The 72089-nt window shown below is 41.1% G+C and overlaps 1 protein-coding gene across 2 annotated transcripts; it reads left to right on the top strand.

The window, feature by feature from the left end:
• The first annotated feature begins 15063 nt into the window (after positions 1-15063).
• RBM47 (RNA binding motif protein 47) lies at positions 15064-58068 on the top strand. Of its 2 annotated transcripts, none has more exons than XM_041752063.1 (5): positions 15064-17306; positions 45736-46898; positions 47849-48052; positions 49527-49726; positions 55256-58068. In XM_041752063.1, exons 1-5 carry the CDS (start codon positions 17188-17190, stop codon positions 55490-55492), a joined length of 1923 nt encoding a protein of 640 aa, XP_041607997.1. In that variant the 5' UTR covers positions 15064-17187; the 3' UTR covers positions 55493-58068. The 2 variants fall into 2 exon arrangements, with proteins under 2 accessions (XP_041607997.1, XP_041607996.1); XM_041752062.1 differs by having other exon boundaries at positions 15065-17306; positions 47846-48052.
• The last annotated feature ends 14021 nt before the right edge of the window (positions 58069-72089 follow it).

A 72089-nucleotide genomic window follows, 5' to 3' on the forward strand; every position in this document is an offset into this window, starting at 1 on the left:
ATCCTTTCCAGTTTCTTACCTCTCTTGACAAAACTTAATTTTTTTCTTCTAAATTCCTAGGGCCCTTTGTGGGGAAAGAACTTCACACTCTCTGAGCACTTGCTATGTGCCAAGGGTTCTGTGGACACATTGTCTTATTAAAGTCTCAGAGCCACATCATAAAGCCTTCTTCCTCCTTTTCCGCCATTAAGAGAATTAATCACTCCCTCCTTCATGATACTATCATTGCATTTATCATGCTGCATTGTAATAATGATTTATATATATTTCTGTGTCTCCTACTAGTTTGTGAACTTTCCAGCTACAGAGTCTGTATCTTACTCAGGTGTGTATTCTCAGTACCCAGCTCATAATGGAACTCTAAAAAAAAATAATTTTTTTAAGTAGGCTCTCCACAGGCATGGAGCCCATCATGGGGCTTGAACTCATCACCCTGAGATCAAGACCTGAGCTGATATCCTGAGTTGGATGCTTGACAGAGAAAGTGCCCCCTACAATTTTTTTTTTTAACAATTTAAATCACCATGTGATTTTCATTTTATAAATTTGACAACTGAGGCTTGCCTGAGGTGAAAAGTGATAAGGTTAGTTTTTTTTTATACCCTCTTGTCTGTCAGACTCTTAAGCATGTTTTCTTCTAAACCATTCTGGGATATTGGAAAGCATAGTTGGCTGGAATGATGAGGATGATCCAGGAGGAAGACATAAGTGGAAGAAAAATCACTGTTTGCTGGGGCTGGGAAAGGAGGTTAATTATACATTGCTTGGTTTAGCAATGCTCTGACCCCCAGACTCCCATCTCCAACAAAGCACACACCCACGTGCACACAGACACCATCAGGGACTTTTGTCACAGAGGGAGTGCTGAGTGAGTGGGGACCAGAAAAAGCATGTTCTTGGAAAGCTATTCACTGTAAGAATAACAAAGTGCTGGAACAGTAAGCCATCCACCAGGACATAAAAATATCATTGTCCCAACCTCCTCTGTAATGTTCTTCTGTGTGGTGAGATTTTACCTGTAAAGTTCTAGTTTGAAATGAAATTAGGGAATAACATGTAACGTGAACATCACAGTTACCACAGCTGCATGCCCAGATTTTGCTTCTTGGGCATGAGGGTTGCAATGGGAGAAATCTGGGGTAAGCTTTTGAAATACATCCCTCTGAAGTGGGCATGGTGAGTGGCAGCACTTGCCATACTTCCACTCTGATATGCTTGGCTTGCCTGCCTTGCCTGCCTTCCTTCTTCCTCCTTACCCCTTTCCACCTCTCTTTCCTTCCTTTCCTTTTTTTTTCTTCTTTCTTTCTCTCTCTCTCTCTCTCTCTCTCTCTCTCTCTCTCTTTCTTAACAGTTTTATTTGGGATCTAATTCACATACCATATACTTCACCTATTTAAAGTATACAATTCCCCTGGTATTCATAGAGTTGTGTAACCATCATTATAATCAATTTTAGGACATTTCATTACCTCCCTAACAAATCCCCTATATGCATTACCACTCACTTCCCCTTTTTCCCCCACCCCTCTATCTCCTGCCCCCCACATCAGCCTTCTACAACCACTAATGTACTTTCTATCTTTATAGATTTGCCTTTATGAACATTTCATATAAAAACAATATGTGGCTTTTGTGACTGACTTCCTTCACTTAATGTTTTCAGGGTTCATCTGTATTATAGAAAGTATCAAATTTCATTCCTTTTTAGTGCTGAATACTATTCTGTTGTATGAATGTATCACATTTTACTTGTTCATCAGTTGATGGATATTTGCGTTGTCTCTACTTTTGGGCTATTATAATGCTATAATTATTCATGTACAAATTTTTGTGTGGTCACAAGTATTCATTTCTCTTGGGTATCTATGTAGAGTTAGAATTGCTGGGTCATATGGTAACTCTGTGTTCAATCTGAGGAACTGCCAAACAGTTTTCTAAAGTGGCTGCACCATTTTCCATTCCAACTGGCAGTATATGAGGGTTCCAGTTTTTTCCCCATCCATCCCAACCCTTGTTATCCTTTATTTATTTGTGTTTGTTTGTTTATTGATGCCATCCTAGTGACTGTGAAGTGGTATCTCACTGGGGTTTTATTTTTATTTTATTTCCCCACTGGGGTTTTAATTTCATTTCCCTGGTGGCTAATTATGGTGAACATTTTCCTGTGATTTTTGGCCATTTGTATACCTTCTTTGTTTTTTTTTTTAATATTTTATTTATTTATTCATGAGAGACAGAGAGAGAGAGAGAGAGAGAGAGGCAGAGACACAGGCAGAGGGAGAAGCAGGCTTCACACAGGGAGCCTGATGGCAGGACTCCATCCTGGGTCTCCAGGATCCCACCCTGGGCTGAAGGTGGCGCTAAAACCGCTGAGCCACCCGGGCTGCCCTGTATACCTTCTTTGAAGCATGTTTACTTCAGATCCTTTGCTTGGCTTTTAATTGAGTTGTCTTTTTATTAAGCAGTAGGAGTCTGTCAAAACCATTTTTCCAACAGCATTTGCTCACTTTGTGTCTCTTTGAGTCACATTTTGGTAATTCTTGCAATATTTCAAACTTTCTCATTATATTGGTTATGGTGATCTGTGACCAGTGATCTTTGATGTTACTGTTGTAATTGGGGTCCCCATGAACCACACCCATATAAGATGGCAAACTTAGTTGAGAAATATTGTGTGTGTTCTAACTGCCTCACTGACTGGCTGTCCCCCATCTCTCTCCCTCTCTGTGGGCCTCCCTATTTCCTGAGACACAATATTGAAGTTAGGCCAATAAAAAACACTGCAGTGGCTTCTGTGTGTTCATGTGAAAGGAAGAGTCCATCGATGTGGCTAACTTCATTGTCTTATTTTAAGAAATTGCCACAGCATCCCCAACCTTCAACCACCACCACCCTGATCAGTCAGCAGCCAGTGACTTCAAGGCAAAACCTCCACCAGCAAAAAGATTATGACTCAATGAAAACTCAGATAATGGTTAGCATGTTTTAGCAAAGAAGTTTTAAAATTAAGATATGAAAAAAAAATAAAAATTAAAAAAATTAAAAAAATTAAAAAATAAAATTAAGATATGTACATTGTTTTCTTAGATATAATGCTATTGCACACTTAATAGACTACAATAGAGATAATTTTTATATGCACCGGGAAACCAGAAAACTCATTTGACTTGCTTTATTGCAATACTCTCTTTATTGTGGTAATCATGAACTGAATGTGCAGTATCTCCAAGATATGCCTGGAGCGATATCTCTTCTCTTATGTCTGAGTTTGCTAAACTGAGTCTTTATTTTCTTGGTCATTCTAGCTAAAGGTTTGCCAATGTCCATCTTTTTAAAGAACCAATTTTTTGTTTCATTGATTTTTCTTTGTTGTTTTTCTGTTCTTCATTTTCTTTACTTCTGTTTGAATTTTTATTCTTATTGATTTCTGTTCTTTCCTTACATGGTTTTAAGGTTTCCGTAGCTGTTCTCTTTTAAAGTGGGAAGTTAGGGGACACCTGGGTGGCTCCCTGGTTGAGTGTCTGCCTTGGCTCAGGTCATGATCCTCCATGAGTCCTATATCAGGCTCCCCGGAGGGAGGGAGCCTGCTTTTCCCTCTGCCTGTGTCTCTGCCTCTGTGTGTGTGTGTCTCTTATGAATAACTAAATAAGATCTTTAAAAAAAAAATCATAATAAAGTGGGAGGTTAGGTTGTTTACTGCATTGTAACTGTTGTCTCCATTCTTCATCTCACAAGACAGTTTGTAAGTGTAAATGTTCAATGCTGAGGCTGAGTCAGTTCACATCAGACCTTCCCCTTTGGGGATAGAGTGACAAGGTAACTGAATTCATGAGGCAGGTGCACAGAGCAATGGATGAAGTACTGACTTCTCACTGGTGGAGTGTATGTGGTGCTGTGGCTTAGGGGTCTGGAGTCTGGCTGCCTGATTGTGAGTTCTGTCTCTGCCCTTTAATGGCTGTGAGATTTGGGACAATTATTTAAGCTCTGTAAACCTCAGTTTTCACTTGTGTAAAATATGCATAAAGATGGTTACTACTTCTTACTGTTGTTGTGCTGATTAGACGAGCTCCGTATGGATGAAGTACTTAGCTCAGAGGTGGTACCTGGCTGATGCGTGGTAAGGGTTGGCTATTCTTACTTTATTGTTGTTGCTGTTAGGTCCCATGGCCTATGCTGGGCCAGCACCGTGTAAAGTAGCCTCGGAGCCTGGAGCTGTTTCCATTAGTTTTGTGCTTCTTTGCCAATCATCCATGACCTCACCTGCATAGGCTACCAGGATGCACCTCACCTGCGTTTGTTACCAGGTGCTCAGAGACATTTCCCACTGAGGTGTGGCAGCTCTGGATGTTACTTCCAAACAGGAGATTTTTCGTTCTCTGAAAGATTGCAGACTTGACTTATTTGAGTATCCACCCATATTGAAATGATGATATAAGAACAAAGGCAGGAAATGTATTTTCCTGAACAAATTTGAAACAAGCTCAGGATGGGAGTACCATAAATTATGAAAATTAGTATCATTAAAAAATTCTAATTTAAGTTTGATAGTACCTTAAGTTCTCCTCTTGAGGTGGGGATAGAAATGCCCTTCTGTAGATTCCCTAGAGGAGCTTAATATTAAGTCTTGTTAGTCTAATTCTTTAGCTAAAGGATGGCCATTTAATTTTACAAGAAGAAAAAAGGGTATGAATCAGTCCTCATTATGAAACTTTCAGTTAGCATCCTTGAAAATGAAAATATAGGGACGCCTGGGTGGCTCAGCAGTTGAGTGTCTGCCTACAGCCCGGGGCATGATCCTGGAGACCCAGGATCGAGTCCCACATTGGGCTCCCTGCATGGAGCCTGCTTCTCTCTCTGCCTGTATCTCTGCCTCTCTCTCTCTCTCTCTCTCTCTCTCTCATGAATAAATAAAATCTAAAAAAAAAAAAAAGAAAAGAAAATGAAAATATAACCAACCTCTAGTTATTTATGAATGATATTAGCTAAGATTATCCTAAAGCCTTCACAAAAAGTAACATTTTAATACAAATATTTTATTAACTATAGCTAGATAATAGCTTTAGGTTGTTACCATTTGAATATAAGCACTGATATTTAATATTGAAACAATAGGCAAGCATTATTTTAATAATATATATTCTTTTTCTAAAAATGCAGGACATTTTCATTCATACTGTATATTTTTCCCCTCACAGCATCTCTGAGATTGTTACAGAGAAATAATTATTTACACTTTACCTATAGGAAGAAGAAATAAAATGTCCTAAAGGGATTTTTCCTAAGATCTAATTAGTAGAATCAGTACAACCAGTATTCGATTACTCAGTATTCTCCTTCCCTCCCTTTTCCCCTCCATGTTTCTTTCTCTTTCCATCTTTTCCCATTAAACCTTTTTATCAAGAGCATCACTAAGTAGTAGAAAGGATGTGGACTACCCTTTTATCTGCCCCTGTAGGTGCAGAAAAATTAGAAAACACTAGACTATACGTAGAAAAAAAGTGAAAAAAATAAGTCATGAGCCTATGAATTGATAATCAGCTTTCTAAACTGTATATACATCAAGATGAATTTTATCCAAGGATAGATTAGATTATATTTTAGAAGACTGAATTTAGTATAAATAGTCAAAGATATAGTTAAAACGATTAAGTTTCATTCATCGCTTCATACACGGAGCTTGTGTCACTTGTTCTTTGTATAACCATGCTTACAAATAATATATAAGGATGTGAAAGATGGCACATACAGGGTGCTCAGGAGACTGGCTGGCTGTGGGTTCTAGATTAGACAGAGTGGCCTGGAATCAGCACAAATACCTCTTCAGGTTTTGGCTTTTTTTTTTTTTTTTAAACTACAACACTTTATTTAGAGGGAGAGCAAGTGAGCATGAGTGGGTGGGAGGGGGGTAGCAGAAGAAGAGAGAGAATCCCAAGTAGGCTCCATGCTCAGCACAGAGCCCCATGTAGGGCTCAATCTCATGACCCTGAGATCATGACCTGAGCTGAAATCAAGAGCCAAACACTTAACCCACTGAGCCACCCAGGCACCCCTCTAGGTTTTGGCTTCTTAAACACTTAAATATACCACAGAAGTTTCTATGATCTACTGAGAATATAGTGTTGAGAGTTATCAGGTTAAATGCATTTTGTGGCTCTAATTTATCAATCAGTAAATTTTATTGGCTGTCTACTATTTCCCAAAACTTTTAGGCCAACAAAGATCACAGCACATTAAATAATTTTCAGAGTGCCAGGATATCAAGGTAAGCCACACATGCTGAGTCAGGTATAAAGGAGTGTGTGTGTGTGTGTGTGTGTGTGTGTGTGAGAGAGAGAGAGAGAGAGAGAGAGTATTTATTATGTATCAAATTCAGACACTGGATTTTGGATAGGAAGGAAATAGATGATTTAGAGGTTGAAATCACTAACATCATCAGATGATCAGATGGTAGAGACCACAAGGAGTATTTCAATTCTTTTTTTTTTTTTTAAGTCTTATTTATTTATGAGACACACACACACACACACACACACACACACACACACAGGCAGAGGGAGAAGCAGGCTCTATGCAGGGAGCCCGATGTGGGACTCGATCCAGGTCTCCAGGATCACACTCTGGGCTGAAGGTGGTGCTAAACCGCTGAGCCACCTGGGCTTCCCTGGAATATCTCAGTTCTTAAGACACAGATTTATTGTTTTCTTTTTTTTGTATCATTCACTTCCGTCTGCCAATCCTTAATAAAAGTTCCACTCTGGTGTAAAAGAGCTAACAAATGAGTCTTGACCATCCTAAGGTTCCTCATGGTATATTTCCCTCTTGGTGAGGAGAGAAGGGAATATCTTTTGGTGGCTCTTAAATTCTTAGGAACCTTCCATTCCAGTGAGTGCTTAAAGAAGCACTGGCGTTAATTGTTGGGATGCAAAAGGGACCTGAATCCCTGTTCAATGTTTAGATTTCCATTTACTTAATCGAACAAAGTTCAGTTTGAATTAAGTTGAGCATAATTTTATGTTTATTGGCATGGAGTTTTTTTTCCCTAAGCTGCCTGTTCATATCTTTGCTCATATTTATTGGATTATATTTTCTTATTGACTTGTAAGGGCTCCTACATATTAAGGAAATTGATTCTTTGTTATATATGTTTAATCCACCCCTTTTGTAGTCTGTTTTTGATTTTGTCTTAGTAAATATTTCCAAATTCCATTTAATGTTCAGCTTTTGGGAGAAAATAATGACATTTAGATAAACTATTAGTTTTGTTATCTTTAGTTATCTTTAGTTATTTAATTCTCCAACTTAAGGTCAATTATTAACTGATTTGTCTTCTGGCACATGTGTGTGCACGTAAGGAGTCTAGTATGGAGGTTTCTTATATCATCATTTTTCCTTATTCATTTCTGAAAGAAAACTGAGTACCATTAATGGTATTCTGTTTTTTTTTTTCAATTAATTGTTATTTTACAGTTTTACCTCCAATAAATGCATTAGTTGACAATCAATCATAAGAAATTTAATAAGCTGTGACTGCAAATCATGTGTTTGTATGTTTGAGGGATGTGTCTACTTCCTCTTCACAATTGTAGGTTTTCACAGTAATGTGTTTCTCAATTAAAATATTCATCCATTTGAGTCACTATCAGGAGTCATGAGTGACACTATCATTTTTATTAACACTAGATCAAAGTGATTCTTATTTAGTTCTTACCATGGTTTCACTTGAAACTCAGGAACTGGTCATTTTAGTGTTGGCATGTCTAAAAACATGCTGTGTTAAGCTGCTTCCTGGCCATTTCTTTGGTTTCCTTGTTTATAAAACAGAGCTGGAAAAATGAGGTGTCTGTCAAAGCACTGAGGTGTCAGGGACTTAGCTGGATTTCATCGGAAGCCTGAAACAAATATGGTAGGAGGACTGAAGAGGCAGCCACGTGCATATTTTGACAATTCAGAGACAAAAGCTGTTCATGTGACTTCTTCCTGTTTCCATACTTTTTCACCAAACAGCTGAAGAGACTGAGCTGTGAGGGCTTTGTTACACAGTGATCCTTTAATAAACAAAGTTTTCCATGTCGTATGTCAAAAATATTTTACCAATAGTTTGGAATTCTTGTGAAGAATGATTATTGAGTATCCAAGTTAGTGAATTTCTGTGTTTCTGCACTGGGCAGGGGATAGAGATCAAAAGGAAATGCCTTCGATATACTTCATAAGGAACTATTGTCTTGTCATGCAAGCAGCTGGCAACTGTGTAAGCAAGCAACCTGACTACCGGTGTATCTCATTTTTCATAAGAGATGATCTTAAATTTGTCTATAAGTTTTAATTTTCAAAAGTACAATTATAGTTTACACACACTAGAAGCATTTGGTATTTAGGCAATGTGATAAAACAGGACTTTCTATTTTGCAAGTTTGATTGCAAATGACAAACATACAATTGCCAAATGCATATATATATATATATATGTGTGTGTGTGTATATATATATATATATATATAAAGGGGGGCTGATGCAATGTGGCAGTAAAGTTGTTTGGAAAAAAAGTAGACACCTGGATAAAGAAGGCTTTCTAGATGATTCTAGAGAAGAGTTAGGGTATCAAACAAGGATATATTAGAGAAGGTAGAAAAGTAGTCTTGGGGATTTTGCATGTGGGTGTGTGTCTATTGAGGTTGAGAGGAACAAAGGGAAATTATGCAGTGGGTTGTAGTCAGAAGTTAATCAAAGATTTGCAGTTCATGATCAAAAACTCAGAGTGTTATGGATGACCAAGGATCACATCAAATCCCCTTCATAGGGGTAACATGATCCCAGCCATACGTAGGGTAGATCATTCTTGCTCCTGCTCTCAGGATGGTTAGCAGGGAAAGTGATTATAAGGGAGGGAAGCAAAGGCATGGAGGGTGGGAGGTTGTGCTTGGTTAGTGCTGAGCAAAATCAGTGAGAAAGGAAAGGGAAAAAATTGTCAGAACTTAATGATGGGCTGTAAAGGGGAGAATGGGCCTGAACAAAGAGATTTGTTTGATCAAATCATTTAAATTTTTCTAATGATCAAAGTTGTATATGTCAAAGATATATAACATAAATGTATGTGTGTATAATGTATTGTATAATTGTATAATTGTACAATTGTATAATTGTATAATAACGCAGAAGTACATAAAAAGAAAATTTTAAATCACCCATGTTCAATACTCTAACCAGAAACAAACCACTGTCAATATTTTGTTATATGTATCTAGCTTTTATTTAGTTTCAGCTGAAAGCATGCTGTACATAGTTATCCATACTATTTTCTTAATCTCGTATCTTATAAACCTTTACTCATGACAGTAAAATTCTTCATATTTTTTAGTGACTGCACAATGAACATTTAGTTACAATAGAATTTTTTATTTAATCACTTCCTCAAGGTCAAGTATTGGTTAGTTTTAAATTTATTATGAAGAATTCTGAGATAAACATCTATGTGCATAAACTTTATTTTTTATTATTTCTTTAGGATAAATTCTTAATGCCATTGCTAAGTGAAGAGAATGAACATTTTCAAGGCTTTTCTTTTTCTTTTTTTTTCCCAAGGCTTTTCATGTAGATTTTAAACTATTTTTAAAGAAAAGTTTTGATCAATTGATATTGTCTTACCTAAAGAGTGATATGTCAGCGCTATTCACTAAGTATATCTGCTGGTTTTATTGGTTAAAGGTGATATTTTTATATTTTCCCTTAATTTACATTTATTTGCTTATCAATGAGGTTGAACAACATTTTGTTGGGCTTGAGGCATTTTAATTTATAGAAGTGAGAGATAAAAATACACATCTTGCATGCATGATATATAAGTTAATTGGCATACCTCATATTATTAGCTAAACAGGACATCTGAATAGATTGCAGCTTTTTTTTTTTTTTTTTTTTTTTGATGGAAAGCAAGTGCCAAGTGTTATAATTATGAGGAGGAGATCTAGAAGGTCGAGGGAAGAAGGTTTTAACTTTTAGTCAATGTTGGCGGACAGAGAGAAGGGAAGTCAATCACAGAAATCCTGCAAAAGATGATAGTCACAAGTGGAACTACCTAAGAACAGGATCATGAAGCCTAAGATGGAAAAAGTACGGACTATCAAAGAGCAGAAAACTAAGGGAGGAGCCAGGTGGAGATGAAGGCCAGATAGTGGGCACAGGGGAGAGAGATCTTGGAAGTGGAGAATGAGAGGGGCGCCCACTCATTAGCACCCCCAACTCCACCTTCCATGAAGCCTTGGGAGCTTCCTGGGAGTTTTCTAGGCAGGCACTTGTTTATGCAAATCCTTGATTCCCTGAAGTTTGGCAGGGTTTCCAGAGTATGGACCTTTTGTATACCCCCTCTCCCACCCACCTACCCAGTGTGTTTCTTAAAATTTGTGGTTTATTGCTTTTACTAATGGAGGTCACTGAGACCATTTTGTGTATTTTGTTTGTTTGTTTCTTGGCCCTGAGGTCAGTTTTCCATAGTGCATACATTGTTTTGGATTAAAGAACCATAAAAGTGTCAGAGGAAACTAGACACAGGACTGCAGAGTTCATGCCCAATATATTTAGCAGGTGAAGTTAAGGACTGAGGGCATTGGTTGACTAAAACCTAGGTTTTTAAAAACAATATTCCAACATGCTGCCTGATGAGTAACAGTACTAACACACTATATATTTGTGTTTTTACTGCTTATGACTGAATGCCATGCCATAAATAAGATTTTGCCCCATGTTACTGACATGGTAGTATGGCACCGCTCTTTGCTTGATTGCTCAGTGTCATCCTGGACACTGCCATTCGTCTGAACCACCCATTGGCCAGTTCCATCAACTCTGCCTTTAGGATACAACTCAAGGTCAGCTTCTCTTCTTAACCCCTCCAGGATTACCACTCTAGCAGAAACCACCATCATCCCATCCCCAGAGGACCAGAACAGTCTCCAGCCTGTCCCTCTGCTTCCTCCTTTGCTTACCTGTGATCTCTTCTCCACACCAGAGAGATCTTAAGGGAAGCAAAATCAGATCACGTTGCTTCTCTGCCTAGAATCCTCCATTAGGTCCAATAGAACCCAGAGTCCTGGCCAATCCGGCCCTCACCTCACCCTTGCCAGCTTTGCTCACATTATTCAAGCCGTGTTGCTCCTTTCCTGCTCTTCTTCAGATACCCCTGAAGAAGACCCTTCTGTAGCCCTTCCTTCCTTCTGGAATGCTTTCTCTCTGGGTCTTCAGACCATTTGTTCCTTACTCCATCAGGTCTCTGCCCAAGAGAGAAAGGACTTCCTGGACCACCATAAGCAACAGCCCCCCGCCATTCCTCCTAACCCTGCTTTATTCTCCCTCATTGCAGGTGTCTATGCTCCCTCCACCAAACATACCTATATGTGTTATATACAAAAGATGATTAGCTCTTTCTTAGTTACGAGAGACCACATCTGAGTCCAGGTCTTTGACTGCAGTTCCCCCCCCCCCCCACACCAGTACTTGAGTACATCTTGGAGTTTTACTGATTGTGCTCAGGAAACCCCTCTCGAGATGGAAAAACAGAGTACTCAGTAAATCCAGAATGATAGGGGATTTCTGTGGTAATTTGGAGGAAATTATTAAAACTCCAGTAATTATTAAAGAGTAAAACTCACATAATACCTGGCAAAACCACATGCTTCCTGAGTTCTGGTTAACCTGACTGCACATTCAGATTTCTAAAGGGGAGGAAATCTACTTTTTACATTATGACTTAATATAGCTGGCTTTTCTCTAGCAAACCATAAACACAGAGCTTGGATTTTACACATTATTTATGACTTTGTAATAGGCATCTCCTTTCCACCTGCATTCAATATTCTGAACTTCCTCTTTTAAAAAGAAAAAGTCTGTTAGCATGACCACGGGATATATAGGGTAAAGACAGGTAATTTCTTGGCTTATGAGACCCCACCATTTGCAACGTTGGCCAGAAAGGGATCTATGAAATCTAACAGGTTTCAATGTATTAATGAGGAATGCTGCCTATGACAGAGGAAAAGTTTAGGGAGAAAATGCAAAGAGAATTGTCTTTAGAGTTAAATTGGATTCTGGGGCTTTTATAAGCTACGGCTTCGCTCACCAAGTATTAAAGTTTTCTCCCCCGGACTTCAAAGACGTCATTTCCAAAGTTCCACAGCGTTTCTGGTAAATAAAGAAATGTCTGTCACTGGCAGGGTCAGAGCAGCAAGGTGAAGGATGTGTGGGTAATGAGAGAGGCAGGTGATTAAGATGAAGGAAAGAAGAGAGGGAGGGAGGAATACTATCTATCTATCCGGAGGTGGGAAAGTATGATCTCTACAAGCCAGAGTCCCTGGGTTCAAATCCTCCCTCCACTATTGCTAACTTGTTTGTTTTGGGCAAATCACTTTATTCCTTGTGCCTTAGTTTTCTCATCTGCAAAATGGGGATAGTACTAGTCCCTAACCTCAAAATGTACTTAGGAGGACAGTATGTATTAATTTATGTGAAGCGCTTAGAACAGTGCCTGGTATATGACAAGGGGTATAGAGAGGAGTTAGCCTACAGTTATTTTATTACAGATGGAGGTGATGAAATTTCAGTGCAAGTTAGACAGGAAAAGAGTGTTGTACCTCTTCATTGGCTGCCTCACCAGGTGTTCTCTTACCTATAAGAACCACAGGTGCTTGAAGCTTCTGGGCTCTTCACTGACTGCCCACCCATTCAGGAAAGTGGAGAACACAGGAGAGGCTGTGCTTCTGTGACAAATTTAAATCTAAAAGTAATAAAAGAAATGTCCCTTGCTTGAGTAAAAGAGTTGGTTGGAGATGGGGTGGGGTTATTTAATTTATTGGCAAATTCTCTCATTCGAGTTGCCCGAGAAGTCACAGAGGGGCTCCACAGTAGGCATAGTAATGTATGATGTTACAAGGCTCTCGGATGAACTCACTCAGTATTGGAGGTTTAGAACCCTAGACTCTGAAGAAAAGTGAGTAGTCCCGATCTTCTGTCTTCTTGCTCTCTGTCTTCTTTCTCTCTCTGAGTCCCTGTCGCAGTGAACATTTCTAAGGGACAGGGACTCAGTCAAGCACATCCATAATCGGGGGCGGGGATGGAATGAGCCAGAGTGAGGGTGTGTGGAGATGTCTGGATTGCCCAGCCTGGTCTATTTAAACCCTTGGAAGTTCCTGCTAAGCTGAGAAAGTAGTGCAAAATTAGTTTTATTTCAAAACAATCCTGCAAAAACATTACGTTCCCTCTTGGATTTCTTTCCACAGCACTGTGTACCTGGCACCTAATTATTGCATTTAAGATGTCTGCTGCCCTGCCTGTGTCCACGTTAAATAGCTACTACTGTGTAAACAGGAAGTACTTGACATATGGTTTAAATGAGCTTAGATATATGCTAGATGAAAAGCGTATCCCACTAGAAAAATAATGGATTCACATGCTTAAATTTTTAAAGTAACAAATAGTAAATGTACTTGTAAGTCAGAGACCATGCAGGACACCACCCTCTTCCTCCTTCCACACAATCCTATTCTCCTTCCCTTCTGTTTTCTTCTCCTTAGCTCTTTCACAACCTAGCATACTATCTATTGTACTGATTTACTTATTAAATGTCTTTTCCCCCATAGGACTAGAGGGCTCATGAGGGCAAGGATTTTTGTCTGTTGTGTTCACTGCTAAAGCCTTAGCAACCTAGAACAGTGCCTGACACTTAAAAGGTTCTTGATAAATAGTGATCTAGTGGATGGGATATACACATTAGTTACTATTATAGTTTTATTTTTTAAAGCAATCATACTGAGAGGATACCATAAATTTAAAGCACTTTCCTAATATCTAGGTAAGATAAACTATCCCAAATGTGGCAGTGTCCATTTTTTAATTCTTCCTGTTGATCCCACAATGGGCTATTTGCCAAATTAACCAAAAGGGAATACTGGGGTGCTTTAGATCATACAGGTTTGTGGACACTGGTCTCCAAAAGCAGAGGAAGACTTTTTGGTCTACAGTGGTGGTAGAAGAGGGAAGGCAAAAGGATTTTAGCAGTGCCTAACTGAGACCTTGTATATGTTGTGTGTATGTGGAACCAAAAGGTGTCTGAAGGAATTAACCCTTGGTATAATATTGCCATTCTTATAGTGAGTTCTTTGTGTCACATACATTCTTTAGAAGGACTCTTATATTTACATACATGCCCTCATCTCTCTGAGATTACTTTTCCAATGCTGGTTAATTAGCTTCACTGCTAATTATTGCTAATACCACCAATGCAGTTATAGGGCTTCCATGCCAATGGATGATACTTTTTCACATGGAAGCTAGTACTTTAATATGTGCATGTATATGTGAGCAATTTCTTCTTTTTATCTTTTAGTTATATATTAATACAGCAAAGACTTTGAAATTCTAAATAGCATAATTCTAAGTAGCATAAAATCTACTTCTGAAAAAAAAATCTACTTCTGAAAAAAAAATCTACTTCTGGAAACCTATGGACTACTATGTTATACAAAGCAAATACACATTCACTTGCTCTCTATGTTGGCTATATCTTAGCCTTTATTTAAAATTTTTTTAAATTAAAAATTTTATTTATTTATTTGAGAGAGAGAACGAGTGGGGGAAAAGGGCAGAAGGAGAAGCAGACTCCCCGCAGAACAGAGCCGGACTTGGGGGCTTGATCCCAGGACCCTGAGATGATAAGCTGAGCCGAAGGCAGACTCTTAACTGACTGAGCCAGCCAGGTGCTCCTATCTTAGCCTTTAGATAAATTAAAATAAAGCATAATGCTCTCTAGTAGCATATAAAAATGACCTTAATAGGTATTACCTGTATTTAAAATAGCCCCACATAAGTTTCCTGGCTTCATGTCATGTCGTCCTTACTCCACTTCTTGCTCTTCCAGACCTATCTGAGTCTTGTTTCTCGTTCCTTTTTCCAAATTACCTTAGAGTTTGTCTTTGTCTCAAGCTTCTATTTTATTGTGTTTTTTTTAAAGGTTTTATTTATTTATTCATGAGAGACAGAGAGAGAGAGAGAGAGAGAGAGGGGCAGAGACACGGGCAGAGGGAGAAGCAGGCTCCCTGCAGGAGCCCGATGTGGGACTCGATCCCGGGTCTCCAGGATCATGCCCTGGGCTGAAGGCGACACTAAACCGCTGAGCCACCCGGACTGCCCTCAAGCTTCTATTTTGTATGTGTACTTTTTTCCTATTCTCTCCAGTCTCAGATCTTGGATCTGCCTGCTGTCACTCCACTCTGAAAAGAAAGGTAATTTGTTGAGATAAAGAGCCCTCTTCTAAGGATGGCTTAAGCTGGTTGCAAGCCAGATGTATCAGAAGTTAACACAGGGACTGTAGCATGACATCTCTATCATGTGGCATTGACTTACCAGTTTTATACATTTGCTTATATCGAGGGCTACATAGTAGCAGTCAATGTCAGTGGCAGTAAGAAAGGGCGGCTTTTACTTTTTCTGTGTACTTTCCTATATTGTTTGGGTTATAACTAATGAATATCTGTGTGCAATTTACCTGTATTTTTATTTTTTATTTTTTAAATTTACCTGTATTTTAAAAATTAACTTTGTTCAAAGCAAAAGCAGGAAAATATTGTTTATTTTGTTGGTTTTAGGGCAGGCTGTAATTGTAATTATTGCTTTCAGGTGTTCAGTAAAAAGCCACCCTAAACTTACCTTTAAGGTGTATGTTGAGATGGTTTGTTTCCCGATCTTTGCATTCTTGATAATGTTTGGTATAAGAATGCATACCAACATACGTGCACATACACAGGCACGTACACTCGCACTCATGCCAAACATCCAAACCGAGAATACTCTCTAATGCTTAAGGCATGCCACACACCCAGAATTTGTAAAAATTCTTGTATAAAATCCTCATAAAAGGCAGATTTCCTGGGTCCCATTTGTAGTCGAGGAATTTGGTCTCAAATCAGTTTTTTGGAAACATTGCCATGGTGTTTTGGGGAGATTGCTTCAATTTTCCTCCATCCAGAACCTATGAACTTAGTTTTTTTTTTTTTTTTTTTTGAACTTAGTTTTATGTATACTTAACGTGATGGTAATCTTAGACTTCTTCTGGATTTTGGCCCTTTCCTAACCTGCTGGTGTTTTCTAGTCTCTATTGATAGTTTTAGATTATTTTATTTAGGAGAAATAATGCTGCTTCTGTTTTTTTTTTAAGGTAGATACACAGATTTAGAACTTCGTTGTCCCTCTGGACTTTTTACTTCTCACTCTGGCAACTTCAAGTTGCTGAGGTTTTATGGAATTTAGTAAGATTAACAATTACAGAATAACCCCTAAGGGAAAACTGGAAATCACAACTTTGAAATTACAGATGTGTTTCTCTTTCTATGCTGTGGAGCTTATTTTAATCCTTGTTCAGAAGACCTTGGGTTCCAGATGTCACCTCACTTTCAGGAGGGCCCTCTAACAGTCCTCCTCCTGTTCTTTGCTCCCCTAACCTCCCCACTGCCAGAACTGACAAACCCAACCTCCAGAGAGACTTTCGATGAGCTTCCATCTCTTAACTGCCTGAAAAAGGAGTGTATTTACTCTGCTTGGGTGCTTCAGGTCCTCCAGATCCGTTGTTATGTACGAACTGTCTCCATTACCGTGAATCATGTTTTACCACTCCCTTCTGTCAGTCGCCTTTCTATTTTTCTCTACTTCTTACCAGAAAATCCATTTCCAGCTCCAAATGTGAAGTAGAGTAAGATCAAATGAGGGTTTAATTCCTGTGTAATTTTTGCCTCTATCTAAGCACTTACATGTATTCGTTCATTTAATTTCCACAACAACCCAGATGAAGTAGTGATGACTGTTTTTTCTTGTCTGCATCAAGCAGCACAAGATAATGGGCACCTGTCTTATTCTAGGAAGGCGGATTTAAAAGATCATTTGTTTTCTTGTAGTCAGTTTTGGCATTTGAATAAAAGATATCCACTAAATTTCTTTCTCTATAAAATGCCGGAGCTTTTGTCTTCTTGGGCCTTCCCCGAATCCATCCATTACAGTAGGTTTTCATTAAGTTTTCAGACTGCTGTTGAGCATTCTATATCGGGCAATTTTAACACCTCCCTTCTTTCTGTACCACCCATTCAAAGCTCATTCCAGGTGCCCTTAGCAAATGACTCCCAAGGCATTTAAATGGCCAAAGCTCATTGACCAATGAGGGGACGTGTGCCATGTAAAACGGAGTCACGCAGTTCCCTGAATCAGGAGAGAAGGTTGCAAAGCTTCTGTTACTTACTATTAGCCTGTCGCATCCAGATTGCAAGACTGGAAAGGTAGGGGACACCCTTATTTGTTTTAATTGGAAGAGAGGACGAGATGGTTGTGTTTGTTTACAGTAATTTAGATCAAGTTGAATAAACAAATGATCCCTTTTTTAATTGAAGACAAAAAAAATATTAGAGCTTTGTAACAGTCTCAATACTATAGTTTGCTTTACCAGCAGCAAAACCAAATTTCTTAAGTTATGAAAGTTTTTTTTTTTTTTTTTAATCAGTTCTTCCGGAAGCTCTTCACTTTGCATACTTGAAAAAGCTTAGGCCTTCACAAAGTAAAGTCATTTTTTCATAGATCGCTGCTATTTTAACTCTGGGATAAGAAGCAGGAATTTATCAAGAATGTCCACCCTTGTTTTTCAAAGTCAATTCAGTCAGTCTGGAGAGAAGAGATTTGTGATTTTAAGAAATGTGATCATGAAAAATAAACGGAATTGGCATTGTGATATTTGCTACATAAATTTAGCAATAATGGCAATTTCCTCTCTGAACAAAGGTCTGGTATAAGAAGACTCTTATAGCACCATTTTTTCAAGCCAGTGGTAAAGTTTATGAAATGAAATTAGTTAAGTGCAGGTTGTATGCTTTAAAGACTAAAGTAAGTTTCACTTTCATTATAAAGAATAGTTTAGTTATATTTTATGTGCTATTTGAGATTTGTTCTAATATTAACTCAAAAAAACAAGAGAAATACAATATTTGCTGCTTTCTACCTGGAAATGGAGCAATTTAAATAGCATTTGAGGCTAATTCTCAAAAGAAAAGCCTTCCTCATTATGAATAAATTTGTGATGAATCAGTATTATGACAAAATGTATACATATAAGAAATCTATATCATTATACTTATTCATTCCTCTATCATTATACTCATTCATTCCTCTGCATTTAATGCTTAGTATCAGAAGCTAAGTTTGACTTCAAGGAAGGGTCTAACTGATTTTCCTTGGTTGCTCTTTCCCAGGGATGGCATAGGATGGTTTGTATTTTAATATAGAAATTCAATAATATGCTTGTTTAGAATTTTAGTATATGAGAGATGGCACCATTTGGTAAGTTTTTTGAGTAATTAAAACTATGTCCAATTTATAAGGAGAATTTCTTTCTTTCTTTTTTTTGTTTTTAGTGTATATACCACTAAGTATAAGTGCCCAATAATTCAAGTTCTCTCACAGTCCCCCCCTTTCTTTTTGTTTTTACGTATTTATAAGATTTGCATCCTGGAACTTTCCACTTTTATCAGATTTATTCAAAATGCCATTAGATTCATTAAAAATGCGATTTTATGAGACGTCTGCTCTCAAGATCTCCCTCATAGTCCCTTCCTCCAGGAGACTTTTTAGGGGAGGCAGTTGTGGGTCGACCAGCCGTCCCAGAGTTAACTATTCATGGCAGGGAATACTTGCTAGCCATCTTCTCCAGTACAAGTAAATGCTATTTCTCAATTCCAAGCCGAGGTTCAAAGGTTTAGACTAGCCTCACAGATCAGAGGTCAGGCACGAATTGCTGCAATTTGTAGTTCAATTCTGCCTATATGACAGAATTTCACAGCTACGATTATTGCTTTTTTCCACTTCTGCACACAGGCCAGGCCGGGCAGTTAACAGTATAATTTGTACAAGTCAGCCCTTGGCACCCGAGTTTAATGAGTAACTAGCTGGTGCCTTAGGTTTCACTGGTACAAGGTGCATATTATAAAAAGGGTCAAATGTCAATGCGCAAAGATGGAGGGGCGTGGTGAGTGATATCTCAATAACTACCACCTGTGAATCACATGCAAAGAATTAATAACTTGTATAATTTTTAAAAATCATATTTCTGTGGTGTGAATGTTAGTGTGTTCATTTTCTTTGCTACTAAAAGAGGTAGATAATTTTTTTAGATGTTAGCAAGAAAGAACAGTCAGATCAGAGATTGTTGACCGTTCAGTAGAAAGTGAAATTGCAGGCTGTTGACTCCTTTTGAGGAGTCTGATTTCTCAAAAGCCTGCCAAAATGTTATGCTTTCAAAAAGCATAACTGCCTTTCAAGAATCTAGGGAGCACATTGGATAACTGGGTTTTCTGAGCCCATTATATTTATGCTTTGGAAGCAATCAGATTCTGCCACAGAGCAGAAAAATTAAAATAATTCTGGTCTCAGGTCTTTTGGCTTTGAATTCCAGCTTCATCACTTACAGCTGAGGGACCTCAGCCAATGGGCAGTCTCAGGATGAGTACAGCCAGAGTTTGCTTTATGCTCTATGATTAAATAAGACAGTGTACATAAAATGCGTAGCACGGTACCTGATGCATACTAAGCACTCAATGAATGTTAGCTGTTATTAACATTATTAATTTTATTAAGTTACATCACTAGTGAATAAGCCTGGCCTACCCCGTATATCATCCACCCTTAGTTTAGACTTAGTCTTTTTGCTCTGTTCATTTCATGAGGGACATAAGCTATGCTCTAGTTGGATAAGGTGATCTGGGGACATTTTAAGATGCATTCCTTTTGAATATCACAGGGAAATGTATTTTATTTTTAAGATGTTATTTATTTATTCATGAGCGACAGAGAGGCAAAGGCAGAGGGAGAAGCAGGCTTCCTTCGGGGGAGCCTGATGCAGGACTCAATCCCAGGACCCCAAGATCACACCCTGAGCCGAAGGCAGATGCTCAACCACTGAGCCACCCAGGTGCCCTGGGAAGTATATTTTTAAATTCCTCAGTTTCAAGTCTAGCACTCTTAGATGCTGTCCTTTCCCCCTAGCTGATCTGCGATTGTGTGGCAAAAGCTGTAAAAAGAAATAAATGCAAATCATCTGGTTTCCTTTGAGAATTGTTTTCATTCTGCCCTTTGGTGAGAAACATTGAATGAAAAATCGCAAATCTGTAAATGATACCACACCAGTGGGTTAAATTCTGTCCCTGATGAGGTATATTATTAGAAACTGTGCTTTCCTGAAATGCCAGACGTGACAATCTTAAAAAAAAAAAATTTTTTTTCATTGCATTTCATTTTATTCCTGAAGAACATAGAAGTAGCTTTTGAATAATAAAAACATATTTTACTACCAGTGACAATATATAAACGATGTGCTTAGCGTTAAAAAGGTAACATACTAATTAAATAGTTAAGCACCTGCTGCGTGCTAGGATTAGTTGTGGGGCACTGGGATTATAGTAGTAGATTTTGCCCTGGTAAAGTTTACAGCTGACTGGGAAAGTTTATTATTATACCCGTTGTTGTAAGATTAAACCATATAAATTTGCCAATATTCTACTGTTTCTGTCCTTCAAAATAGCAATCTCATATAGTTGAGTTTAGTGTTATGAGGAGTACAAGGAGAGATTACATGGTGTTATGGGAACATAATCCTGGGGAATCGAGAGATGGCTTCTGAGGAGTGACACTTAAGGATGAGAACAAGCTGGCTGGGCAGGGGGACTGGTGATAGTTTGAAGCATCGGGGACAGCATGTGTAAGGAAGAAAGTGATACAACATGAAGTTCGAAGAGGAGTCTAAGTCTTCCTTTTACAGGCCGTCCTTAGGCTATTGACTTTATTCTAAGGGCGTGTTATAAGAAAGGGTAAAGGTTAAGCAGGAGGGTGTCAAGACATGCTCAGACTGTGGTTGTGCTTTTGTTTGTTTTGTTTTTAAAAATCACTTTGCCTGCCATGAGAACTAGATTGATTGCAGTGGATAAAATAGAGTCAGTTGGGAGGGTAATGCAATAGTCAGGTAGAAGCTGATGGATGGTGGTTTATAAGATGCTTTCAAATGTAGTATTTTTTATCCTTTTAACAGCTCTCACATGAGGTATTAATATCAGCTTCAGGACACCGATGAGGATGCTAAGGCCCAGAAAGTTAAGTGGCACACCCATGCTCAAATACTGCTGGTGGCAGAGTAAGGATTCTCTTATCTGAACTCTGACTCTTGCCTTGGTGGTCTTCTGGTAGCTTTAGGCCCGTGTACTAGCATCCCTGAGTATGGGTGATTGGCTTATCTTCAGAAAGGATGAGAAAGTTATTTTTAGCCCAGGCTTATGACAGAGTCGAGAAGCAGAACATGACTTGGAACTTGATATTAGACTGGGGTGTCTTTTTGGAAAAAATGCATTTATTAATTTCATGTATTTATAATTCCAAAAATGGATTTGGAGCAGCTTTCAAAGCTACATATGGAAAGACAAGATTAAGGAGAAAGGATGAAAATCAGGGTGGGCAAACAGATGGTGCCGTAGGCGTATAAATCCAGCGAACATTCGCCCTCAGACTTGCCATTTGTTGAAGAGGGGAAGCAACTCTAAGATTCACATGCCCCCCAGAATTAAAACAAACTAAGTGTACTGCTCGGAATAACTTTTCCTTCTTCCAGAATCTAGGAAAATTTCCTGATTAGGTCCTCATAGAGACCCCATGATATAGTGAGCAGTATCCCTAGCTGTTCCACAGACTGAGGAGTGGGTGAGGAGTTTGAAGTGAATTAATTAACCCAATTAATGTCTGGAAACCATTTCTTTCTCTAGGAACTGCCCGGCAAGTCTTAATATAGTTATGTGACCTTCAGTAAGACAGTTACCTCCACTCTAAAACCCAGGAATTGTAGTAGAGATGGACTTTTCAAGCTAGATGCCTTGGGGCACCCAGTATTGTATCAGGAGGAATGTGAAACCATAGGACAAAGAAGCACATGGGTTTTGCTTGAAGATTTTTCAAAACAGTATTAACATTTTTATGAAATGGGATTTGTTTGGAGTCAGTCTAGAAAATCAGATTTTTCTGGAAATAAACAGCTGAGCTGAAGTATTTTATTTGGGGGAAATTTTCTGTTGCTTGTATACCCGTGAAAGGGACATCAATAATCCTTCTTTCAGTCATCATAATATAGCACAAAACTATATAAAGCCTATAATTTTATTTATAGGCTAGTAATTTGCTTTCAATTCATCCATTGCCATGATACTATTTTTTAAAAGGGGAAATTTTGCCATTATAGAAAGAAAACTCACAATTCTGCACAACTAATGTGTGCCAGAAATGGTACTTTATATTCTTTATTCTCTATGCAGTCCTTCTTCTGTTCTCATACAATCTCTGTTCTCCATAAAATCTCCACTTTATGGATAAGGAAATCAAGGCTCAAAAAGTTGAACAAATTTGTCTGGATTCACTTAGCTAGTAAGTGAACAGTGCATGAATCTAAGTTTTATTCTGTTGCCCCTACAGGGCAGAATTAATTTCAGGACACGCCTTGTAATCTGCATATTTATTTTTATTTACCAAATACTGTGATGTTGACCATTATCCAGGATAACAGCATTTAGGAAATTGTCCTCACAGATTTGGGTAAGGATTATATGCTTTGAGAACTAGTTTACCAGCTATTACTCTATGATTTATTTGAGGGTATGGCTGATTTTCTTCCCTTCCTTCCTCCTCCCCCCCCCACCCCCTTCTGTCTTTCATAGATCATTGATAAGGATGAAAAACCAGCTCATGGCTTAGTTTTATTGCTTGTATTCCCATAAGGTTATGGATTTCATCGAAAGCTTTTTCACACTCTTGGCACTATGTAATATAGTCAAGGCAAAATAATTTGGAACTGTAACTAACTTTAGAGGCCATTTAATTGGCAGGTTGTGCCCTCTATAGTCCTACAGGTTCTCTAGGCTCCCCATCTGGCCCTAGTGGACAATGGAGCAGAATGGATGGGGATGCCTCCCTTGCCCCGACTTCAGTCAGCTTCCTGTTTATCAGTTCTGTTTTTGCACCCAGCTAAATTTTTGGTGGAAGACAGGGTGCTACATCTTTTTAAAAAAACAAAAAAAGAAGCAATACAAACCAAAAAATGGTAATCCAACACCTTTAATTTTCTTCAAGGGAGCAAACTATATTTCCAGATGTGAAGGAAAGGTAAAAGTTTTGTGCTTAGCATGTATTTTAATGTCTCATCTGAAATACCTTTATCTTGAACTTAACTCTCTTTAATTTGAACATTTTCTGTATCATGACTTTAAAGGTTATTCTAGGACCCCATATCCTGTTTTTTTGTAGAATTCAGGGTAAAGAGCATTCTCAGGAGAGTTTTAACTACACATTTTAGGGCATAATAGGACATTGTCTTTATAGCCACTCTAATCAGTTAGTAGTGGATGCCTAGAGTTCTTGTTTTGAGACCCTGTCTGGAGTCAGCAGGAGAGAGTGTACTGATCCATTAGTGGTGTGTAGCATAAGCCCCCAAATGGGGAGAGGCAGCCCATCAGCTAGATATTAGCATCTCTTTAAAGGGCACCAAAATATAAGCTATATCCGTATTTCTTCCTAAGCATTGTGTTGTTCATCTTGAAGTCATAGATGCTGTAAAGAAGGCAGAGGGAAAAATACAAAGGATGGAAGAAGTTGGACAGTTTCTTATTACTATTCCCTGCTTCAAGAATAGGACATAGGATAAATGGTTGCATTTCTTGGTTTGTAGAGAGCATGATAGAGTAACAGTAGTCCATTTTTAAAGAAAATGATCCCCAATTTTTAACACATTTATGAAAATAATACTGAAATCAAAAGCATTTCTAGCATTTTTTTTAATCCCTCAGGATTTGGCTCAAAGGGCATGCCAAAAATTGAACTGAAAAATCCCAAGCGAGCTGCCTGAATTTCCCTGTATATTCATTCTTGTTCTATGTCCTATAAAGGACCAAGCAAACCAAATTAGTGGTTTTTTGCTGAGTATATTCCCAGTGTCCTTTTCTTCACTTAGGAATGAAAATGTAAGTTTTTTTTTTTTATCAACCAAGATATCTGTTGCTTAGACAATATGTATCCGGTGTGTGTTTATGTGACAATCCTTGGTGGTTTATACGACATAATAAGTCACCTTAAACCCACAACAGAAATCCTTTTTTTCTTTATTAAGTTTACATCATTGTGACCTGAGAGGAAAAATAACTACAGCTGTCTGTATGTGTGAGAGTCTTTGGAGTTAAGAGACAAGGAATAATTATGTATTGCTTATAAATTGCCTCTTACACCACCCAAAACAGAGGTCACGGGTATTTCCATCGGACTGGTCTTTCAAAAGTGTTGGACACAAGAAAGGGTCCTTTGCACAAGCTAGAAGAGACACTTGTGTGTTCTTGAACAATCCTCATGGAATTCCTTAATTTCTGTTCTTCACCTTTGTATAATGTAAAAATAACTGTCATGTCAGACTCTCCAAATCTTGGCAATCCAGTGAATTATAACCCATGTAAACGCGCTCTGACAAGAGCATAATTTTCTACAGATAGAAGGTATTAGTATTATATGGGTGACAGTCCCATGTGTGCTATAGCAGGGATGCAGAGTATGAAAGAAGGAAGCTGAACCTTGAATGGGCAGCTTTTCCCAACCATAGCCACAGCCCTCATAAAGCTCTGAAAGGCAGAGACAATAATTCTTGTATATATAGGGAGGAGGTGCTAGCATTGACACTGATGTGCCCAACACCTCCACCCCCCCCAAGTCTCTTATTTTCTTACCCTCTAAGTTGGGTTCTAGATTTAGTCTACTAAATTCAAGGACTCAGCTAACTTTTTTTTGTAAAAGCATATTCATTAAAGAAAACCTGGAAATTTAAAGTATGAAATTGCTTATAGTCTCACAATCTGAAGATAACCACGATTAGCATTATGGTATATTTATTTCTTTGTTTTTTAAAAAATATTTCATATATATTCTAAAATGTTATTTAATAGGTTTAACATAGTTGGGGACATAAGATAAATATTTTAGCCTAAAACTATGCCATAATTTATTTAGCCATTTCTATAGCATTGTACACTGTATTTGTTGCATTCACATATAAATATGTGATATTATGTCCATTACGTTATAAATATCACTGTAGTGAACATACTTGACCATAAATTTGTGTCTCTGATTATTTTCTTGAGATATATTTCTATCAGTGGAATCACTGGGCTAATGGAAATGAGCTATTTTAATGAACTTTGTAAAACTCTTGTTATTACCAACCTGTCTTCCAGAAATATCCCAAATTATACTTGCCCTCCCTTTTCTTCACCCATTATATATGACAACGTTAATTTCATGCATATATGTAAAGACTGAGTTCTATCACTTTAAGATTTAAAATCATAAATATTTCTACAGAAGGTCAGGAAATAAAGCCTCTTCCCTCCCCTCAGCCCTATCCCAATCCTAACCAATATCAGGTTTCTAAATATGAGGATAATGTCATCCAATTGACACTGTACCAACCTCCATCTCTTGGATCTATTTATGGGGAAAAGCATATATGAGCCTTGTATTCATTAACTTGTTATTTGTTGTCACCACTTCTGTTCATTTCTGTACAATGTGCCTCAGAAGAATAAAAGAAGACCTTTTCATTGTCTACAAGAAGCCCAATTCTGTTGATGAGTCCAGACAAACAACAAACTCAAAAATACTTAACCTTGGACAGGTCACTTAACCTCTCAAGGCCTGTTTCTTCTTCTTTAACGTGAGAGGCTCAATTTGTCTATAATTAACGGGTGTCTGAGGTGGTTTTCAGTAAAAATATATGAGTGCTCAAGGTAGGGGAAACATCAAGGGGTATCATTATGTAGATAATCTAAACTTAACCGAACAACATGATGTGTTGTATAACCTCCATTATCTAGCAATGAAAACACATCTGTTCTTTGAGAAAACTTTCCCTGCATTTTAAATACTCGGAAAAGTTTTCAAGTTAATCATTTCTTTCTTATGTAAACAAAGCAAAGGAAACTCCTTCGAGATGGCCTGTACAATGTCTTATAGCTCTAACATCTATAATTCATGAGTAATGAATAAAATACCAAAAGCTGAGGACTCCTAAGGCAAAGGAATGGTCATTGGACCTCACGGAGAACTTTGTAGAATCCTGACAAGAATTTTAAAATGATAGAATCTACAGATCCGTTCTTTCTAATCTTCATCCTCATCTTGGCACCTAAACAGTTGTCCCTAAACAAACAGCCACAGGAAAAGTCTACACTTGCCCTGTTCATGGGTTTTCATTGGATTTTCAAACTCTGGAACACACCAAAAGGTTTTAGGAGTAACTGAGTTCTTGAATATTTGGCTATCCTTCACCATTACCAGAAATGTTAATGTGTGACTCAGCTACTGAGCTGTGCTGAGCGATTTCAGGAGACCAGGCCAAAGTTTGGCAAGAAAGTCTGCCACTGGCCAGTTGATCTTGCTCTCTGACGTAGATTATCCTTTGCATATCAACATAGAGTAGATAACTTCATAAATATTTGTTGGATTCCTCTCAGGTTTTGTGCTATTTTGTAATACTGGTTTGTTTTGTACTGAAAAAATTATTTTTACATATATGTTAGAATAAACCTCCAAAATCTAAAAAGCATGAAGAGATTATAATAGTTCCTTAGACTGGCTCTAATCTTATCCTTGGTATAAGGACACTTTTTGACTAGATTTCACAGAGTTAAAAAAGTCTCATTAGTTAAAAAGCTAATATGTGGGTCATTTGTCTCTCCTTGCAATTTGAATTCTAAACATTAAAAAAAAAAAAAAAAAGCTGTGTAACCTCCAACATCATTTTTCTAATCATCTCCCCATCTCTTAAAAAGCTCTTCCTTTTTATTCCATATATTAACTCTGCTGGTTTTCCATGACTCTATTTTTTTATTATTATTGTGGTAAGATAGACATAGTAACCATTGTTAGGTGTGCAGTTGAGGGGCACTAAATACATTCACATTTTTGTACAAATTCTACACCATCTATCTCCAGAACTTTCTCATCTTCCCAAACTGAAACTTTATACCCCTTAAACAATAACTCCCATTCTTCCCTCTCCACCAGCTCTTATCAACTACCATTCTACTTTCTGTCTCTATGAATTTTTACTATTCCAGATAACTCATTTAGTTATTACATAATACAATATTTGTCCTTTGGGATCTGGCTTATTTTACTTAGCATAATGGTTCATCCATGTGATAGCATGTGTCTGAATTTCCTTCCTTTTAAAGGCTCATGATATTCCATTATCAGTATATGCCACATTTTGCTTATCCATTCATGCATCAATGAAAATTTGGGTTATTTCCACCTTTAGTACGTGAATAATACTGCCATGGTCACAGTGTACCTTTATCTGTGAATTCCCACTTTCACTTCTTTTGGGTATATACCTAATAGTGAATTGGTGGATCATATGCTAATTCTATGTTTAAGCTTTTGAGGAACTTCCATACTGTTTTCCACAGCAGCTGTACAATTTTACATTCCCACCAGCAACATTCCCATTCCACATCCATGCCAACATTTATTTTCTCTGTGCGTCCGTGTTGTTTTTTTTTTAATAGCCATCCTAATGGGTATGAGTAGTATATCACTGTGGTTTTGATTTGCATTTCCTCAATGATTACTGATGTTGAGCATCTTTTCATATGCTTGTTCACTATTTTTGTATCATCTTTGGAGAAATGCCTATTTGGCCCTTTGCCCATTTTAAAATTCATTGGTTTTGTTGTTGTTGCATTGTAGGAGTTCTTTATAGCCTCTGGGTATTAATTCCCCAGTGTATTAAATATTTTAAAGGATTGCTTTCTCCCATTCCATGGGTTGCCTTTTCATGCTGTAATCATATCCTTTAATTCATAGAAATTTTCCATCTTGATGGAGTCCAATTTATCTATTTTTCTTTTGTGGCCTGTGGTTTTGGTGTCATATCCAAGAAATTAATGCCAAGTTAAGGTCACGATTTTCTATATTTTATAGAAATATCAAACTATATTATATATATTTTGCTTCTAAGAGTTTAATAATAGTTTTTGCTCTTACATTTAGGTGTTTGATCCATTTGGAGTCAATTTTTGTATATGGTATATGGAAAGGACTAGAGTTCTTTTTAAAGAGATAACTTTTCAATCCCATCAAGTCTCAGTAGTTATGTGTCAGCCTGTTAAGCAAATGGCACACACATTCACACCAAATGCTCATCCTCACTTATTTTTCTTCCTAGTGTAGGCTTAGGTGGTTTCCCAACAGACAGGTGAGAGAAAGCTGAAGCAATTAGGGAACTAACAGCTCAGCTGGCTCAGCTCTGGTAACTAGGATACAGCTGTGAGGTGGTGGCTGGGATCAGCAAGCATTTTGATGTAAACATGCTTGATGAAATTCCTAGCATAAGAACAGCAGAGCTAGAAGCATTTTAGGCTAAGAACAAAAAAGAATGTGTGTGTTTTGCTTATGTAGATATTTGGCAGCACAGGGAAACAGAGGGGACACCACACTGAATCTGGTTGTGAGTTGTGAACTACAGTTAAATATTTATTTTTGTACAAAAATAGATTTCTCTCCATGTTGCTTTAGAGAAACAAAATTAGATTAGCCACAGTTACGTGGGCAAACCGTGTTTCCAGTTATCCTAGTTCTGTTTTATTGTGGACAGAACCTAGGTGGGCTAACAATAGAAAATGTGAAGGTCTGTTTAGCCTTCACTTGCAGAATCTTGAGAAGTAAGAAGAAAGTACCAGGCTATGGAAGCTGCCTCACCTAGTATCACCAGGACCAAAGGTCTGTGCTGGACTGGCTGCTCTCTCACAGGCTTGTAGACAACAGTGCCACACTAATGTAACTCACAGGTTGCAGGATTCTCCACATGAATTAGATTCTTAGCATTAGAACACACTATGGCAGTTGGGTGTCCAAATCGCAAAAAAATTCTTATTAAATCTAAGGCTCTGGCCTCAGGACCTATGAGAAACAAACTGTGACCCAATCTGCCCTCTCTTGGTTTTCATGGGGACTGATCTATGAGGGATAAGCTGTTTGCTATTGTAGGTCCTCATTTTCTCTTTGCCATAAAAGGGGATTTGGAGAAAAAGGAAATAAGCAAATTAAGTTTTCTGATGCAGGGTAGGATAAGATAAGCCATGCTTTCTAAAAACCGTTGGTAAGACTGGTATACTATATTTCCCTTGAAGCATTAAAGTCATTTCACACTTTATTAACTCAAAGGATATCCACTATTTCTCTGTGAGACTGGGAATAAATGACTAGCTCAAATTGGGAGCATTTTTACCAGCATGTTCGTTTTTCAATTGAAATATTAACTCCAAGTGCACACGGTGAAATTACAGAGTATGTGAGACACGAGCAGGAATTATGTCTACAAAAATGATCCCAGGGAGTTTAATATACCTGGAAAATCATAAGCTTCCTCACACTTGAAAATTCTATTCTAAATGCTCTAGTTTCAGTAAAACTCTAGATATATATTTTCTGTTCATTTCTTTTCTTAAAGTGCAAGTCTATATTTTTATGAATTTCTTTAACTAATATGGTAGTACTTCCATGGAAATTTTATAGCCTACGGAACTTTTATGTAAATTTGCAACTAACTTTAACTGCCTAGTTAAATTATAGAGACTGGGAAAACTGGTTCTCCTTCCCCTCACTTTCTTTTCTTCCTTCTTTTAATAAATATCTTTCCTCAGAATAGAGCAACATTGTGTCTTTCCAAATATCTACAAATTCTTCCCCAAAAAACTATAAATTTAGCATTTAAGTAATTTATAATTGACAATCTCTCTTCCCTTCCCTAGTTTCAGACTGTATATTCCTATATTTTGTTCAAATGGTGAATACTCATTAAAAAGTAGGGTGTGTGTGTGTGTGTTTGTGTGTGTGTGTGACTTAAGGATTAAAGCAACTAGCTAATCACACAGTAGCATTGCTCTATCCCTGTATGTTACTCTGGGTATTTATTAACCGAGGTGATTACATTTGAAAACCAGGGATATTAAATGAGAATTTAAGATGAGGAAAAGAGGAAAATGATTTAAAAATGGAGAGAGAAACATAAAAGAGGAAGAACAATGGCAGGCAGTAGTGATTTTTTTTTCCCTCCCTCCACTGAAACTAGAGGTCTCTGTGCTGCTTCCCCACCTTTTTCTTTTCTTTTTATCTTTTCTTTCTTTCTTTCTTTCTTTCTTTCTTTCTTTCTTTCTTTCTTTCTTTCTTTCTTCTTTCTTTCTTTCTTTTTTAAGATTTTACTTATGAAAGATGGAGAGAGAGAGAGAGAGAGAGAGAGAGGCAGAAACATAGGTAGAGGGAGAAGCAGGCTCCCCAGAGGGAGCCTGAAGTGGGACTCGATCCTATGACCCCAGGATTACGACCTGAGCCAAAGGCAGATGCCCAACCACTGAGCCACCCAGGTGCTTCATCCCCACCTTTTTCACTCTGCAGTAAGAGGTGTCCCTATGTGGCACACTTCCATGGAAAGTAAACAGGTGTGTGACATTATTGGATCGAGAAGGTTGGATTTCACATATAAACATTTGTGAGCTTCTGTGTTATATTCAGTATCAGATTAATTCTGATCTGTTTTCCAATTCATTAAAACTCACTGCTGTATGGCAGAAACTGGCCCGGACCACAGGAGTACCAGGGAGAAAAGGACTGTATCCCAGCCATTGTTCATGAGTTCAAGCACAGTAATACTCAGCCCCTTGAAATACCTGCGCATGAAGGAGCGTTTGGAAACTGCCTTCATGTTCAGGCAGGGTCTGTGCCTATTTCCTTGTGGCATAAAGTCTCTACCAAGTCCCTGAAACAGGATAATAGAAGTTAAGCATATCAGCTAATGCAGAAAAAAAGGCGGGGGGGGGGGGGAGTCACTTAAGTCCTATAGCTACTTAACCAATGCCTACTTTACCAAGAAGTTTCTAAGGAGGTTAACATTTGCATCTAGTGTTAGTCCATCAATGGGACCCTGTAGCTCTTCCCCTTGACGCTACCATTGTCCGAGCTGTGTATCAGAAATGCCAGCTCCCCTTCCAGGGCTGGCTTATCCATTCTTTAGTGGGCTACTTTTGGTCACATAGACCACTGTACAATAGTTGGTATGGCTATTTGTACGTAGTTCTGGATGTAGGTAAACCACCAAAGTTAAATATAAATAGATAAATGGAAAAAATGCCCAAAGCAATTTACTGGTAATTATATATGATGGTAAAATTCTCTTTGTAGCTTTATCTTACCATGTTTCTTATAAGACCGTGCTCATGTGCTTATTCATTGGTTCTTTCATTCATTGATGCCTTTTATTAGAACATTCCTTCATTCAGTGTTAGATGCCAAGGATATCAAATAAGTATCCTTGCCTTTGGAAAGCTTCAATTATAACCGATGAAATACAAACCATAAGAGACTCTATAGTTAATAGAACAAAAGGGGGTGGCTGGAGGGGATGTGGGGGGTGGGCTAATTGAGTGATGGGTATTAAAGAGGGCACTTGCTGGGGATGAGCACTCGGTGTTACATGTAAATGATGAATCACTAAATTCTACTGAAACCAATCCTACACTATGTGTTAACTAATTTGAATTTTCAAATAATAATAATTCTCATTTAGAACTCATTATTGAATTAAATCCCAAAAGAAAATTAAAAAAAAAAACTGATGACATAAACCATATTGTTTTGATTTTTCTAGTACATTCCAAATGGTATAGATAAAAGTGGAAATAACCTAAAATCCCTCCATGATAGAAAATGAAGTTTATTTTTTCTGTTATTAAAGGACCTCTCTCAGATGGTCCCTTGTCTCATAGTCTTTTGAAAACTGAAAACCAAATGAGGTTGATAAAACATACCACAATATTCACAAATACCCACCCTGAATAAATCCAGTTCCTTCATATCAATGAACTCATGGCTCTTCCTTTTCTAAGTTCTTTATAATAAAGAAATGATCTATTGGGCATTAGGGTTTGATGTTAGCCATACTTTTGCTAGAAGGACCTATTCAATAAACTATCATTTTTGTATCCCTCTGAATGCAAAATTATAATAATAATGATGATAATGATAACCATCACCAGAGGGAAAATGAAGCTAGAAAGCTGAGTAAAAAAAAAAAAAAAACTTTAAACATTTAATGAATAGAAAGAAAACAAAATTTTTAAAAGATTTTATTTATTTATGCATGAGAGACAGAGAGAGAGAGAGAAGCAGAGAGACACAGGCAGAGGGAGAAGCAGGCTCTATGCAGGGAGCCCGATGTGGGGACTCAATCCCAGGTCTCCAGAATCCCACCCTGGGCTGAAGGCGGCACTAAACCGCTGAGCCAGCAGGGCTGCCCAAAATATTTTTTTGATTAAAGACTCATTCTAATGCATGCTGTCTTTGTCTCCCACTAGAAAGGTTTACTTCCTTTTATATTTCTTTTCTCACAAAGAGCCTCTCATTGGTCATAATGTCAAGAACCACTGTTGTGGTATTTGAAAATATTTTTAACTCGAAAAATACCCCTCATTCAACTTAAACATTGAGGAGATAGTAATCTACCTCTTGTTCAGCGTTGAGGGTATTCCTGGCCAAATGCTAGTTCCCTGTCACTATTGCCTTGAGATACTACTGGTCAGTGACCTATAAGGACATCAGCATTAAAGAGGATCTGGTTTTTTTTTTCTGTGGGAGCAGATAATGTTTCATAGTCACAACTGAAATGACTAATGTTAGCCAAATAAATCAGAAGGTCACACCTAAAACTGAAGCTAATGTTTGACTGTGTAACTCCGTTTCAGAGTCTTTGTTTCAAGACAGGCAGTGTGTCTGTCACTTTCCTTACAAAGAGACCTAGCATGTTCCTGTATGGTACCATCTGGCATACCACCAGGAGGTAATGAAAGAACATATCCTGTGAAGCATGTACTCTGATATAATATGGCATAGCAATAACAGGCCATACTATTACTCTGTAACTACTACATCCAAACTACTAATACGGTTTGCAGTTGAGGGTGGGGGGGAAAGAATAGCATTTACACATCATTATAAAGACTGTGGAAGCTAATTCTTGAGGAAGTTCACTTTCTAAATCTGTTTTGAGATAAATTCAAGAAACTAAATGAATGAAATATATCCTTTGTGCACAAATTTTAGAATTTTTCATTAATCTTATGTTTTTGAGAGATTTTATTTATTTATTTGAGAGAGAGAGAGAGCACAAACAGGGAGCAGCAGAGGGAGAAGAAGCAGGCTCCCTGCTCAGTGGGGGACTTGATCCCAGGACCCTGAGATCATGACCTGAGTCGAAGTTAGATGCTTAACCGACTGAGCCACCCACACACCCTAGAATTTTTTAAAAGCCCATTTATATCTAAAACTCTGCTGTATTTGTTGGGGTTTGATTTGGTTTTGAATATAAACAGACTACTGTCAAATAGAAATTAAACTCGAGACTATCATCCCAAAGATAAAGCTTCTCTATTAAGTTATAATCCCGAATTTGCCACCATTGAATTGTGACTTTGAGCTTAAACATAGGATCATCCTTGTTCTCAGTTTCTCTCTCAGATCCTTTTACATAGTATCGTAGGCATATATGGATACATAGGAAAGGTGTATACAGGACATATATAGGGAGAAATAAATTTTTCTATAACTTCAGTCATATTCTAAATGACATAGAGGACTTCCTTTCTAAAGGAACTCTGATATTAATCCTTTTGTTAATTAAAGAATTTTTTAAAGATTTTATTTATTTATTCATGAGAGACACAGAGAGAGAGAGAGGCAGAGACACAGGCAGAGGGAGAAGCAGGCTCCATGCAGGGAGCCTGATGTGGGACTTGATCCCAGGACTCCAGGATCACGCCCTGGGCTAAAGGCAGGCGCTAAACCGCTGCGCCACCCAGGGATCCCAAAGAATATTTTTATAATAAAAATGACCTTCCCTTAAATTACTAGTTCATATATTCAAATGCATAGAGTTTTTCTGAGAATATTGTGCCCACATTACTTTCTTAAATGTATGCTAGTAGTTTTAATATCCCAAACAGTATTTAGGGCCTATTACATTCAATAAGTAAGCATTCACAAAGCATCAGTGTAGGTATACTTAGTGTTAATAAAAATATATGATACTTACACAGTTGGACAAATATTAAAAGGAACATAATACTTACTTTTTGCATTATCATTAGCTTTAAAATGCATCATTATAACCACATATTTCACATGTAGTGGTTTCTTTTTAAGATTTTGAGAGAAAGAGAAAAAAAACGAGTAGAGGGAGGAAGAGAGGGAGAAGCAGACTTCCTGCTGAGCAGGGAGCCCAACATAAGCCCTGGGATCATGACCTCAGCTGAAGGCAGATGCTCAACTGACTGAGCCACTCAGGCGCCCCTCACATGTAGTGTCTTAAAACGCTTTCCCATATAAATAAAGAAGGCAACATTTATATAAGTTCCCTTTCAGTTTGTCCAGAAAAATTTGGGAGCAAAGTCCCTCAAATTGTTTAGCTTTTAAAATTGCATTATCAAGCAGAAATTGTGTGATTCTAAGCTTTGGCTATATAGTGCTCTACAAAGAGAACATCCTTGTAACACATCTACAGCTTTGCCCAACTAAAACAATAATCATGATGATGATGATGGGATTTGAGCATTTACCTAAGCTAGGTACCTTTCTAGGTGCTTTATATGTATTGTCTCATTTAATCCCCACAGCATCATGAGGTCTATTATCACCCTTCTATAGGTGATGAGACTGAGGCTCAGAGAGAGTAAGTGGCCTGTGTGATGGCCCTTGTTTCACAGGTGGTGGGGCCGGGATGTGCAGCTGGGCAGCCTGGCTCCAGAGCCTGGGTGTGGAACCACGGTACCCACTGCTTCATTATGGTCCCATCTTCTTACTGAAACATCTGGATTATGTGAATTCTAGTCCTTCTATATTTCTTTTTTTTCCTTCTATATTTCTACTTAAGAATTTAATTCAATAGATTTTTATGTCTAGAAATACAATTTGAACATGTAACTACTTGGCGAAGGGCCAGAAATAGGCTGTGCATGGATCTGAAAGCCCAGGGAAGGGGCGGGCAGGGTGGGAGGTGCGCTGAGGCACACAGTGCAGTGTCTGTGCTTGGACCTCCTTGAACCAATGCCCATTTTGCACTGATCGTGGGTTTACTCTGTTGACAATGGCTATAGCTGACCCTGCTAATACTAAGGAAATTGCAGAGTACCATGGAGAAAGAGTGTGGGTTTGTCATCAACTAAGTTTCAATTGCGAGTGATCTTGGATGAACTGTTTGATGTCTCTGAGCCTTAAACTCACCTGATCTTTGAAAGGGAGCAGTAACAGCTAACATTTAAATGACTTAACCCGGGCACCTGGGTGGCTCAGGGGTTGAGTGTCTGCCTTGGCTCAAGTCGGGACCCTGGAATTGAGTCCCGCATCGGGCTCCCTGTAGGGAGCCTGCTTCTCCCTCTCCCCCTGCCTATGTCTCTGCTTCTTTGTTTCATAATTAATTAATTAATTAATTAATTAATTAAATCTTTAGAAAAATAAAAATAAATGACTTAACTATCATACAGCTACACAAATAAAGAGCTGGCGGCTCAAACCCAGGAAATCTGACCCTAGAACAAGAGGCTTTTGCTGTTAAGGGCCAGTCCGTAAATATTTTAGGTTTCACAGGCCTTACAGTCTCTGCTGCAGCAACTCAAATGAAAGCAGCCATACACAATATGTAAACAAATGGGCATGGCCACGTTCCAACAAAACTTTGTAAAAATGGCCACAGGGTTGAATTTGGCCCTGGGGGCTGTACTTGGCCAGTAGATCTCTAGCTCTCCCAATGTAGAACCCACATTGTCAACTTCAATTCCTAGGAGTGTCATGAAAAATCAAATATCTACCTTTAGGTGTATTGTACACAAAATTGGTGCTCAAAAATGGCAGCTGTCATTCACTCAAGAGTTTTAAAACATTTCAGAAACTCATTGAGATGTTATTTTTAGTCCATCTCTTTCCCTCTAGAGAGGATTGCATCGAAGTCCTGTTTCTCTCTCACTGCTGCTCTCTTCTCAGCATGTAAGTGAAAAGCACACTCTGTAGCCACTTTTCTGGAAATACTAGACATGCTGTGAAGCTGTGTCCTCCTCCTCCGAAATGATCACTGTACTGAAAGAACGGCAGTCACCAGAGTGTGTGTGTGTCACAAAGATGCTCAATAAAATGGATTTTGGTTTTTATGATTTTAATGAATTTATTGGATCACATCATCATTACGTATGTATCAGGTTTGTTATAAGTTAATATCATATGATAACATTTTAGTTCTAAGTACAGGAGGATAAGGAGGACTTCACTCTTGCAGAATTTCCAGCGGTCTCTAAATATGATTAAAGCAGATATGTGCAGATTTTCAGTCCTTGTTACAGCAGGGCGACTCCCTGGGTCCTGTTTCAACCCATGGTCTCTGTTGCTCGTATACTTTATTAAGCTATTGGCACTATCAAGCTCTGGCATTCAGTACAGTGTTGAAAGGACATATGTGACCTCCTGGCGTTGAATGATCATATGTGGCTACTCATCTTTGCTCTTGGTTTCCCTCAGCCTCTTTCCTCTCTTCCCTTGTCTACCCTTGGTAGACTAGGAACCCCAAAGGCCATGCAGCAGTCACCACTGTATCCCCAAGACCTAGCATAGCCTGGCACACAGCCAAATGTCCAATCATCATTTGAATGAATGAGTGAATGAATGCATGCATACATAAATATGGCTGAATGATCTTTTCCATCACATCACTACCTTTTGCCTAAAGGGTACAGATATTGATTTTAGTACCAGCGAATTGGCTGTTCCAGAAGAATATTTTTAGAGATTGTTCACAGTCTCTCTCTCTCTCTCTCTCTCTCTCTCTCTCTCTCTCTTTTAAAGGTTTTGTTTATTTATTCATGAGAGACACAGAGAGAAGCAGAGACACAGGCAGAGGGAGAAGCAGGCTCCATGCAGGGAGCCCGACGTGGGACTCGATCCCTGGTCCCCAGGATCACACCCTGGGCTGAAGGCAGCGCTAAACCACTGAGCCACCCAGGCATCCCCACAGTATCTCTTTTTTAAAAAACAAAACTCTAGGGGTATCTGGGTGGCTCAGTTGGTTAAGCATCTGCCTTCGGCTCAGGTCATGATCCCAGGGTCCTGGGATTGAGCCCTGCATCAGCAGGGGAGTCTGCTTCTCCCTCTACTCTTCCACCTGAGTGTGACCTCTTTCTTTCAAATAAGTAAACAAAATCTTTAAAAACAAAACAGAAGTCTTCTGAATCTTAAGTAAAGCTTTCTACATTATTAAAGAAACCAGCAGTGACATTTGAGACGGGCCCTGCAGATGCCAGCAGTCTTCCTGTGCCCATGTAGCAGAGAGGTCTGAATTTAAATGAGGCACTTCTATAGTTTGGCAGTCCCTTAGGCTGATTTCAGAAGTAGTGTTTGTGTGACCCACTCCCATCAGCTTGCCTGTGCTGACAAATCAGTTTGACAAGAGAATCCACCTGACGGGGCCGTATGGTGGTAGTGGTTTGGTTTGAAAATTGATAGAATTTCAAACAAATTAAATGAGCAATTTGGTATCAGAGATACACTGGACCTTTGAAAGATGTTGCACATTTCTCGGTCTTGACAGCTTTGACAATAAGACCCAGAAGAAGATGCCAAGCCCATGCTGGGAGTGGCAAGTATAAAATAACAACAACTTCTCTTACTATTTAAGTAATACTTTCCGCGTGCAAGTATATAGTCTGGTTATCACTCCAAGATAGTCAGACTTGATCTGGAATTCTCAACAGGGAGCAATTTTGCCTCCAGGAGACATTTTGGTTTGTCACAGGTGGAGGGGCTTGCACATCCAGTAGGTAGAGGTCAGGGATGCTAGGACATGGCACACTGCACTGGGTAGCACCCCACAACAAAGAACTATCGCATCCCAAATGTCAATAAGGAACAAAGTTGAGAAACTTGGGATTAAATGATACCAAAGGTCCCTTTGCAGCTCAAATTCTGGGATTTTATGAAATTAGATTATCTATGTGAAAGAATTTTACAAATTGCAGAACACTATATAATTTCAAGCTACTGTTATATGATAAAAACCATTACTGTTTCTCCTTCTTCCTTCTCCTGTCTGTATCTGCCCATCAGCCTTTCTGTTCCTTGCCAGATCCCTCAAAAGTTTGGGTCAAAGGAGCCAAGATAAGGGGTGAAACCAGAAATCCCTTTAACTGCTTGTTTATAGTTTGAGAAAACTTAATCCAGGAGGCAGATGTGTGCCGACTTTGTGGGATTCATTTTTTTTTTTTCAGCATTACCCCATCAACCTGTTAAGAAAAAAATGTAAGTGTGTAATGCTTATTTAAAGGGAACCTGATAACAGATTCTTAACAGGTATTTATGTGCTGCCAAACACCCGTAGAAAACCCACCCACTCCTACTGCAAAAAGCCAGTAGCTTTTCCCCTCTGCAGCCAGCTTCCCTGGGAACCCACAGCAAAATGCTTCATTTTCAGCGATGTGTTGATAGAAATGCCTGGGAAAAGTGAGTCTCTTGGCTTTGTATCTGTTTATCAAACACAATCATTCATTGAATGGTGTGCTTTGCCATAACAAAATCTGTACAAGCATCAACATAGTTTAAGACCCTTTGTGAATTAACTCTTCTCAGATTAGCCAGGAGCTGACAAAGGTATGGCCCAGAATATCACCTCTTTATCCTTTTGGGATTTTACGTAAGTAAGAGAGAGTCATGGAAGGATTTTTATGTGTCGCAAGGCCCATGCCTTCAAATAGCAGGAGGTTGCTAGTGGAGATAGGGGGCGGGGGCACCCTGTGCTCCAATCTTCAGCTTATTGTTTGGGCTTCCAGGTAAATTCCAAGTATTCTGTTTCCATTTTGAGTGGAACTCCTTCAGTGCTTTCCAAACTCTGAGGTAATAGAAATGTCCCAGTGCCAGAGGTCTCTGGCTGGTGGTGGGAATGTTCTCTGTTGTGTACTCTAATGGGTGGTGGTCATGTGGGCCCAGGGCAGTAAGATAACCGCTCAGGGTGAGGCCAAATCTTGGAAGCTTTTTGCAGAAGTTGGCCTTTGATATACCCCCCCTCCTTGATTTGTGGCATTAAATATCACTTGATCCGGGATCCAAGCCTCTGAAATGGGTGCTATTACTAGAACCATCCTAACCTGTGGTCATGGAGCTGAAGTAATTTGCCTCATTTGACAGTGGCATAGTCACGGTTTGAACTCGTATTTCTCTGACTTCAAAGTCTTCAGTCTTCCAGAATCTTCCAGTAGGTTACGTGTTTTATTATGTTGTACAGTTTATTATACCTATCTGCTAGGCCCTGCCTAAGAAGTGACTATTAGTAAAGACAAAAATTCTGTGGTATAAATAAGGGACATCACAATAGAAATCTAACCACAAACAGAGATTGAATTACCTCTTGAATAAATACATTCTAAAACCTTCCACTGAATTAGGTTCCAGCTGGCGCTGGGAGACACTGCTTACCTCTGTATATTATCTTCAGATTGCAATGGGTCCATTCGTCAGCAAATGAAACTCTCCCCTGAATTCCAAATTGCACATTAATCCCAAGTACATGACGTACGTGCATGCATGCACATGCACACGCACACATCCCTACAGCTGTGAACCAGAGTTAACTAGTAGTTTGGATAATTCTAGAGTGTATGCATTCTGTGTTTAAACCTAAGTAAAGACTTGTTGGCAAACATTGGAAATGCTTTCCCCGTATGGTGGTGTTCCTTGCCCTCTAAAATGTACCAGTTCAAAGTTAAAATCCTCCTGAAAGATACTCTGAACCACTACTCAAAAGAGTATTTAAATCCTTGATTTATGTCTGCTTTAAGTCCGATTTAGCCTTGAAATTGTATTTTACCCTGACAAGCTCAAACTTGACCTAAAACAAAGACAACAAAAACTCTAATAGTTCAAAATAACAGCTGGATTTGAAAATATATTTTTCACTGTTTGATACGTCAAACTGTGAATAAACGTTTAAAACATATTGCCACGTTTGTCAGCTAGCAGCCGTCGATGAAGACAGATGCATTTTTTGCGTGTGCAAGGATGGCGTTGTGTTGGGAGGGTCCTGCCTTGGGGGACCTGGCATCCATGCGGATGACTGGACCTTTTTACATCCAATGCAGCAAGTCTCTTCAGGTTCCTTCTGGAAAAGCCTCTGCAGACTGTTATAGCCAAAGTTTAGGTGAAAAACAGGCTTACACTTGGATGCCTTTGCCACACTGCCAGTGGAGAATCACACTGCCAGACAGCTTACCTGCTAAGAATGGAATCTGGGAGACTCTAGTACACTGGTCCACGCCAGAACTCACAGGCTAGGCTTCTCATACTGACTGGTTTGAGGTTGGCTGAGATACACCTCTTGTTTCCCTGTAAACACAAGAGTCCTGCATAAGAGCAAGATTCTCACCTCAAGTTCAAATATATATTTTTTTAAAGTTCACATTTCTTCTAACATCTTTTGAACACTTAGTGCTACATTCTATGCCAGGAGCGTTACATGGGTCATTTCATTTACTCCTCACCACAGCCCTGTGATAAGAATCACTTAGGGGCAGCTGTGGTACATACAGACTCTAAACCAGACTCTCAACGCTCAGATATCAGCTCTGATGCTCATGAACTGAGAATCTACTTAATCTCTCTGTGCCTCAGTTTCCTTATCTGTAAGGCAAAGATTATAATATCCCATACAGACTTTCTGAGGCTTGGAGTGAGTTAATGCATGTAAAGAGAATAGCACACTGCCTGGCACATAATGGGCATTCGATAAACATTAGCCATCATTGTCACCATTTTAAAGATGAGAGAATATTAAGGCTTTAAGAGGTTAAGTAGCTTTTCCCAGGTTCACAACTAGTAAGCAGAGGAGCCAAGTTTTGGCTCTAGATCTCTAACTCCAGAAACTGTGCCTTTATTCAGCATGGTAGGCAGCCTAAATCAGACTACCCAATCTATTTTAAAACTCTTACATTGAGGTGCCTTGATGGCTCAGTTGGTTAAGTGTCTGACTCTTGGTTTCAGCTCAGGTCACAATCTCAGGGTCATGAGATTGAGTCTCGCATTGGGCTTCGGGTGGAGTCGGCTTGAGCCCCCCACCCACTCTCTCTCTCTCAAATAAATAAATAAATGAAATCTTAAACTATCTTACATTGAGTGGATAATTCTGTGCCATTTATCCAAGTTTTTGTTGTTGGTTTTTACTCACAGATAAGGTTCAACTTACGAAGTATACTTACTACTCATTGTGTTCAATCCTCTACACATGAAGAATCTTGTTATTTAAAGATAGTATATCTCACTCTTCAGACGCCCCCCTCCAAACACCCACATGCACATATACACTCCCACCCTCTACCCTTCTAAAGAGGGTATTCTAAATTAATCTCTTAAAACATGATAATGATAGTGGCTATGCTTTTAAGTTGGGAAACTATAGTCTTTTTTTTAAGATTTTATTTATTTATTCATGAGAGACAGACGGGGGGGGGGGGCGCAGAGACACAGGCAGAGGGAGAAGCAGACTCCATGCAGGGAGTCCGATGAGGGACCCAATCCTGAGACTCCAGGATCACGCCCTGGGCTGAAGGCAGGTGCTAAACCACTGAGCCAGCCAGGGATCCCCTGGGAAACTACAGTCTTATTAGAAACAAATTGTTAATAATATTGAGGTACAACTCTTTTGAGGCAGTCTCTGGACATTGAGCACAAATACAAGATGCCCTAGTTCTCCCCAGCTTTTTAGGACTTGAAGCATAATTCTCTAGTTCCATTAACTCCAAGGTAGGCTCCATGAGAATGAGGTCCACTGGCATCTGGCACATAGTAGGCACTCAATATATATTTGCAGAATGAATGAATATAAATGAACACGAACCCTTCTGTGATTGTGCCTCTTAAGAAATTATTATTGTGCACATACAAGTGTTAGAAGCCGAGCCAGCCACCCTCACCAGATTTCTCTTCTTCCAGGTCTCATAAATGTGACCATACACTTAAATGGCAAACAATTTAGACCGGGGGGGGGGGGGGGGGGGAGCCAGATCAAGAAGATTGTCTTTAAAATATGTTAGAACTTAAAAGTTGGTCCTGACATTGCTCTGCATAGGAAACCGAGGAAAATGTGACTGTAATACGTATCAATAGCAATCTATGCTACTTAGTACCACGGATGTTCTCTGCACATCTCCTAGAGCAGAGGTCAGCAAACTCGTTCTCCAAAAGCCAGATAGGAACTATTTTAGGTTTGGCGGGCCATATAATCTCTGAACTGTTTGACTCTGCCATTGTACTGCAAAAACAACCATAGATAATATTTTTTTAAGGGTATGGCTGTGTTCTGATAAAACTTTATTTATAGGGGCACCTGGGTGGCTCAGCGGTTGAGCATCTGCCCTTGGCTCAGGTCGTGATTCCGGGGTCCTGGGATTGAGTCCCGCATCGGGCTCCCTATAGGGAGACTGCTCCTCCCTCCACCTGTGTCTCTGCCTCTCTCTGTGTGTCTCTCATGAATAAATAAATAAAATCTTTAAAAAAAAAAAACTTTATTTATAAAAACGAATGGCAGGCTGTATTTGGCCCATGGCCATAGCTGCCAGGACCTTGGTCTAAAGCTTGTTTAGTTGTAATAAGTTAGGTATTTTGCTACATCTCTGAGAGAAGCGTCATATTAGTGGTATAGTACCCTTTTTTAAGGCATTACATAAATCATATATCTCTTATTTATCTAAGCTTTAGGCCTTAAAAATTCATTGAGCGGCACACCATACAATTTATTTAACGACAGTCTATTAGGAAGATACGGAGAATGGAGTTTGTAGGCCACAAGATGTTCTTGAATGTGTTAAACCTCTTCATTGTGCCTTTTTTTTTTTTTTTTTTTTTTTACTGGCCTCTAACAAAATCCTAATTTTATTGGATTTTATTTTTGTCCTTTTTGCATCACTCATCTTTGTCACTTTCAAGTATTTTTTAATTGTGGTAAAATATACATAACCAAATTAACCATTTTAACTTTTTAAGTATACAGTTCAGTGGCATTAAGTACATTCACATTGTTGTATAACCATCACCACCATCCAACTCTAGAACTTTCTCATCATCTCTAATTGAAACTCCATAAACACTAACGCTCCATTCTCCCCTTCCCTATCTTGCAGCAACCATGATTTTACTTTCTAACTTTGTGAATTTGTCTATTCTAGATACTTCATATAAGTGGAATCATACAATATTTGTCCTTTTGTGTCTGGGTTATTTCACTTAGCACAGTGTCTTCACGGTACATCCAAGTCATAACATGTGTTACAATTCTCTTCATTCACAATTCTCACTAAATCATACTGCCCCTTGATGTTACAACAAATGAACCAAGGAAGTATGGTTTAGCCAGCTGGCAAATAAGCATCTCAGACCTTTACTGTGTCCCTATAATTTTTCTGTTTTTTTTTTTTTTTCTTTCAAAGATCAAATTTACCTAATTATTCCTGAAGTTTCCCCTAGTATTCTACACAATTCCTCTTGGTAAATTCTTAAAAATAATGTTCCAGATTCCAGTTGAATGATGAAACTATGCCATTTAAAATTGTTTTTACAAAGAGTTTTAAGAATGTGGAGGCATGCTTATAAAATGAAGCAAAGCAGCAAGATATAAATTTGTTGGAAGCCAAGTTCTATTCCCCACCCCACCCCCCACCCCCAAAATCCTATTTTTAAAAAAAGGTGGGAAAGTTTAGCTCTGGCTGTCATTGAATAGGAGTAATAGGAATTACTTCTTTTCCTGCTTTTCTTAATTTTCCATAAAATTTACCTGAATACTTTTGTAGCCCAAAAAATGAAATAAACTCCGCTTTTCAAAGAACCATTTTGCAAAAGCACAGTACAAAGCTCCTAATGATAACCTTATTGTATATTTAAAATCATCTCCACAGAGCCCTGTACTGTATGAGTGAAGGTGGCATGGTTTAGAATTGCACTGTTGTACATGGCTATTTTGTTTTTAAGATTTATTTTATCTTTAAACATTTTATTTATTTATTTGACAGAGAGAGCGCATGTGTGTGAGAAAACACAGGCAGGGGGAGCAGCAGGCAGGGGGAGAGGAAGAAGCAGACAACCCACTGAGCAAGGACACTGATGCAGGGCTTGATCCTAGAACCTGGGGATCACAACCTGAGCTGAAGGCAGATGCTTAACTGACTGAGCCACCCAGACACCCCTGTGTATTTTAGAGAGACAGTGAGTAGGGAGAGGGGCAAAGGGAGAGGGAGAGAATCTCAAGCAGACTCCTGCTGAGCTTAGAGGCCAGTATAGGCTAGATCCCACAACCCTAGATGATGACCTGAGCTGAAAACTGAGTTGGACATTTAACCCACGGACCCACCCAGCTCCCCAGGGCTATTTAAGTTAATTAAATGAAACAAAAAACTGAGGTCAGCAGTTAACACTAGCCCCATTTTAAATGTTCAGTAGCCATAAGTGGCTAGTGACAGCTTTTCCATCATCACAGAAAGGTCTATTGCACAGCCCTGCTTTTGAAGAGAGAACATGGAATCTGGAGCCAAGGTGACTTGGATTCAAGTCCCGGTAGGAGTTGACACTTGCTGTGTAAAGTGGGCAATTCACCCAGCCTCTCTGAGCCTATAGACAAATTAGGAGTAATGATAGTATCACTTTCCGTGTAAGGAGATTAAGAAGATGGGATAAGATAATGCATGTGCCAGTTCTCCAAAGCTGAACTGTGGCTTACCAGGTAGTAGCTGCTTCACAAGCTCCCGGGGAGTCCATGAATGGTTTCTACCGAGACTTCAGCCTAAATGACACCATAAACATCAGAGTTACCATCTCTTACCACACAGTTCCTAGGCCAAGTTCCTGGCAATGTGGATGTCCCATTTGACTCTTGTAAAAAAAAAAAAAAAAAAAAAAAAAGCTTCAGCACACATGTCTGTATCTATGTTGCATAAATGAGACCTCAAAGTTTTCTTCGACAACCTAAATACGCTGCTCCATTTCCATTCCTCAATGGAGAAGACCGTGTTTTTTTTTTTTTAAAAAAAAGCAAGCAATGAAAGAGGCTTTGTGTGCCAGAGGAAAACACGTGGGGTAAAAATGGTAGAACTGAAAGGAAATCAATCTGAGTTGCCAGTGCAGGAATTGAGCAAAAGATGTTGCCATTTGCTTGCAAGAGTGTGAGGTTCCCGCTGGCCATTACAACAGGTTCTCTGCGCGTCGGGGCTGTGGGGGTACTGATTAGGCGGAAGTACTTGCTCATTCTGATTTGTGTGTGTGTGTGTGTGTGTGTGTGTGTGTGTGTGTGTGTTCCCCCCCCTCCCCCCGCCCAGAGTCACTTCTGGTTTTTCCTGCAAAACAAGCTGCCTCACTTAGAGCCGCTGCCCTTGGCTCTCATCGAAGCACCTGCTGGGGCCCAGCGCGCGCGCCGTGCGTGTGGCTGAAGGAGCCGCGTTTGGGCGGGGGGGGGGGGGGGGGGGGGGGGGGGGGACCCGCGCGGTGCACGCCCCCCGCTCGCTCACCGCCCTTCTGCCTCCGCCCCAGGTCTCCGCCAGCCGTGGATGCCTTTGACACCATGACCGCAGAGGACGCCGCCGCAGCCATGAGCAGCGACCCCGCGGCGGGCGGCGCCGCCTCCGCCCAGGCGCCCGAGGGCGTGGCCGGGGCGCCCAACGAGGCGGCGCTGCTGGCGCTGCTGGCGCGCACGGGCTACCGCATGGTGCAGGAGAACGGGCAGCGCAAGTACGGCGGCCCGCCGCCCGGCTGGGAGGGCCCGCACCCGCAGCGCGGCTGCGAGGTCTTCGTGGGCAAGATCCCGCGCGACGTGTACGAGGACGAGCTGGTGCCCGTGTTCGAGGCGGTGGGCCGCATCTACGAGCTGCGCCTCATGATGGACTTCGACGGCAAGAACCGCGGCTACGCCTTCGTCATGTACTGCCACAAGAGCGAGGCCAAGCGCGCCGTGCGCGAGCTCAACAACCACGAGATCCGCCCGGGCCGCCTGCTCGGCGTGTGCTGCAGCGTGGACAACTGCCGCCTCTTCATCGGCGGCATCCCCAAGATGAAGAAGCGCGAGGAGATCCTGGAGGAGATCGCCAAGGTCACGGAGGGCGTGCTGGACGTCATCGTGTACGCCAGCGCGGCCGACAAGATGAAGAACCGCGGCTTCGCCTTCGTCGAGTACGAGAGCCACCGCGCCGCCGCCATGGCGCGCCGCAAGCTCATGCCCGGCCGCATCCAGCTGTGGGGCCACCAGATCGCCGTGGACTGGGCCGAGCCCGAGATCGACGTGGACGAGGACGTCATGGAGACCGTGAAGATCCTCTACGTGCGCAACCTCATGATCGAGACCACCGAGGACACCATCAAGAAGAGCTTCGGCCAGTTCAACCCGGGCTGCGTGGAGCGCGTCAAGAAGATCCGCGACTACGCCTTCGTGCACTTCGCCAGCCGCGAGGACGCGGTGCTCGCCATGAACAACCTCAACGGCACCGAGCTGGAGGGCTCGTGCCTCGAGGTGACGCTGGCCAAGCCCGTGGACAAGGAGCAGTACTCGCGCTACCAGAAGGCGGCCAAGGGCGGCGGCGCGGCCGAGGCGGCGGCGCCGCAGCCCAGCTACGTGTACTCTTGCGACCCCTACACGCTCGCCTACTACGGCTACCCCTACAACGCGCTCATCGGGCCCAACAGAGACTACTTTGTGAAAGGTTAGTGGGGACTGTTGAGCAGGGCCGGGAGCGGGGGCCTGGGGCCAGGTGACCCGGGCAGCGGCAGGGGTGCCCCGGCTGCAACCCGCTGAGCTGGGAGGTGCGCCCCCTCCCCCACTCACCCTGCCACGCTTCCCTGCCGGTCAGTTCTGGGGTCTGCCCTTTGCTGGCACTTGGGGCATTCGCCGCCCTGGCAGTGAGGGAAATGCAGATCCTTTGTATGCATGGGGTGAGCACATGCAGCCGCTCCTTGCGTGCCGCCTTTTCCCAGGGCCTACCCAGTCTGGGGCTAGTCCCCTAGTCGATGCGTAGGTAAGGCTTAAAGCCTCCCTGTGAAACGAACTCTTGAGGATGTTGGGAAGCAGGAAGCACAACGTTGTCACATTGTCGGGGTGGTGCTGGCGGTGGTGGTGGTGGTGGTGGTGTTTGTGAAGTACTGGGCAGGGTAAGACGGAGAGCAGGCATTCCACGGGGAAACCGGTACTGAGGTTCTGGGTCCTGCCGTCATCAGATGCACTGGCTCTGTGCCTTTCATCAGTCCCTTGAACCTCCCTCAGCCAGTTTTCTCACGCAGAAAACGAGGAAGGTGAACCAGCTGATCCCCTTGCAGATCTAACGTGTTTTTTTTTTTGCAGCCTAGGAATGTGTTTCTTTATTGAAGCGGCGGTCGCAAACCTAGGAACTCCCCGTGCAAGTTCATCTCTCTTTTTTTTTTTTTTTTTTTTGTGCAAGTTCATCTCTTGCGTTAAGCAGGCGCACTTAGGGTACGATTCTAGGCCAGAGCAGAATGTGGGAAGCATCTTACCAGCTCACTGAAGGGCAGAGTAGGGTAACCACCTGCAACTAGGCTCAGGGCAGACCTCGAAATGCCAAGAACCTTGGCTTCAGATCTGCCTCTTGTCTGGTCACTGTTGGATGCTCATCATTTTTTGTGTTGTTATCATAAGCAGGCAGCATAAGAGGCCGGGGTCGAGGTGCAGCTGGCAGCAGAGCCCCAGGGCCCAGGGGTTCCTACCTTGGGGGATATTCAGCTGGCCGTGGTATTTATAGCCGATATCACGAAGGAAAAGGAAAGCAGCAAGAAAAAGGATATGAACTTGTACCGAATTTGGAAATCTCTGCCGTCAATCCAGTTGCCATTAAACCTGGTACAGGTCAGTATAAACCAGAGATAGAATGCATCCGTTCAGCCGAAACCCCAGCGCTCTCATTGAAGTGACCCCAGGCTTTCCTCAGGCTTTCATCTGCACGTGGGCTCCTCTTCTCCTAGGCAGCCAGAGGTTAGGCCAAGAATGTGGCCTCCTGGGCCCCCTTAGTCCAGAGCTTAAGGGAATGGTCTAGCTCCAACCATGTTCAAGCCACACTTTTTTCAGTAGTGGGTTTTTCAAATGAGTGTCACCAGTCGTTAGGCTCTTTCTCAATCTGTGGCCTGGTAGGCAGAGTTGGAGTGGCGGGGAGGGGCGGAGGAAGACAACAGAAGACCAGGAGGCTCTTCTCTACCTTCTGGCCTGCTCAGACTGTCTTCTCCTTCCTGAAGCCTGTTGCTACACCAACAGTCGGAAGCCAGAGGGTCCAGCTGATTGCTGGTTCTGTGAGTTGGTGGAAAGGGTAGGAAATTCCACCACGGGAGCGCAAAACACAAGCGTCTCTTGTGCTCTTCGACACACCAGAACACATGGGGACAAGGCAGTGGTGAAAGTCTTTGCAGCTGCTCATGTCCTGGATTCTGATTTCCAGCACGCCTCTTCCCCCTCTTGCTGGGTCAGTAGATGGGAGGTAGGGACACCTAAGTGATTCAAGCCAGAAACCTTGAACTTTGCTTTCACCTCCAGGCCCCACAGCCCAGTTTGCCAGTGTAATCAGTGCCCACTGGTCACCTAACAGGAGGAAGGTCTTCTTTCTGGTCCTGACGTGCAAGGAACTTCATTGTAAGCGCGTCATAGCACCAGCTCCCTATCAGCACACCACGCAAGCATCCGGACGTAGGGAAAATTCATCCGTGGACAGTCAGAGCGACCCTTCTCCAGCCCTCTTCCTGGTTTCATGGGGGGAGATTGAGGAGCTCTTTGAGAGAATCCCCACCCCCCCTTGAAGCTCAGCTACTCTGAGTTTCTTCTGGTTGAGGATTATACACTCCTTTCCCCAGCTGAGAGTCAAAGAATCTGCATTTGGGCCATAGGTTTGCATGGCCACATAGGCCTCAAAAAGCATTTTCCCAATAGAGCTTCGTTTTTTATAATCTGGTGATAATTTTTTTCACCTATGAAAAAATGTTGTAAATTCTGTCAAGTGACTCCTTACGCTGGATTTCCTCGTAAATGCCATCGACACTATGAGCAACGTAAAACAGATCACGCCTCTGTCTAAAGTCATAAAACAGAGCCTGGATATAGGACACTTCTACTCGTTGGAAAAGGGACCCCTGTTGGCAAGTTGGGAGCAGGGGACGTCCTTACCAGCTCCCCCCTCTTCCTTTTGGGTAGCACCTTGTTACCTGTACTGAGGGAGTGTTAGTTAGTAGGGGAGGCCCGTGACCACTAAACTTGGTTTGAAAATGAGCAAGAAAGCGACGGATCTTCCTCAGGGACTTTAGAGCGATGTGCATTTCCCTGTCCCTTTTTCTTGCAGTGGCCATCCCTGCCATTGGGGCCCAGTATTCCATGTTCCAGGCAGCGCCAGCCCCTAAAATGATCGAGGATGGGAAAATCCACACAATGGAGCACATGATCAGCCCCATCGCTGTGCAGCCAGACCCAGCCAGTGCCGCCGCCGCTGCCGCTGCCGCTGCCGCCGTCATCCCTGCCGTGTCCACGCCGCCACCTTTCCAGGTAGAGCTCCTGCTGGGGTGGGGGTCATCGACATTTGTGTGTGAGGCTTCCCTTTATTGTGGATTCATTTCCTGTTCAGCAAGATGATTAGCTGTGTGCCTAGCTCTCTGATGAAGCATAGGATGGGGTGACAGAAAGAAATGTGTCCTATGAATCAGGACAGGACAGAAAAGTTTAAAATACTAATCGTACCACCTTAGTGTTATCACTGTATTAAAGATGGGAAGCAATATGCCAAACGACACATGTAATTCTTCACAGTCTCATAATGCCGTCCCTACGATTTTTTTTTTTTTATGACACTGGATAATCTTTAACTTGTGTTCTTACTGTCCAGGAGCCGACTTACAAAGTCCAGGGAGATAGCTTACATTTTCACATTCCAAATTGCAGTTTGAAGATTTTTTTTTTTTTAATAGGTTCTCTCTCTTTCTCTCTCTCTCGGGGCTCCTGGGTGGCTCAGTGGATTAAGTGTCTAATTCTTGGTTTCAGCTCAGGTTGTGATCTCAGGGTCGTGAGATCGAGCCCCACATTGGGCTCCATGCTCGGTGTTGGGTCTGCTTGGGAGTCCCTCCTTCTACCCCTCTCCCTCCCCCACTCCCCACCTGTAGATGAATATTGAAATATCCATATACGTATATAAGAATGTGTGTGGAGAAAGAACTATCTGTAGAGACACAGATGTATGAAACTTTACAAAATCTGCCCTTCATCCTCTCCTCCACCCAGATCGAGGTATTACCATTCCTCCTGCCAGTCCAGTCTTAACCATGCCAGCCTCCTTCCCCACCTTTTTGCTCATAGCTTCTCTTCTGTATGTTCTCTTTAGTCTCATGACTCCTTTAGAATCTTTCTCACCCACCCAGCCTTGGAAATCCTCTCTCTTGTATTTTCTCATTTCCTACATTATTACTTGGCATATGGTTGCCAGTATGTTCTATGTCCCCAGCTAATGAAGCTCCTCTAGACCAAGAGCTACATCTTATATTTTATCTTCAGTGCAGAGCACATAGGGAATACCTATAGGTGAATAGGTCATTCATCCAAACAAAACAAAATCGTGTTAAAGCTCCTTTTTGTGAGGCAGTGAATCTCATATACCTTATCACTTGACAAGCACAGATACTCAGGCCTGGGGTCTCCTACCCCACTAGATAAGAATTATCCAGGGAGTATGTTAAAAGCAGATTCTTAGACTCCAACCCCAGAAGACTCCCGCTCGACAGAACCCCGTGGGGGTTCTAGAATGCATGTCTTGTACGCGCTCCTCAGTAAGGCTGAAATAGGGTCAGACTTGAGAGTCACCGCCCTGCAGTGCTGCTCACTCCCTTTTGCCCTCTCTCCGCGCCAGCCTTGACAGTGTTGTTCAGAAAGGGTCGCACCAATTGAAATTTATTCACCTGTTAGTGTGTCATCCAGTATTCCTTAAGCCCGGACTTCCTAAAGCCAGAAAGGAATAGGTCGTGAATGACTCATGCTATAAAATGGCAGCTAAGTGGAGCTACTACTTGTGGACTGACTATAAACCTCTAGAATAAGCTACAAACAATGCTTAGTGTGGGATTCTGGTGATAATTTCTAATTTCTCCTCACTAAGAAATTCGCAAACTTTTATGCTTGGTGCATAGCATCCCAAATTCCAGGTCTCATACTCATGCTCTTGATCACAGACTCTGTCTTTTATCTGTCTCCACCAGATGTTGCCATCCAGGTCCTTTTTTTTTTTTTCTTTGTTTTTTTTAAGATTTTATGTATTCATGGAAGACACACAGAGAGAGAGAGGGGCAAGGACATAGACATAGGCAGAGAGAGAAGCAGGCTCCCTATGGGGAGCCGGATGTGGAACTCAATCCCAGAACCCGGGGATCATAACCTGAGCCAAAGGCAGGCACTCAACAACCACTTGAGCCACCCAGGGTCCTTGTTCAGAGTCTTATCAGTTGATTCCAATAGAGATTTTCCCCCTCCTTCAAGGCATCCTGCAGAAAGCCTGGAGCTATGTACTTTTGAACCCGAGAATGACTTCATTTTAGTGTGTGTGGCCTTGCTGCTCACCTACCAGTCTTGGTTCTCTGTGATTGAATTCTTTGACCCTGTGCTTTCTGAACATTCAGTTCCCTGTGCCCCACCCACCTACCCACCTCCGTATTCTCTGCCAAATTACAGCAAAGGAAGGAGCATTTTAAGCAATACTGACTGGTGAAGGGAACACTCTTCTGAGTGGAGCCACGCTAGAAATCAGTTCCCATCATTTCTTCTAGAACCTTCCTGTGGCACACCCTCAGGCATAGTCCTCTGTCTGTCCCATGCTCACATGCTGTTTAGCCTTTTTTTTTTTTTTTTAAGATTTGTATTTATTTATTCATGAGCCACAAAGAGAAAGAGGCAGAGGCAGAGACATAGGCAGAGGGAGAAGTAGGCTCCCTCTAGGGAGCCTGACACAGGACTCGATCCCAGGACCCTGGGATCACAACCTGAGCCAAAGATAGATGTTCAACTGCTGAGCCACCCAGGTGCCCCTGTTTAGCCTTTAAAAAAAAAAAAAATTTATTGAGAGAGTGAGAGAGCACAAATGGGGTAAGGGCAGAGGGAGAAGCAGACTCCCTGCTGAGCAGGAGCCTGCCATGGGGCTCAGTCCCAGGACCCCGGGATCATGACCTGTGCCAAAGGCAGACATGTAACTAACTGAGCCCCCATTTTGCCATTTTGTATTCTCAATTTCCTTTATAGATCACGTTAAAAAATATTTGCTAGCATGGGCAGTCAGTGTTTTGGATTTATTTCTCAAAGTATTTTCAATCTTTACAAATCTATGGTATAAGTAGAGTAGGGATAGCTATTTGCCTTGAAGGAGGTCTTTTTCTCTCCTCCTTCCTCCCCCAACTCCCCATGCTCAACCCACCCAAGCCCAGGGGTTGAGCTGGACCATAGCACAGGGAAAGGTTTCTCTCAGATATCCCCTTCCCTTCAATGTCATCCCTTTGTTCATTTATCACTAAATATATGTCCACACGTTAGGCAAAGGTTGCTTGTGTCTTGCTGTAAGCCACCTGCCTTCCCAGTTCTGAAGTTTCTCTCTTGTCAATGAGATAGTCATTATTTTAGTGTTGTAGTAGATGAGATAATACAGGGCTAAATGTGCAGGCTCCTGAGTCACCTTAAAAGCCGTGTCACCTCGTGCAAGTCATTTAGCACATCCAAACCTCTCCATATAATCGTGGTACCAGCTTCATTGGTGGCTGTGATGATTCCAAAATGTCACACAAATAAGACACTTAGAATAGTGCCCAGCGGACCATAGTCCCTCCATTCTTATTAATATTTAGTATTATTTTGGTTACAGTTGAATAAATAGCTCTTAGGTGGTGAATTTCTTTTGAGCATGATTTTGTGATTCTCATTTGCAGATTTTGTAAAGGAATGATAACTAATTCCCTTATGAAAATCCAGTAAGAAATCATTTTTTTAAAAAATCAAATTCTCCATTTTATATATCCTGAATTGCTTATTTTGAAGGTACATTAAGACCTAGAGGCCAGGGCAGCATTTACTACAGGGCATTCTGAGGAACATAAGGTGCACTAGATATTTTGTTAAATGTGTGTTTTATTTTACCACAAATCCCCTTTTCCATAAAGCATCTCACAGAACTGGCTCCGTGGCAAACCCTTTGGGAAATCCTGGACCACAGTCATCCCTCTTTACACCTCTTTGTTTGGAAAACAAGTATGTTACGCTTTCAAGTAGAGAGGAGCCAAGTAGCAGGGACTTTGATGGAGCTAGTGGTGGCATCTACAGTGAGGCAGCTTTAGTTAGCTTGCCTTTCCCTACTTCCTTCTCCCATGGAAACTCCTTATCCTTCAAGACCCAGTTCAAATGTCTCTGCTTCCAAGATGCTCTCTCCAACTTCCCAAGTTAGTTGGTTCCTTTTCTAAGCTTCTAGAACCATCTGTGCAGTTGACCCTTAAACAACAGAAGGGTTAGGTGTGCTGACCACCCCCCCCAGAGTTCTAAATCCCTATGTAAGTTTTGACTCTGCCAAAACTTAACTAACAGCCTACTGTTGACCAGAAGGCTTACTGATAAGTCAACGAAACATATATTCTGTGTGTTATATGTAAGCTAAAGAAAAGAAAATGCTACTAAGAAAATCATAAGGAAGAGAAACTACATACATTTACAGTACTGTGCTGAACTTACTGGAAAAAAATCCACATATAATTGGACCCACTCAGTTCAAACTCACGTTGTTCAGGTCAACTGTATATATAGTGGTGTCATATCTCGGGTGGGAGGTGGTCAAAACCATCAATCAGTCACCCTTGCTGAAAATTGTATACGATCACAGGTTTTTTTAGGTCACAGCTTAAAAAGCTGCCCCTACAGAGATCTAGACACTTTGTTCCATAACATTGTCACAGTGTGTTTTCCTCTCTTGTTTTTGAAGCGTCCTGTTCCTTCAGTTGAGGCAGCTGGCATGTATTTTAGAGGAGAAAAAATATATATATACATATACACTCACGCACATATGCACATGTATTTTATTTTATTTATTTATTTAAAAGATTTTATTTATTCATTCATGAGAGACACAGAGAGAGGGAAAGAGAGGCAGAGACACAGGCAGAAGGAGAAGCAGGCTCCCTGCAGGGAGCCTGATGTGGGACTTGATCCCAGGATTCCAGGATCACACCCTGGGCGGAAGGCAGATGCTAAACCACTGAGCCATCCAGGAATCCCCTGCACATGTATTTTAAAGATTTTATTTATTCATGAGAGAGAGGCAGAGACTTAGGCAGAGTTGGAGGAGTCTCAACCACTGAGCCACCCAGGTGCCCCAGGAAAATATCTATTTTTAAAGATTTTATTTTTTTGAGAGAGAGAGCATGGGGGGGGAGGAAGCAAAGAAAGAGACAGAGAGCATGAGCAGAGGGAGGGGTAGAGGGACAGGGAGAAGCAAACTCCCCACCGAGCAGGGAGTCTCTGATCAGGGTTGGATCCCAGGACCCTGAGATCCGGACCTGCGGGGAAGGCAGACTCCCAATGACCCAGGCACCCCTAGGGGAAAAAATATTAATTACAGTGAATCACTGAACAAAGGGTAGGTTCTCCACTCTCTCTTGTAGCTGCCTCTAGGGCCTACGGTGATGGAAAGGAATGGCAGATAGAAGGTTCCAGAGTCTTTTTTTTTTTTTTTAAGATTTTATTTATTCATTCATGAGACACATCACACACACAGAGAGAGAGGGAGAGAGAGGCAGAGTTGTTTAAGATTTTAGTTATTCATGAGAGACAGAGAGAGAGAGAGGGAGGGAGGGAGAAGCAGGCCCCATGGGCTCCCCGGTGCAGAGTCCTTACCGGCCCCCTCAGCCTGGCAGCTCCGTCACCTCATCCAGCTTCAACTCCAGGGAGCGCTGAGGAGGCCCCGTCGCCGCCTTCCCTCAGGGCCGCCGAGCCCAGCAGCGCGCGCCGTGGCGCCCCGGGCCCCCTAACGGGCCCCCTAACGAGCCTCGTGCGTCTCCCCCCCAGGGCCGGCCCATCACTCCGGTGTACACGGTGGCGCCAAACGTGCAGAGAATCCCCGCGGCCGGGCTCTACGGGGCCGGTTACGTCCCGTTCGCGGCGCCCGCCACCGCCACGATCGCCACACTACAGAAGAACGCGGCGGCCGCCGCCGTGTACGGGGGCTACGCGGGCTACATACCTCAGGCCTTCCCCGCCGCCACCATCCAGGTGCCGATCCACGACGTCTACCCGACGTACTGACGCGGGGAGGGTGAGGCCGGCCCCAGCCCCCCCCGCCGAACACTGTGCTATTTATGAAGAACCAACGTGCCGCCGGAGCGCGCCTCGGACACCCGAAGTGAAGAATGTTATCCGACATCATCCTGAAAAGATTTTATATTCATGAAGTTTTCACTAGTTGTTGTTGTCGTTTTGTCTTTTCGTTTTTGTTTTTTTAAGACTATTTTCAACGTAGCGGCCTGCGTTCAGACATTTCTCAGAGACTTGGCGGCGGCTCGCGCCCTTAATTCCACCTCCTAAAACATTTGTACGCTGCAGTACCTTTGTATAGAGGTTTTTGTTTTTGTATTTTTAAGGATATATTTTCAGTATGAAGGTTATTTTCTTAAACTTCTGCACTCCAGAGATTTCTATTTTGTAGTATCTTCAGTAATATATCAATTGTATATTGAAAAGCACACTTGAGCAGCTAGGGACCTATTTTCAAAAAAAGATATATTCAATATTTAAAGATACAAACAATAGTGCTTTAAAATACTACATAAGATGTTATTTTAAAAGTTATACTGGAAAGTGCAATTTTAAAGCGAGTGAAATCTCTCTTTCAGCTGGCATTAAGGGTTGACGGTGTTAACCACGTGTTATCTATGACAGTTATATATTTTTTCTTTTCTTTTTTTTTTTTTTTTTTTTTTTTTTTGAGAAATTAAACACTCGATCTCTCCTTAAGCCCACGTTGAAAAGACTTGTCACACTTCTCTAAGTCCAAACACTGGAAAGCTCTCACCTGCCACCATCACCCTGTTTTCCCTGCTGGTTCTCTACGTGTCTTTCCCTCCCCAACCCCCTACTCATTTCCCCAGTCCCACCTCTAGGTTTGGCAAGTCTAGGGCAGATGAATTACTCTGATAGAGAGAACATTGATGGTTTTTATACTTCTTCCTGGGTTTTTGTTGGGTTTTTTTGTTTTGTTGTGGGGTTTTTTTGTTTTTTTGGTTTTTTTTTTGGTCTCGGTTGGGGAGGTATTTTCAATAGCAGAGTATGCATAAGCATAAGATTTTAATAGTTTCCATAAGACATTTTTGCATAGCTATTTAATGTCTCCTTATAAAGCCTTAATTCCTTTTCTAATGCTTTTATTTTATTCATTTTTGAAGTATGAATTTGTAGAGACAGTGAATGTCATTGTAGACAAGGCACCCAAAGGCACTTGTCACAGAAAGTTATGCTTCTAGCTGCCTTATCATGTTTCAATGCAAAATGTCTGTGGTCGTCAAGGGTGTTGGAAATATTATGTTTATTGAACAGGGCTTTCCTCCGTTGCTGTGCTCGCGGGAGGTGACCTGAATTAGGGCGTGCACACCTAGGAGGAGGAGGAGAGACCTGTATGAGTTAGAAGATAGCTTGTAAATAATCTCCTAATGCTGGTTTTTAGTTTTATGTTGCAGAAGTTCATGGGATAGAATTTAATGCAGAGTGAAAACCATTTTATTTCAATGTTATTAAAAAGTTTTATTATTAGGAAGTAAATGTATTGTTGCAGTGTTGTGCCTGTTTCAAGGCTTTTGTTTAGCAGAGTGAATGTAAAATACAGTAAAATGTTAAGATTGTCATCTACTTTATGAAATACATCAACTTGGAACTTTTTTTTAAAGGCTCCATCGAGGAATTGAGGTGTGCAATAGGTAGCAAGTACACAGTTGTGTTTTTATGCCACATCAGAGATCTATAAAATCTTTCAATTTTTGCTAATGGCTGAACTCTTATTTATGGATTAGTAAGAAGATCATGCCTTTAGCAAATATTTTAGTTTTGTTTTAAATTTAAATTAAGACATTCCCAAATGCCTTCCCCCTCCCCATCTTAGGGTGGGATGAATTGTTTATATATAAGCAATATTTATTTAACTGTTCTATAAAATTATTGAGTGCCTACAAAGGCCTTTAAACATTTCTAACATTTCTTTCCATCATTCTTAAATGACATAAAATAATTGTGCAATGTTCCTGATGATGTACTCAGCAAGCTGCATCCAGACTCGAATCTGTTGGAATGAATAATCCAACAAAATGCAATTTGGATCAGATCCTCATCCCTTGACTTTGTGTGAAAGAAGTAGTCTCCTTCTAATAAAGGATTGTCACAGAAGTTCACTGGATGAGACTCTGATCTAGCGGTCTTACTGTATTTTACATATGCCTGTAAATTATTTGGGGGAAAAAAGAGGGTAATAAAAAGAACAGAAAAAAATTGATATCTTAACATGGCAACTACCAAACTACCTTAAAAACAAATATTGGTGAGCCTCCTATCTATGTTCTGTTTGTTTCTGTTTCAAAACCATTTCACATACACTACTGAGTTAAGTTTATAACTTGAAATGTGAACTTTTTTTTTTTTTTAGGGGTAAGAACAAACTATATAAATGTTAAAAAAAAAAGCTTTAGTGTTCTTTGTTTTCAAACATTCTAGCAGTTTAGTTATCTTTAGTTGCTTTGTATTTGAAAAGCTTTTAAATTTATTTAGATTTCCTCTATTTACAGTACATTCTTAGGATGTATGTAGTAAATAAAGCTTTCTTTGAAGCAATTTCCAGACCTTATTGTAAGTTGTGTTTTCTTTATACTGATTTTTTTTCTAACAAAATTAGAAAAACCCTTAACTGTAGAAGGAAGTAACTAGTTCGGTATTTTCAGCCAAAGAAAGCAGCAAGTTACTATCTTGCTTTTTGGCTTGGAATTACACTGAAGGTGAGTTATATAGTAAAAATTGTGAATTAACTTGAGCTTAGGTGGTTGAAGGTTAAGCACTGGAATTCAGTACTGAAGTTGATGATCCCAAGAGCTTCACACTCAGACCTCTAAATGGAGACAGTTGATGTGACATTGAGTTTGTTTGGTGGTCTCGTGAAAGTGCTGGGTGACCTGAAGGTCTGTCACTGCATTCAGAAACCACAACCTTGTGTTCCTCATTTTCACAGTGCACAGCAAGGTTAGCAGAACACTTCCCTTTTCTCTAGAGAGCATCACTAACTTCCGGTAATTCCCATTAACAAAGCCAATCAAATGATTCAAGGGCAAGTGATGGATTGTCAGTGGAATTACTTCTAAAGAATTGCCCACGTGGCTTTTTCAATGGCCAGGAATTTTACCTTCTTAGTCCTGATCAGTCTGGGCTATAGCCTTCCTACTTACATTTCTTGGAATAGTAACTTCTTGCTTCCTCTTAAGAAGATCATGGTGTTTTTTAGAGGCAGGAGCAGCCACGAGACTTCCCAAGATGACAGATAATTTAGACAAGATGTTCAAGGGCAACAAGATCTGATTGCTTTTTGTTCTGGGGGAAGAGTACGGATGCCCTTCAAATTACAGAATCACAGAGTTTGCTTGATCTCCATTAGAAAAAAAATCATACAAAATGTGTATCACATCTCTACCAGGTGCTGGAGTTGTTCCTATGTGCTTTAGCAACTACAGCATGAACAAACCCACTAAACCTTGCACGAGTAGAGCTTACATTCCAATGGGAGGACACAGATTGAGCAGATAGCATGTTGGGTAGGGACAGATGCTATGATTATATGACTCATTTGGCTTTTTGGCTTCCATAATCTCATGTGGACCTCACAATAAATCAAGTAGGCATTGTGACTGGCCAAGGTCACACAGCTGGTAAGAACCTGGACCAAAATCTATGCTTGGATTCCAAGTCCCAGATTCTTGCTAACAGGACACTGACCCCGGAAATGGATAAAACCAGTCATGCCAACAACCTACTTCAGAGCCTGGAGAAAGAAAAGAAAAGCTTTTCCACAAGTGCAATTTTCGGTTGAGTTCTAGTATGTTTTCATGTGTGACCTCTTTCCTTGGATGAGAACTGAAAGCAGAATGGCTGAAAATGCCTATTCTCATCCTGTGAGACCTCACAGCTCTAAACAGAGCTGCTAAAAATGTACACACTGAGTAAGAAATTCCATCTCTAAGGCTGTACCAGAGAGGATAGAGAAGGCTAAAGAACTGTCATAGGAAGTTAGCTGTACCCTTCTGATTCTTGACTAGAATTGGTGCCCCACATTTTTATTTCAAAAATATCTGTCATGGCAATATACACAAGCAATTATTTAGTTAAAAGAATAGTTGGAAAACAAAGTTCTGGTATTTCTTTTCCAGTGAATAATCCCATGACAGTCCGGTATTCACTGGATACTGTTACATGCACTGTGTTAGGTGTGTTTTGTTAGCCAAAATTGACCTTACAGGCTTATCAAACTCTGTTTTAAGGATATTAGGGTGCTCGACTATTTAACAAAATGTATATTACCTCAATTATTATGTGATAGTATTTTAATTATAAAGTCTTCTGGGCACTCAGCTTCTATCAGAGGTGGGTTTTTTCTTTAAATATGAAATGTGACATTTTGGCATGGCTGTTTCGATGACATTTTGACACCATGACTCTTAAAAAAATTCATCTTCAGCTTTTAAAAAAATGACTGGATAGGATGATACAGATATACTCATTTTATCCTTGCCCTACCACTTTCCTGACACATTCCCCCTCTCTAACCACCCAAGGTCAAGGGCAGGATTAGGCTTCAAAATAAAATGAGGTTCAGGAGACATCCACAGGTGTTTTGCTTTAATTTCAAGTTCTAAGCTGTTGGACTGGATACAGCCTTTCCTTTCTCCTCTTTTCCCTCTTCAGTCATCCTTTTCTAGATATGCAGTATTTCCGTTTCCTGACTACTCAGACCAATATACCTGGAAGAAATCTGGTTGCCCAAAGACTTGCCTCTGGACAAGCACTGTGGCCCTAGTGGAACAAGGCTGGGTTTACAGTACACCTGCCCCAGGGGATAAAACCCCAGCTTTGCTACTTGCCAGACGTGGGACTTCAGAAAAGACGCCTGGCCTCTCTGAGTGCCAGTTTCTTAAGTGGTAAACATAATAATCCAGACCTCACAGTTATTGTGAAAATCAGATGAATTCATGAATCTAAAAGAGCCTGGTATGTTGTAGGCACTTGAGAACACATTTCCCTTCCCTTGTAGTGTGAATGCATTCTGCTATAACTCTTGAGCCTTTCCACTTACTCCTTTTTTATTCCTTTTTGTTTTCATTGGTTCAATAAACATTTCTTGAATGCCAATTGTGTGCCAGCACAGCACGAGGCATTGCAGAGACAACAATCAACAAAACCGACCCTCTCTGCCCTCCAGAAACTTCTGAGCATGATAAAATCCTGTTGCAGGAGCTATGAAATGGGAGAGGGCAGCCGCACAGGCTTGGGCAGGGCGGGGTTAAAAAGGCCTTGGGGAAAGAAGTGGTGTCTGAGCAAAGATCTACAGAGTGAGCAGGAGTTAGGGCAGCTGAGCAGAGAAAAGAGGGAACAGGAAGTAGCCAGGTCTAGAAGAAAAAAACATGGAAGAGTCAGGCACCCAGAACAAGCTGAATATGGCTGTCTTGGGGAAAGAGGGTGTACAGTGAAGAAACTCAACCTTTGTTCTGTTCAAGATTCAACATGGTTCATGGTCCTGTGTTAACTGTAGAAGGAAGAGATTTGATACCTATACAAGGAAGTGGGCAGAACCCTAAATCATTCTTCCTTAGCACGTTGAGTTCCAGAAAATGGTGGAAGCCTGTATTTACTGAACTGCAGAGAAAGAGCTAGTTCTCAATAAACAGCATGGCGCCTGGGAGCACTCCCCCTACTGGACAACTCCCATCGTTCTGTCTTCCTGGTCCCAGGTAATGCCCACCAACCTTGGCCTCCTGGCAGAGAGTTTGTAGGGTCAGCCAGAGCTCCTAGGGCTCCCCACCCCTTCCTTGCTTAGGGCCAGTTTCCCATCTGGAGCCCTTCTTCCCTTTCCTCTCAGATATCATACCACAGCACGGGCTGACCAGGGCGTCCCCACTCTCCCCATGGCTGCCCTACAGAAATGCAGGTCTTCTCAGCAAAGATGGGAGAGGCCTATAGTCCTCCACAGGACTGTGAGAGCCAAGGAAGGTTCCAAGTAAAATTTTCCAAGACTCACTGGCTTCTTCAGGGGACTCTATTCCACAGAGTTATACCTGCAATCAAATGCAATACCAAGCCTGCATTTGCAAGAAATATGACCTTTCCTGAGCTAATTTTTAGCCATCCTTTTCTCTTGGCTTGCTCCACTTTGTTTGTCAAAAATCTTCATTAATGATTAACCAACCACGAGGCTTAAATAGGCCTTAGTCATTCTGAGGCAGGTAAGATGTGTTGCTGAAGCCCAGTTCTTTCTAAGATGACCTTGCTGGGGGTGCTGGGTCAAGACATTTTGAGCTTATGGTATTATCATAACACTGGGCCATGCCAGTTTGCTTTTTGTGGGAAATTTTCCTCTCTGTTTTCAGGACCTTTATTCTAAAGACTGGTGGCACCAGGAATTTCTCTCAGCCCTGCCAACCTCACCCCAACCCTGAGTCAAAGATGGCCACTTGATACTTTCTGAATCTTATGCAAAGGGCTAAGCAGAGCCCCCCTTCCCAAATAAGATGTACCCCTAAGAGGAGAAATTGTGGAAATGTGACTGAATCTAAATGTGCTCTAGCATTTCTAAAAGGAAGCATTCAGAGCATAAAATAATCTATTTCGCATAATTTCCTGACACCTAACTACAGATATCCCCTGCCCTCAGTATTTCTTTTTATTCTTCATTTCCCTTATGCTTGGAAATAATGTTAAAGACTTAGAGGGTGATCACTCAGCAGGAGGTAAGAATAATTTAACAGTGTAATGAGCTAACAGTTACTCCCATGCTGATTGAATACTCACTGTATGTCGCTTAGTTGACATGGATTTTTTTAAAACTTTATTTAAAATAATGTAAAGAATTGTGCACATGTCATATATAGCTTGAAGAATTTTCAGAAACAGTATATTCATGTCACCAGCATCCAGATGAAAAACATGACCACCATGCCAGAAGATTCCCTATGGCCCTGTCCAGGCACTGCCTCCTCACCAAGGGTAACCACCACTTTGACTTCTAACAGCATAGATTAGTTTCGCATGGGTCATTTTTCTCATACTTGAGATTGCTGCTACTATTATCCCTTTTAGAGGTAAAAAGCAAGGAGGCAGAGAGAGGTTTAATAACTTCCCCAAGGTCACACAGCTGGTGTGAAAGAGCCTGAATTTGAAACCAGAGTATCTAATCTGGAGCTGGGGACAAGGGTTTGTATTTGGGTGGGTAGTGGGGATGGGTAGGGGGTAATTATAATATACATATTTTTAAGGACTTAATTTGTTTCTTCTAGAAGTTTGCACTGACCTAACAGAGTCACTTTACCATAAAGGTCATTGGAAAGGGGAGATAAAAACCCAGCGTGCATGGCACAACAGGGGATCCAAAACCTTTTGGAGTTTCTGGGCCCTGTGGGATTGTCTGTCCTTTTATTCCCAGTGGCCTCCAAATCTCTGGCATTCCAGCATCCCTTTTATCAAACTTCACTCTCAAGAAGGGAAGGAATGAACTAAATCACATGGGAGTTATGCATTTTTCACTAAGGGCAAATCCCTTGTTCAGTAAACTGAGTTCTAATTTTGGCATTTAAGGCTTTACCCAGCATGATACAGAGAATAACTTCAAGGATCAGGAGGTGCTCCACCTGCCCATGACCATGTACCACACAGGCAGCCCAGAAGGGAGCTCAGCCTAAGAATTCTCAGTTGCCAAAGGGCCACATAATTAGAAACTTGGAGTGTTAATTGAATAATGTTAAGGACCAGTGGCCCAAATATGAAACATTACTGATTAAAATCCTGGAAAGACATGCCAATCAAGGAATTTTTATTTTATTCTAAAATGCTAATATTATTTGGGCGCCTGAGTGGCTCAGTCAGTTAAGTGTCTGCCTTCAGCTCAGGTCATGATCTCGGGGGTTCTGGGATCAAGCCCCATGTTGGGCTCCCTGCTCAGTGGGGAGTCTGCTTCTCCCTCCTCCCTCCCCCCACTCTCTATCTCTCTCAAATAAAAAAATATATTTTATAAAAAAATAAAATGCTAATATACATATTAGCTTACCTTTGAATAGCATTTCACTGTCCACAGAAAGCTGTCTTCGGCTCTACCTCACTTGAGCCTCAGGACATTCCATAAGAGTTAGACATTCTTCTTGTTCTCCTCATTCATTCATTCATTTATTCAACAAATGTGGCGGGTTTTTTGAGCATCTGTTGTGTGCCAAGCATTGTGGTGGGACCTAAAGAAACAATGATGAACATTATTTCCATTTTATCAAGGGAGAAACTGAGGCCCAAAGAGGATATGTGGCTCACTCAAGATGACAATGACACTCTAAATAATAGGGTGTCCGTTTATGTGGTGCCAAAGACTTTAAATATAGTGTCTCACTAAGACCTCACAACTCTGAAGCAGTTACCATTATTTTACAGTCTCATTTCATGAATGAACAAACAGCGGCAGAGGGAAGTTAAACAACTAGCAAGGCCTCACAGCTGTGTGGGTGGAAGAGGCAGCATTCACATCCTTGTTGGGCCGATTCAGGAAATGAAAGCATGTAAGCATTATCCTACAGATTTAACAACCAATGTCCCATCTGAACCCTAACTCACTCACTCACAGGAGCTTTCACTCTGAGGCAAGCTGTAGAAGGGTAAGAGCTCTCAAAAAAAAAAACAAAAACAAAAACAAAAAAAAAAAAAAAAAGAAGGGTAAGAGCTCTAAGGTTCTGAGGGAGTCTGGAAACTGGCTTGGTGGGCTCAGCATCAGCCCTACTTCTTGGGTGAAACAGATACTTCAGTGCGTCTCTCAGAACAGCGTTTTCTTTTTTAAAAAATATTTTTATTTATTCATGAGAGACACGGAGAAAGAGAGAGAGGCAGAGACACAGGCAGAGGGAGAAGCAGGCTCCATGCAGGGAGCCCGATACGGGACTCGATCCTTCACCCCAGGGACGAAGGCAGGCACCAAAGTGCTGAGCCACCCAGGGATCAGAACAGCGTTTCAGAACAGCGGTTTCACCCAAATGTTAAATACATCCATTCAAACGGAACTTGGAATTTGAAGTTTTAAAAAACATGCCACAGTAGCTTAATGTTTTCATTTAAACATTAAGAATAGAGCTGCCCCAAATAGAGCTAGGATAGCCCACCAACAAAAGAGAGGTTGGCCAAGGAAGACTTCACTTCCACTTTTCAGAATGTTCCCCCTGGTAACCTGGGTGTTTGGATACCTCTTTCCCCCCAAGGTTAGTCTCACCATGGGGGTAATCATATGAAGGAGTGTCTGGCTCCTTGTGTGTCGAGATTTCCACAAGAAGAGACATCATATCATTTTCTCTATGGAACACCAGCAGTACCTAGTACCCCTAGTACCATGTTGTGAGGATAACAGTGGCACGGACAGCCTCCTCATGACTCTCCCTGCCTCTCCTCCACCTCCTCCTCCTCCTCCTCTTCCTCCTCCTCCTCCTCCTCCTCCTCCTTCTTCTTCTTCTTCTTCTTCTTCTTCTTCTTCTTCTTCTTCTTCTTCTTCTTCTTCTTCTTCTTCTTTTCTTCTTCTTCTTCTTCTTCTTCTTCTTCTTCTTATTTTTAAGATTTTATTTATTGAGAGAGAGAACGAGTGAAGGGGAGGCACAGACGGAGAGGGAGAAGCAGACTCCCCACTGAGCAGGGAGCCTGACACGAAGCTCATTCCCAGGTTCCCGGGATCATGACCTGAGCCAAAGGCAGATGCTTTAATTGTCTGAGCTATCCAGGTGCCCCTCCCTGCCTCCATTCCTACACCCCTTCCACTTTCGAATCACCTTCCACACCATAGCCAGAGTGATCTTCCTGGAGTCAAACTTGAATGACACGTCAAAAACCTTCAGTGGCATCTGTCAACGGCACAAAGTTCAGACAGTAGCTACAGCACACATAGTGTTTTATAATCTGGACCCTGTGCATCCCTCTAGAATTATCTCCTGCCAGTCACATACAGGCAGAACTGATATTCAGACAATATACTCCAGCAGGACCATTCCAGCCATTTATCTCTGGTGGCCCCTCTGACTGACCAGAGTCCATGCTGGTGCCTGAAGATTTGGACTATGCTCCTTTCACCTGGTTACCATTCTCTCCAATTTAAATATTTTCATTCTTTTTAGAAGTTCTTTTCTTACCTCTGTCTGTCCAACAAACTTCCATTCATTCATCAAACATTTATTGAGCATGAACTATAGAGTAAGCATTGTGTTAGGCATTCAGGATAGAGAGCTAAAAGACCTGCTCTCAAAAAGTTGTGGTCCAGGGGGAGAAGTGCTAGGATAGAGAGAAATTCAGGTGCTCCTGGGGCACCAAGGAGGGGTACTTCAGCCAGACCCAGGGTTCAGGGAACTGTTCCTGGAGAGGGGGAAACCATTTACACTGGGTTCTTTTTTTTTTTTTTTAAGATTTATTTATTCATTCATTCAGAGAGAGTGAAGAGAGAGGCAGAGACACAGGCGGAGGGAGAAGCAGGCTCCATGCAGGGAGCCTGACGTGGGACTCCATCCCGGGTCTCCAGGATCACACCCCAGGCTGCAGGCAGCGCTAAACCGCTGTGCCACCGGGGCTGCCCTACACTGGGTTCTGAAGGCTATGGGGGGAAGAAGGAATCTCGATACAGGGAGCAATGGGCCTGTAAACAGCACAAAAGGAGTAAAGCTCAAATAGGGGTGAGGCTAGTGAGGTGAGTTTGAAGAGAGAGGCTGCGGGTGTGTGTGTGTGTGTGTGTTATGGGGGGAGGTACATGCAGGGCAGAATTGGCCATTTAGGAGTAAGATTCCATCCTGACCACAGTGGGGAATCAGTAATTCATTTTCATCAAGGAAGTGACTTGATCAGAATTGCATTTTTTTTCAAGATTTTATTTATTCATGAGAGACACAGAGAGAGGCAGAGATACAGGCAGAAGGAGAAGCAGGCTCCCTGCAGGGAGCCCGATGCAGGACTCGATCCCAGGACCCTGGGATCACGACCTGAGCCAAAGGCAGATGCTCAACCGCTGAGCCACCCAGGAGCCCTCAGAATTGCATTTTAGAGAAAATGTTCTGGCCAGAGCATGGAGAATAGACTGGAAGGGAAGGATAAGAGGAGGGAGGTCGGTTAGGAGGTGGTTGCAGGAAACAGATGAAAGGTGATGTGGGCTAAACTAAGGCACTAGCAAATGGGTTAGTGACAGAATGAACTTGAGAGTTGTTAAGTTAAAGTCAATAAACTTTGGTGACTAGTTAGTGATGGGATGATGGGAAATGAGAATTAGCTCCAAGTATCTGGCCTGGGTAATTGGGCTGGCAGTGGTGCAGTTTTATATCGCTAACATCACATAGCAGTGTGTTAAGCACTTAACAGAAATCGGCCCATTTAATCCTCTTAACTCCATGAGATATTATTATTTTTGTTGTTGTTGTTGTTGGGTTAGGGTATGTGCCTGATATGCTGCAGTCAGAGAACTCACCAGAGAATAAAACCTCAGACTTCTGCGGGAGTAAGGATAAACATTCCAGCCATCTATGCCACTGAGGCAAGGAGGGGATTTGGGGCTCTAAAGACCCTTCCAATAGATATTCAACTGGTCCTTCTGTTTTAAATAAGACATTATTCTTATCCCCATTTTGTAAATAAGGAACCTGAGTCACAGGTTAAGTTATCCAAGGTCACACAGCTAGTAAGTGACAGAAACAGGATTTAGATTCAGGCAATCGGAGTACAGAATCCACATTCTTTTTTTTTTTTTTTTTTAATTTTTAAAAATATTGTATTTATTTATTTGAGAGAGAGAGTGTGGGGTGGAACAGGGAGGAGCAGAGTAGGGGGAGAGAGAATCTCAAGCAGACCCCACTGCTGAGTGTGGAGCCCGATGTAGGGCTTGATCTCACAGTCTTGAGATCACAACCTGAGCTGAAACCAAGAGTCAGATGCTTAACCAACTGCACCACCTAGGCATCCCCAGAATCCACATTCTTAACCAGATCTCTGGATTGCAATTTACTTAACTAAAGAGTATAGAGGCTGTAGCAAATTTGGTTAAGAACTTTGACAAGCTCATTTTGAAGATGTATTGAATTTGAAACACCTGTAGAGAATCTAGGCAAAGTCCAGAAGGTAATTGACCATATAAAGGTGAGTTAAAACTATGGATTTTAAAAGGATGACCCTTCGTAACAAAATATTACTTCTGGAAAATTTCAATGGATACATTTTTCATGTGCTGTAATCGTAGTGTTCTGGGGCTCCCCAGATTTAATGATTCAAAGAGTGAGAGGCCAGTCAGAAGATCAGTTTCTTTTCAGTCCATTGTAAGACAATAGTTTTGAAACTCAGGTATTATCAAAAGAGAAGCAGAACCTCTGAACCTCAGAATCATGACAGCTCCAATTTCAAGAGCCAATTTGGTCAAATCAGACCACTGAGCACTGTCATGATTGTTCAGTTGACAGCATATCTATAACAGCCAAGACCCACCCTGATTGGTCAGCATCCGCTGTGATCTGTGGATTCTGGGTCATGCCTGTCCAACAGGAAAGGAGGAGGAGGCAAAATATAGGAGGGAGGACAGGAAATCAGGGGCAAAAGTTCCAGTCCACAGTCAAAAAAACTTGGCAAGAAGATGGGCATAGATTTTTTAAATATTTCAGTGCAGAGAAGCAAGATGAAATAACCTAAAATCCAATGCAGACCCCAGATATGTTCAAGGAAAGTCAAAAAGTATTGTAGCTGGTACCCTACTTCCCTGTCAGATCCAACATGGCACAAAAGGCAAAATAATGTTTTGGAGGCAGGTGACTGGCTAGATATGCCTAAGAAAGTGTTAGTGGTTCTAGGTTCTCCACAATCTTATGATGATGTTTTCCTACATGCTCCCACCTCCCTCCAACATGTTTCCTGCCATGCCCCACCTGCCCAATGGAAAAAACCTAACCAGGGTCACCATAGCAAAGGTTGCCATGGATACCAAAGGTAGGGGGCTGGCAGAGGATGTGACTGAGATTCCAAGTGTCCACAGCTCCAGCACCACAGAACGCTCTGGTGAGCTAAGTCAAGCTTTAGTCCCCATGCATGGCAAGAAAACCAAGCACAGTTTCACTGGTCACACACTTCATTGATCAGCACCAGGACCAACCCCCCAGAGATCAAACAGCCCCCTGCATCAGAAACCAGCGAAGACCTACAGACCAGCCTGAGGATCCAGAGCTTCTCACCTCCTGCAGTGATGTTACACAAGCTCCCGGCAAACAGCGCCATTTTGACGGAAGTGGAACAAGAAGAGGAAAAGAGCTCTGGTGGGGAGGAGAACTTTAAATGATTGGCTATTTACTTAAAAGAGACTTTTTAATCTAAAATAGATTATTGTAAACCAAAGGAGCCTGAGGTACCTTTCACTGAAAGACAAAATATTGCCATTATTGTGTCTCCCCAGGAACACAAAGGCGTAAACTGCTGTAGTAAACTAAGAAAACTGGGCACCTGGGTGGCTCTGTGGTTGAGTCTCTGCCTTTGACTCAGGATATGACCCCAGGGTCTTGGGATCAAGTCCTGCATTGGGCTTCCTGCAGGGAGCCTGCTTCTCCCTCTGCCTTTGTCTCTGCCTCTGTGTCTCTCATGAATAAATAAATAAACTCTTTAAATAAATAAAAAAAAATAAGAAAACTTCACATCTGAGTGCATATTATTAGTGAGGGAAACATCATGTTAGTGAGGGAAACATCATGCTTTCTCCTGATGTTTCCTTTTTCGTGTAGGGAGTTCAATGGATACAACTCTTTGCCCCATTTTTCTTTTTACTCGTGGCATGATAGTTTCACATATGATTGATAAATTTGGGGGAAAAACAGCATTCTGGGCTAAGCAATTCCCTCTTCCTCTTTGGGAAGTAGCCTAATGGCAGATGAGTTCCTCTCTGCTCTCCCCTCTCCTACATTCCCCCCAGGCCCAGGGTTGCCTGGGACTGGGTGGAGTAAGTCTGCCTAATTCAGGAGTTGATTGAACAGAACTGGTTCTCATTCCAAACCAAGTCCTCCAATATCCTCCAGTTTCCTCCATCAGTAATAAACATGATACTCCCACCTCTATTTTTTTTAATTTTATTAAGGATAAAACTAACATAATAGTCACCATTTTAATTATTTTAAAACATACAATTCAGCTGCTTTAATTACATTAACATTGGGTAACTACCACTATGTAGTTCCAGAACATTTTCATCACCAACACCCCCCACCCCGCAAAAAAAGAAACCATCCCCATGGGAGTAAGCAGTTACTCCCATGCCCTATACCTCCAGCCCCCCAGCAACCGCTGAACTGCTTGCTGTCTCTATATACTTGTCTTTTTGGGACATTTCATATAAATGGAATCAGATAACATATGGCCATTTATGACTGACTTCCTTCACTGAGAATGTTTTGAAGATTTATCCATATTATTGTATGTATCTGTACTTTATTTCTTTTTACACTTTTTCATTTCTTTTTACACTTCATTAATATTCCATTGTATGGATATACCACATTTTGTTTATCCATTTAATAGTTGATGGACATTTGTATTGTTTCTACTTTTGGGCTGTTATAAATAACACTGCTATAAATTTTCCTGTACAGGTTTTTGAACACCTGTTTCCATTTCCCCTGGGGACATACCTGCCTAGGAGTACAATTGCTGTGTCCTATAAAAATCCTATGTTTAATTTTTGAGCAACTACCCAACTGTTTTGCGTAACAATCGCACCATTTTACATTCTCACCAGCAATGTATGAGGGTCACAATTTTTTTAGATCCTTGCCAATACTTTTTCTTTCTTTCTTTTTTCTTTTCTTTTTTTTTTTTATTATAGCCATCCTAGTGGGTGCGAAGTGGTATCTCATTGTGGTTTTGAGTTTCATTTCCCTGATGACTAACGATGTTGAGAATGTTTTCACATGTTTATTGGCCATTTCTATCTCTTTTGGAGAAATATGTATTCAAGTTCTTTATTCATTTTTAATTGGGCTTTCTGTTGTTGAGTTGTAAAAGTTCTTTATATATTCTGGGTGCCAAGCTCATTTCAAATATATGATTTGCAAATATTTTCTCCCATTCTGTGCATTATCTTTTCACTTTCTTGATGGTGTCCTGTGATGAAAAAGTTTTTAATTATAATGAAGTCCAGTTTATCTATTTTTTTGTCTTTTGTTGCTTGTGCTTTGGTGTCATACCTAAGAATCCATTGCTAAACCCAAAGTCGTGAAGATTTTTCCCTCTGATATCTTCGATGCTATCACCAAATTCAGAGTTGGAAGCAAAGTGCAATAATCCAGCATTTTTTGGCATTTCCACCACATTGATAAAATAAGTGTAAAAAGCCTTATTTTTGTGTTATTTGTTACCTTTTAAAAGGTATTTTAAAATATAAGTTACTTTATTATAAGTTTATATAGTTTGATTTTTAATAATGGTTATTTTTAACAATCTGCTTGCAAAACTGAAAATTTACCAATCAGCTCCCATGAGGGAACACAAACCAGCTCCAGCCTGGGCTGGAGGCGTCCTTTGAGCTTAAGGAACACGTGTCCTTACTTAAACAAAAGAGCACAGGGCGAGGTCAGATGGACCTCTCTCAGACTTACTTCCTGTGAGAATTTAGACAAGTCACTGAATACTAGTTTCTTCATCAATAAAATGAGATGGTAATATGACTCTCTCAAGTTTGTGATAAAGATTAGAGATAAATACAGAGTCTGATCCATAAGAGGTGTTCAGAAATGCTATTTTAACATTATTTTGCCTTAGCTTTAAGCATCACTTCAACTTCCCTTTGGACTCAGAGAGACACTTGAGAGTCCCCCAGGGTACAATTGGGAGTTACCAAGTCCCACATTAGGTATAGCATTTGTGTGAGGACACAGATGCAAATAAATTTCACTCATTATACACTTTGCATGGGCAGAGCCTTGGAAATCTTGCCCTGGGGAGTTTGGGAGGAGGGGAAGCAGAGTATCAGGCTAATGGCAACCCTAGAAATCAGAGAGTCAGCTTCTGATTATGTGTGTCCCTATAAGGCCTTCATGGCTCCTCAAATGTTTCTGACAGACTGCTCAGAAACTTGACAATTCTACCCTTTCCCCTTCAAATGTGTCGCCTAAAGGGAACAAGGGTTGGCCCTGCATACATCACAGGGATCAGCTTATCAACCAGCCTGGAGGGCAGAGAGCAAGGCCCCAGGGAAATATCACGTGGCAGTATGTCTTTATGGACTGGAGGGAGGGGAGACTGGGACAGTTTCTGGCACAGAGGAAGGCTTTGCAGGGGGCTGTCGGGACCCAATACCAAGCCATGGTGAGAGGGAAAGAGGCAAGAGGAGACACAAAACCTGTTCTCCCCCACTTCCCAGAGCTGCATGGAGCCTCTGATTTCACACCACCCCGTGAGAAAACTAACATCCTCTTTGCCTTTCTGTGTCCTCAACTGCAAGTGCCAGGGACACAGTTAATCAGGAAGTAAATGCACAGTGGCTGGCACTTGATCCACCTTCAACTTGTTTGTCAACATTTCATAGCCTCTTTGGAGAGGCCTGTGGAAAGATGAGCTGAGAAGTATAATCCTTTCGCCCTGGGGAGGCCAG

Source organism: Vulpes lagopus, chromosome 4 (genome assembly GCF_018345385.1).
Source record: "Vulpes lagopus strain Blue_001 chromosome 4, ASM1834538v1, whole genome shotgun sequence".
Classification (NCBI taxonomy): Eukaryota; Metazoa; Chordata; class Mammalia; order Carnivora; family Canidae; genus Vulpes; species Vulpes lagopus.

Excerpts from the sequence above, each read along its gene's own strand:
- RBM47 (XM_041752062.1), top strand. The coding sequence starts at position 17,188 with ATGAGGGGACGTGTGCCATGTAAAACGGAGTCACGCAGTTCCCTGAAT. Across the intron at positions 17,307-45,735 it reads CAGATTGCAAGACTGGAAAG|GTCTCCGCCAGCCGTGGATG; the intron begins GTAGGGGACACC and ends CCTCCGCCCCAG. Across the intron at positions 48,053-49,526 it reads TGCCATTAAACCTGGTACAG|TGGCCATCCCTGCCATTGGG; the intron begins GTCAGTATAAAC and ends TTTTTCTTGCAG.